Source organism: Abrus precatorius, unplaced genomic scaffold (genome assembly GCF_003935025.1).
Source record: "Abrus precatorius isolate BTA unplaced genomic scaffold, Abrus_2018 Scaffold9, whole genome shotgun sequence".
NCBI classification, from domain to species: Eukaryota; Viridiplantae; Streptophyta; class Magnoliopsida; order Fabales; family Fabaceae; genus Abrus; species Abrus precatorius.
The window spans coordinates 8,379,268-8,451,356 of NW_020874439.1; the positions used below are offsets into that span (position 1 = coordinate 8,379,268).

At 28.6% G+C, this 72,089-nt stretch overlaps 3 protein-coding genes and 1 pseudogene across 3 annotated transcripts; 2 read left to right on the forward strand and 2 right to left on the reverse strand.

Moving 5' to 3' along the window:
• Positions 1–345: 345 nt before the first annotated feature.
• LOC113850738 lies at positions 346–29,667 on the reverse strand (annotated as a pseudogene).
• Positions 29,668–32,448: 2,781 nt separating this feature from the next.
• Positions 32,449–34,284, forward strand: LOC113849961 (MLP-like protein 31). Its single transcript, XM_027480244.1, has 2 exons — positions 32,449–32,718; positions 33,845–34,284. The coding sequence occupies exons 1-2, from the start codon at positions 32,535–32,537 to the stop codon at positions 34,114–34,116; spliced, it is 456 nt and encodes a 151-aa protein (XP_027336045.1). The 5' UTR covers positions 32,449–32,534; the 3' UTR covers positions 34,117–34,284.
• Positions 34,285–51,547: 17,263 nt separating this feature from the next.
• On the reverse strand, positions 51,548–52,251 carry LOC113849963 (MLP-like protein 28). The gene is made up of 2 exons (XM_027480245.1): positions 52,019–52,251; positions 51,548–51,819 (listed from the first exon to the last, which is right to left on the reverse strand). Exons 1-2 carry the CDS (start codon positions 52,200–52,202, stop codon positions 51,548–51,550), a joined length of 456 nt encoding a protein of 151 aa, XP_027336046.1. The 5' UTR covers positions 52,203–52,251.
• Positions 52,252–67,829: 15,578 nt separating this feature from the next.
• LOC113850739 (MLP-like protein 43) lies at positions 67,830–68,645 on the forward strand. Its single transcript, XM_027481290.1, has 2 exons — positions 67,830–68,013; positions 68,374–68,645. The coding sequence occupies exons 1-2, from the start codon at positions 67,830–67,832 to the stop codon at positions 68,643–68,645; spliced, it is 456 nt and encodes a 151-aa protein (XP_027337091.1).
• Positions 68,646–72,089: the final 3,444 nt, after the last annotated feature.

Sequence of the window (72,089 nt, forward strand, 5' to 3'; positions counted from 1 at the left end):
CTCTCAAAAGAGAAATCTCAATTCATATTCAAAAACTAATTAAAAGTGTGTTTACAAGAATTTATATATGTCTAATGCTTGTAAACCAATACTAACATAAACTCTAATGAGCTTCTTGTACTAAAAAGCCTAAATTCAAATAAACGAAATAAAATAATAAGATTTTATCTTAAATAAAAACTCAATAAGTAATGATTAATATTAAAAAAAAATAAATTAAACATAATAATTAAATCCTAATAAAACTCATTAGAGTCTAAATTCTCTCAGTATATGAGATTGATTATTTGAACTTTTCTAACTTCAAATTAAGCTCTCTTTCAATTAGTACAACAACACTGTCATTCAGAGAGAGAGAGAAGCCAGGTGATCAGCTGGGTTGTTTGATTGCTTCAGTTCAATATCTCTCAACAAATTCATGGCCTCGGTAACTTTATCCTTAAGATTATCTGGTGACTCAATCAGATGTAACACCTCGGCTTGGTCCATCTGCAAAATCATATCTGTAATCTTTGTTGCTGCATTATGCTCCAGTTTTTCAACTAGTGGGTATAAAGTTTTACCAAGCATCTAGCAAACCATTCACACGAGAGTCAGTGTAACAATTTCCTATTGCACAGTAAACAATAAAGGCTCAGAAACAGGTCTTACCATCCTCTGTTGTTCAGGAGAAGCACTTGCAAGGGATGTAGTAAGGGTTTGAATGGGCATTTGCTGACAAACAGGTCCAGGAGAAAATGCATAGACATGTCCGATTTGCATTGGCTGCATGGATGGCATTGGCTGTTGAAGTTGTTGCGTAGGCCATGCTCCTCCGTGTCCACCTCGGCGCTGCCCCTGTTGACCTTGTTGAGGTCCTCGAACCCCAAGAATGAATTGCTGCTGGTAACCAAATCCAGCCTATATTTATTGGATGATTACTCAATTTGTAATGATAAATTCAATACATTAACATCAAATATTCATCTAATATGCAACAAAGACAAGTAACAGACGATGGAGGAATAGAATGCCAACCAATCACACCTATTTCTGAGGTATTATATTAATATATAGTTATATAGGTGGGCTACTAGACATGGTAGTTGACGCGCTAATATAGAAATTTAAATTCACATTTTATTTACCAAAAACAAGGAGGCTGGTACAGTGAAAATTGAAGAATAAAGATAACAATTTCTTTTTAATTACTTGAGGTGGTCGCCGGTAGAAAAAAGGTGGTCCCATCCCAAGAGCACCCGGAGGTTGGTGGTACAGTGGCATTCGAGGTCCAATTGTTCCAAGAAGTTTTGTTTGCGAAAATTGTTCCTGTATGAAATAAGTAAATAATATGCGAAGAAATATCTCATCAGTACACAGTATTAAGACCTTCTAATGTGTGTTAATCATTCATGTCAACATACAGGAAATATCTCATAACTCTATTGAATCTTCTCTTTGGAGAGCTTCGGTAACTTACAATAATAATTCATGATTTGTTTCCTTGTTTAAGGAGGATTAAGAATTAATTGTTAATATAAATGAAGGAGACCGATGTAAGGGAATATTGCTAATAGTCTCTTCTATATTTCCTTTCCTCCTCTGCCTAAATTTCTGTAATTTCAACAATATGCAGCCTCCAATATCTACAATTGTTAGACAAGATGCCTATATTTGTTTTTTCAGATTTTAAGTGAAAACTGATGTATTAACTAGTTTTCCTTCCACCAGATCATTCTAATAGAACAAGATAAAGGCGTGATTATTCTCAACTAAACAATTCCATAGCTTCCAATTCCATGAATGCAGCAACAGTATTTATAACATAAAACGAGGTATATCTGTTAGTGGGATCTGTGAATTTGATCTACGAGTTCTAAATTTTTCTTGTGTGATAATAACTAAAAGTAAAGAGACGTGGAAGTACCAAAATAAATAACTACAATTAAAGATGGACTTGATGCAGAAATTTTTCTTCTAAAGTTGACCACAATGTAATTATAAAGCATATAGTTAATTGCCAATTGTTGCATGGTGTTACCTGTAGCTTTGCTCTTCTCTCTTCTTTCCTCTGTGCCTGGGCTACATAGAGAGGCTTTCCAGCAACCATTTTACCATTCATCTCAGAAAGCTACAAGAATCAACAGACTTTGAATATGAGCATTAAAGTTCCTTGTCGATTAGCTAAGGATAGTCAACAACATTATTATACTTACAGCCCAGGTTGCAGAGTCAGGACATGAAAATGCAACAAATCCAGATCCTCTACTAATTCCCTGTGGATCTCGCATAATCTGCAGGCAATAAAAGAAACATTTCACGAAGATGAAGATTTGACCATTGCAGTTATGAACCAATAGAAGACACACACCTTGCACGAGGTTATTAAACCAAACACAGAGAACAGCTCATAGAGTTTTTCATCATCAACACTATCGTCCAAGTTCTTGAGATACAAGTTTGAACCGGGATGCACCCCAAAGGCATCCTTGGAAGTCTGCCCGTATCGTTCTTTCAGTTCAAGCTGCCTTTCACTTTTTTTCTGGGCTTTTCCTACATACAACTCCTTACCATCCAAAATCGCTCCATTAAGTGCCTCTAAAGCTTTTGCAGCATCATCAACATTTGCGAAATTGACAAAACCAAAACGTTTCGATATACCATCTATATCTCTCATCACTACAGTACTAGTAATGGGTCCATATTCTCCAAAAACTATGTTCAAGTCACCCTCCGTTACCGACTCCGATAGGTTTTTCACATATAGATTATTAAACTTTCCATCCCTCAGAGCACTCTCTCTCTCCTGCTTTCGCCGAAATTGACCCACATAGAGCTGTTTATCGTGGATTATCGCGCCATTTAACTCGTCAATCGCTTCTCGTGCAGATCCTTCTTTCTCAAATTGCACAAAACCGTAGCCTTTAGACTGACCAGAAGGATCCACTGCGACCTTGCAAGAAAGAATATTTCCAAAAGCCACAAAGGTTTCATGCAAAGCCTTGTTATCTATTTCCTTATCCAAATTCTGCACCATCAAGAAACTTCAAGACTCAATAACTGATTAAAAAAACTAGTAACGCAGAGAGAAAGGTTAAAAATAAGGTAGAGGCACCTTGACAAAAATATTAGCAGTACTACTCTTCCGAGCGCTGGGGTCCCGATTAGAAAACATTACCCTAATGGGTTTGTTATTTAGGGTTTAGGGTTTAGGGTTTAGGGTTAAACAAGTGAAATTCAGCACTTCAATTGCTTTTTTGGCTGCATGATAGTTATAAGATTAATAAGATACCAATAGTTTTGTAAGCAAGATTCAAGAAGCAATAACAGACGCCACTAATCCTATCGTATCAAATGTCAAATATCAAATCATTTCAAGTTCAAGAATCAATAAAGAGAGAAAGGAAAGAAGAAACAAACCGTCCTCGTGATTACTGTAATTAACGTAGCCGTAACCGAGGGATTGACGAGAGAGCGTGTCCATGCAAATTCGAACGGAAACGACTTCACCAACCTGGTTGAAGTGATTTGTGAGCATCGTATCGGTGACGTGATCGTCAAGATCACCAACGTACAACGACGTGTTCAACGGCGGAATATGACGCGGAGCCACCTCTTCATTTTCCGGGATTTGCGCCATTGCTATCAATCTTAAAAACTACAGCAACTGAATCAAATGGTTTCACTCTCACAAATCTAAACCCTCACGAGTATAAGGGTTTTCGCTTTGCACAAAGACGCTTCACAAAGTCAAATTTATATTCGTTTTATGGATGAACTCGCCCAAGGTCCAAGGCGCGAAATCTGGAGTAACAGAAATGAGAACATAACGGTCACCAAAAAAAAAATAAAAATGAAATAAAATACATTTTATTTTTAAATATTCTTTATATAACATGAAAAGCCTTTGTACCCAGTACCTTTTCTATTAGAAAATCAAAGAAATTAGAAAAAGAATACTAAATTAATAAAACATAATGCGTGTATTATATCTATCTATAACTAAAAGTACATTTAATAAATCTATAACTGCAACTAATATAAAGCTAAACTTATATTTAAAGTAAAAAGAAAATGTTATATGAAAATTTTATCCTGTTAAAATGTTTTAGTTTTTGTTTTCAATTTATTATAGTATTCTTTATTTATTTAATGTGGTAAATCGTAATTTATTTAATAAAAATTAATTTTACATTCTATAACTTGATATTTTGTTGTAATATAATTCAATAATATCTCCTCTGTTTGCGTTAAAATATAAATTATTTCAGAAACAGTACATCTTGATATTGTCATGTATTTTTAGTTTTATTTTAAATTTTTTTAAAAAAAATACAAATAAACATAGTCTAAGATTATTATTTTATTTCGTGCACATTTTTAAGGTGCTTGCGTACCAGGTGAAAATTGTCGTGTTAGTTTTTACAAAGTTAGAGTCTCATTTTACTCTTAAATTTAAAATGTATTATTAACTTAAATTTATTTAATGTGAGCCAATTTTTGGTATTTGATTGTACCTTTTAAAAAATCTAACCTAGTGTAACTTATAAGTTTATTTAATGACTTCATTTATTATATAGTCTCTTTCAAATAAATTAAAAATATTTGTTAGCAGACCTTTAAATGTATAAACTAAAAATAATGTTAAATAATAATAATATGTTTAATTTTAATTTTAATTTTAATTTTCATCATTAATAAGGTTAAATACTAATAATAAAAAAAATTGCGTTCTAATTGTTTATTAAATTATGTCATTTGTTTATGTCATTCGATCTGTGTTTTGTGTGTTTTTGTCATTCTGAATTATACTATTTTAGTGCATTTAATTTTTAATTTTTAGAGAATTAGATTAATAAGATTACTACAAAATTGTATGACTTGCAGAGATTTTGCCAAGATTTTGCGTAGATTTTGTAGAGGTTTGAGGAGCAGCGGAATAAAGATTTGCTAGATTTGAATTTTGTAGATTGATTAGATTAGTTTACATTATATTTTAAAAAAATTAATACATTTAAATTTGAATTTTAAATTATAGTTAAGATTTGATTAGATTAGATTTAGTTTATTTTGTTTTTAAAGATAGGATTAGTTTTTTTAGATAGATTAGTTTAAATTTAATTTTTTTTTAAAAAAAAGTTCATGTAACTAATTTGCTAATTTTAATTTTTTTTATTTTTAAATTTATTTTGAAAAAAATTAAATAAATATTTTTAAAAAAATTAAATTAAAATAATTTTACTTTTTATTATTTTATTTTATTTTTATCACACTTCCCATTGTAATTTATTTAGTTGATTTTTATTGTATTGTATTTTTTCCTTGCACATTTTTATTATTTGATTTGTATAAGATTTGTTTGTTCCCTCACACACTACTAATCATACATAACATGAGTGAGGCCTTATAACCGAGTCTGAGTAAACTTTAGATTTAGAGGAGTTGTATAGTAATAGTAATTTAGATGTACATATATCACAAGAACTTCAGTTAGAGTTTGTCTTATCTATTTAAGTCCCTACATTTGGTAGACTACCTACTCATTGAAGATGACTTTATGCAATGGATTTTAGCTCTAATGACCTTTTATCCTTAGGCTTAAAAATTATCCAAGGTAAGAATGCATGTCATAGATCATTAGGTTAGAACTCTAGGGACCTTGATAGAACACTATAGTAGCATATTCTTTTATTACTTCGCTATACTTTTTTTATTATTATTTTGTGAGTTGTGAAAATTATAGATCTTATTCATCTTCATCGTTTTATTTTATTCATTTTACGCGTGGTGCTACTCAAAATCTCAAAATTCTATCATTTAGAACACTTTTCTAATTTTTTTTTATTTTTTTATTTTTTTATTTTGATATCTTAAAAAAATCAAAAAAAATAATAATAAATCTTAAAAATAGAAAATAGTATATTTGGGTTTACTTTGACTTTTTTGCCCCTTGGTGAATGACTAGAACTAATCTTGGACAATTGCATGCATTTGATCCTGAAATAGAAAGAACTTAGAATAGATTAAACAGACTAGAAGGTAATACGCATAGTGATAGAGATAGTGTAAGTGTGGATTTTGATACCATGACTAATAATCAACATGAAAGAACTCTTAAAGAATTAATTGCACCAGATGTAACACACCAACCTTTCAGCATTTAGTATCCTGACGTAGATGTTTCCTTTGAGTTAAAATCTGGTCTAATCGATTTGTTGCCTAAGTTTAATGGTAGTGCAGGTGAAGACCCTGACAAGTATCTAAAAGAGTCCCATATAGTATGTTCAACAATGAGGCCAAGAGGAGATCCAAAAGATCACATCAAGCTGAAAGTCTTTCCATTCTCCTTGGATGGTATAGTGAAATACTGGCTATACTACTTGCAGGCAATTTCAGTCACTTGCTGGATAGACCTAAAGAGGATGTTTTTGGAGAAGTTCTTCCCTACATTCAGAGCAGCGACAATCAGAAAAGAGATCAATGACATCAGACAGTTCAGTCAAGAAAGCCTCTATGAGTACGAGAAGAGATTCAAAAAGTTGTGTTGCAACCTGTCCACACCATCAAATTAGCGACCAGCTACTTATCCAGTATTTTTATGAAGGCGTTGCTCCAATGGAGAAGAGTATGCCCGATGCAGCAAGCGATGGAGCTCTCATGGACAAGACACCATCTGCAGTCATAGCTCTAATTGACAACATGGCAAAGAACTCCCAACAGTTTAATGCAAAAGCCATGGCACTAGTTAGAGAAGTGCACAATGTACATTAACCAAACTATATGGCAACAAAGTCTAGCAGATTTTAAAGTAGAATTAAGGAGCTCACTACATTTGTGAGGCAGCTAGTTGTTGCATAACAAACTAACCTACAAGGAGGGATGACCAGAGACTGTCATATTTGTTCTTCCATAGAGCACACCTCAGATAGTTGTCCTTTACTACAGGATGCTAGCCGACAAGCTTCTGTCCATGGAGTTATTAGTGAAAGACAAGAGTAGTACAGAGCTTCGAATTTTTAGCAACCTCAGAGACAGCAGCAGTAGTCATATCAGTTCCATTACCAGTCTCATAATCTTACCTTCAACGACCATCCAAATATGAGATACGGTGCCCCTGACTGACAATAATAACCAATCAAACAAGCAAGTAACAACTACAAACCAACTCCAATGAGATAGCAACATCAGAATTCTGAACCTTCCTTGGAGGATTTGGTCAAACAAATGGCCAAGAGCAATCTGCAGTTTCAACAAAATATCAATGCTTGCATCCAAGATCTGCAGACATAGATTGGCCAACTTGCGACCACCGTAAACCAGTTCAAGTCTCAAAGTTTTGGACAACTTCTTTCTCAACTAGAGGTTAACCCAGAAATGTGAGTGCCATAATATTGAGGAATGGGAAGGAGCTACTGGACAACTAGAAAAATAAAAAGGTTCAAAATGATGCAAAGGCAGAGAAGCAGCAAAACACAAAGCAACAAAATGCCCCTAACAGTTCATAAATTATGCAGAAACCACCTTTCCCTTTTCTAATCAGAATGGCCAAGTCAAAGCCACCAACAGACTTTGATAAAGAGCTTTTTCAGACATTCAGAAGAGTAGAAGTGAACATTCTGATACTAAATGCTATAAAACAGATTTCAAAATATACTAAGTTTCTTAAAGAGTTGTGCATCAGCAAGAGGAGACTAAAGGGAACGAGAAAGTCAGCATGGAGAGAAATATGTCAGCTCTTACAAGCCCAATATAACACAAAAGTGTAAGAATCCTAGCACTTTTACTATCTCTTGTACCATTGGGAATTCCACTTTAAGCAATACATTACTTGATCTCGGTGCTTCCATAAATGTCATGCCTACATCAATTTACAGGTCTTTGAACCTCGGCCCCTTAAAGCAAACCAGTGTAATCATTCAATTAGGAAATAAGAGCACTACATTCCTTTCTGGAGTAGTAGAAGATGTGTTAATGAGTGTAACACCTTATTTATTTTAATTTATTTTCCAATAAAATATTTTTCACAATTGAAAAAGATAATGAAAATTTCATTTCAAATAGTTTCAAGTACAGTGTTTAATAGAGTATTTTAAAATATGAGATGAGTTACAAATTTTAATCAAAATAAATGCTACAGGACTTATTTAGTACATCTCAAAATTTGAAATATATTCTAAGTCCTATAGCAGTGTCATCCATCCTATTCATTGAGCTTGGTGCTGATTGTCTTGGTCACCTGAAAAATAAAATGTAAGGGTGAGTCCTCTATACTATCACTATATAACATGGAGACTTACCTTCCATATTCAAACACTTCCCCATATAAATAAGCCATACATTAAGCAAGCATTAACTAATTCTTTCTAACAGCACACTATTACAACAAGTCAAGCACATGAATAGTTGCACTCACTGCATAATTAGCCCACACAAAAACATCACACATCAAACATACAAAGGTGCACTCAGTGCACCTTTACCCAAATCCACACGCATACGTATGCTCACTGTATGTTAGTCACGCTTACTGTGGCACTGTGATCACAGTTTCCTGATGCCCTCAACCTTAGGAACTTACTCAATTTCATATCATGGATGGTCGTTGGTTAACCCCTACCTCACGGATACAACGTGTGTGGTCATGGGCCCCTTAGCAAAGGTATTAGGCCGAGTCAAGAGAAGAGTGTGTGGCTCGTAGTGCACCCGTGCTCACTGTTGGTGTCACCACCACCCATTTTTCCCCAAGGTATTCCTACCGCCCCCATCTTCCACACCCCTAGTGTATCACTATAACCATTCATAGTTTTCAACCATTACAAGCACACCACAATCAAAATAAACATGCCATTCACCCACATTCTCAATCGTCTCATAACATTCATTCTCAAACATAGCACGTATACACACATTTAATCATTTCATTACACACATTACTCAATATCTACCACATCATGCTTAACATGAAATTTCCATCAAAACACACCTCTTCTTACGTGCTACCTCAACTACATTCTAATATCTAGCAATATAAACGAAATTTAAACACAAAGAGATAAGGTAGAGTCCCCCCTTACCTTGAAATGAAGACCTATAACACAATCAACGGTAAAAGGGTTCCCCACATGGATTTTCAACCTTAATACATGGAGAAATCCATGAGAAATCGAGGAGAATAAAGAAAACGTAAAAATGCAAACCCTAACTCATGAAACTTACCTCCAAATGTCAAAACACGACCACAACTTTCAATCTGAGGCACAAATTGCCTTGGAGGTATTTCACTCGGTGAAATAGGCTTAGAGGTCGAGAGAATTGAAAGAGGGATGGAAGGGAAAGTGGGAAATGTGTTTTCCCCAATCCTATAATCCTCAAGTACCCTAAGTGTCTTGACACTCTTGCTTTAGCAATACCTCTCTCACTACAGCGAAAATAACAGACAAAACTGCATTGGTTTTTTGCATAATCTCGCTATACCGAGATCTTGTCGCTATAGCGACCTCCTTCTTGCTACAACGAGACATCTCTCGTTACATTGAGATAAAACCCAGAATTTACTCCCCCTCTTTTGCCTCTTGCTGTGGTGAGAATCCTCTCGCTATAGCAAGAATGTCCCTACAACACACTGTTAACCCCCAACTTATATTTTCCAAGCACCTTCAGCCTAGCCACAAGTCAACATCCATATTTTAAATCATAAAGTACATATACACTTATATATATTTATATACATTTATACATATACATATCTAAATCACCAACATTAATCAAAATGAACAGCCAAATACAACATACATACTTATATTAATAATCATAATGGAGTTGCAAAACTCGGGGTGTTACAGTGAGAGTAGATAAGTTGATATTCCCTGCTAATTTCTACATTTTGGACATGGCAGAAGAGTCCAGCATGCCTACATCAATTTACAGTAGGGATGACAATAGGTAAAGTACCCGATGAGCACCTGCAAAATTTACCTACAATGGATAGGGTATTTACTCGCTATATGGGCACGGGTATAAGTGTGGATAAAAACTCACAAATTTTAATAAGGATAGGTGCAGGTATGGGTATCTAAGTACCCACCCCGTTCCATACCCGCATATATATTAATCTTATATAACTTCGCATAATTAATATAATAATATAAAAATTCAATACATAGTTGTAGAATAAAATTTAAGCATATATATATATATATATAAGATTAATATAAAAATATATTTAATAACAAAGTAAACTAAAAAATTATTTTCCTTTATATTTTTAATAGAAAAATTTATTTACTATTTTATATCATTTAATTAGGCTAATACAATTTAATTATTACATAGTTGATATAAGATTGACTTTTTTTTAAAATATTATTTATATAGGACATACATAAAATATTTTTCACACAAATATTTTTGTTAATAAAATCATATTGATATTTAAATCATAAAGTGAATGATAAATAATAAATATATTGTAAATATGTTATAAATTTTACAATCATTTACTATTACTGTAACTTATTATTTATTGATATATTTAAATTTTATTTTTTATATTTTAATTTAAAATAATATTTTTCTATACAACATATATATTACAAGTACAACTATAATCTATTGAATCTAAATAATATTATTCTTACTATTTATTTACGTTCAAATAAGTTTTTGAAAAGATATAAAATATAAAAAATTATTGTTAATTTTTATTTGTTAATTTTTTTTAGATAAAAATATAATTTTTTTATATACACATATATTTCTTTATTATAAAATTTTATTGTGAACATTTATCTTTTATTCAAATTCTTTCTTTTAAATTTTATATATATTATAAATATTTAATTCATTAAAATAATTTTTTAAAAATTTATATTTTGACAAAATACTTCCGTATAGTATATGAGTTAAAAATATTAGTAATAATTAATATATATATATATATATTAATTATATTATATTATTTTAATTAAATATATTGTTTTTCTTACAATTTCAAATTCAAAAGTTAAAAAAAATATTTTATGTATCCACTTTTCGTTGTTAGTACTTGAACTTCTTTACCCTAACTCTATTCTCATTCTCAATGTCTGACTCATTAAAACCTAACAACTATAAAAGGCTATTCATTAGAGTTAGTTGTCAATGTCGCCACAAGAGATCACCAAGTGATCTCACACGAAGGGCCACCCACTGTGTAGATCTATTCCGTTATCGTTCTGACATTGCTGATTGATCGAATCTCACACAAGATAGAGTTATCGCTGACAAATAACTTATGTGTTTAGTTTCGTTTATTATTTCTAAGAATTTTAGTTTAGAAAATTATTATATTAAGATACATTTAGCACTTGTGATCTTTGAATATTTATTTTTTATCTATGTTTGTACCTTGTTCGGCAACTACATATTGAATTTTTGTATTATTATGCTACTTATATGAAATTATATAAACACATTTTTCTTTATAAATATATTTTTCTCAAATAAGCACGGATAATAAGTACAAGATGGGTATGCATGTACCTAGAGGATACGGGTACAATGATTAATGTTCATACCCACGCGGGCATGGGGCTGGGTACGGGTATTTTTTTAAAATACAAGTATGGGGATGGGTACTATAGTACCGTACCCATTGTCATTCCTAATTTACAGGTCTCTGAACCTTATCCCCCTAAAGCAAAATGATGTAATCATTAAGTTGGCAAATAGGAGTACTGCATTCCCTAGTAGAGTAGTAAAAGATGTGTTGGTGATAGTAGATAAAGGTCACACAAGATAGGCAGAAGAATTATTACGACCAACAAAGAAAGCCTCTAGAGTTTCAAGTTGGTGACCACATGTTTTGAGGGTTTCGCCCATTACTAAAGTCGGTAGCGCTTTGAAATCTAGGAAGTTATCTCCCAAATTCATTAGACCATTTGAAATCCTAAATAGAATTGGTCTTGTGGCCTATCATATTGCCTTACCTCCAAATCGTTCAAATTTGCACCCAGTCTTCCATGTATCTTAGCTCTAAAAATACATTCTTGATTCCTCTCATATAATTGAACTCAATCCAATCCAAGTTCAAGAGAATCTGTCATATGATGTATTTCTAGTGAAGGTTTCTGATTACCGAATCAAACAATTGAAGGATACGTAAAAACATCTTATTGGTAAAGGTAGTATGGAATACAAATGATAAAGGAGATGCCACCTAGGAGCCTGAGGATAAAATGAGGGAAACATATCCTCATGTTTTCCTAAGCTAGCGAATTTCAGGGATGAAATTCTTTAAAAAGTGAGAGAGTTGTAACATCCTCATTTTTATATTTATTATTATAACATTAAATGTTGGTTGTATATTTGTGAAGTTGTTTGAATTTTAGAGAGTTTAAATAATGTAAGTTGCAGGATATCTCACTATAGCGAGATATCTCTCGCTGTGGTGAGAAAGAGCATCTAGAAATCAAGCTCTCTGACACTTTCTCGCTGTAGCGAGGATTCTCTCGTTGTAGCAAGGAGCTCTCACTATAGCTAGAATGACAGATAACAAAATAAAATTTTGTCTGTTTTTTTTGCCACAGCTAGATAAGGTCTCATTGTAGCAAGAATCTCTCTCTGTAGCGAGAGATGGCTCGCTGTAGCGAGAATGTCACGAGTCAAGAGGTATTTAAGGGTTTTCAAGTTAGAAAACTTGGATTACAATCCAAGTTTTAAGCTCTCCCCTTTTCTCTCGACCTCTAACCTTTTTTCTCAAAAAATTCTCCCAAAATGTTAACTCTCTTTCTAGTCTGAGCTTGGGAACCACTTCAATCAACTCCAAGTAAGTTCTTGACGCTTTGTTCTCTCTTTTTGTTTGTTTTCTATGTTTTTCCTTTCTCAAAATGTTCTCTTTTGTGATATCTAGGAAGATCTTGGTTCTTTCACCAAAACTCTTCACAAACCCTCTTTCAAATCTTCGTTTCAAGGTAAAGAGGGATCTATTTTGTGATTTTAAGCATAATAAATATATTGTAATTATGAGGATACTTTGTGTATGTGTTCTTGTATGATTCTTATGATTGATTGACAATGGATTGTTGTGACAAATATGTTTGGTTGATTTTGGGTGTTAATGATATGTTCGAGTAGTATATTTATTTGAAACTTAGTCTGGAAGTGCTTTACTAAGCATAATCTTTTACTTGAGACGAGTTTAGTACAAAAAGGAGTATGGGGTAAGTGTAAAAAGCTGAATAGACCTAGTATGAATAGTTACAAAGATACACTGGGGGTATAGAGTCTAGAGAAGATGAAAAATCTAGGGAAAACATAGGGTGGTGAGCGACATTCACGCATGTGCACACATTCTTTCTGAGAGCGAATGCGCCACATGACCTCACTCGTTTCCTGACTAGACTCCTGACTATACCTTTGTTAAGGGGCCCGTTATTGTATACATTGTATCCATATGCATGGGCTAACTGGCGACTATTTACCTAGTTGTGTAAGACCTCAAGAACTGCTAGAGGTATCATATAATCATGATCACAGTGCACTGGAAGTGTGTATCCAAAAGAGAGGAATATAATGATTTGCGATAATATATGTATATGTGCTTTGATATTTATGTTATTATGATTCCTTGTGTTCCATGACTATGATTGTGCTATGGTGTAGGTCTTTAAAATAGTGTTATATTTAAATGATAAAATAGAAGCTCATCCTTACTAATATTTTCAAGAAACAAGGATAACAGAGCATTAGGAAAGAATTAGACTACTAGATAGTTCTGTACATAATAAGCTTAATTATGTTTTTAACGAGTATCAGAGAACATGTTATTTTAAGATTTCTGTCCTTGTTGAAGACGTACCTAGGACTTTTTTCATGTTAGAGATGGATTTCTCTTAAAGTATTCCTTTGAATTTCCTATAGAATGCATCATACCCTATGTATCCATATTTATAGAGGCATTGTTAGAACTCTAACAGCCTTCACATATCTATTTACAAACCACAACCATGATTATCTCAAAGATCATCTAAATGGACTTTTGAGCGAGTTACTGGAACAGAGGTCACGATTGATTCAGGTGACCATTATCTTGGATCAAACGATGATCTTGATTCTGAAGATCTAGCAGAGATTGAGAGTTGGCATGGGAATGAATAGTATTGAATTCTCAATGTTGGAATGTATTTTACGGGTTGGTCTGAGACTTGAATTGCTTTTTGTGATGTAAACATTTTGGTCATGTAAATATTATTTTGAGTCCCACCTTTTTGACAAACAATTTGTAAATTATTGTATGAAATATGTATAAATGCAAGTCTTGTACCAATGTTTATAAAAATTTATTTTGGATAATTATGACTTATATTTACTGCTATTTACTTAATATGTCTTGGATTGACAGACTTTGTAAACAATCTCATTTAGAAATAGATATTTTATCTAATTATACTTACAATATTTGCCATATATAAAAATTTTATACATTATGCTGAGTTTATATAAATGGAACAAACAACTTTTAAAATTAAAAAATTTAGGACTTTACAGACTATGCTATACCAAATATGCAAGGCTACAACTCTTTAATTGTTAGACCAACAATCCAAGCTAACCACTTTGAAATCAAACTTGCTCTACTGCATTTGGTACAACAAGATTGGTTCTTAGGAAGCATTTATGACGATCCTTGTAACACCTTACATTTTCCATTTTAAATATATTCATTTTCATAAAATCTTAGGAAGAATAACCAACTTTTCCGTATCACTTTTAATCAAATTAACAAAGATAAAATATTTAATAATAGTTAATTCATATACAAAACAAACTTAAGAAGATAATTGCATGAAATATAATACAAATTGATATTTACATATCATTATCCATAACATGTCAAAATTTACAGCAGTTCATACTTATTTCCATATACTAAGGACCTGAAACTAATCATCTATATCATGCCAGCCCTCAATTTTCATTAATTCCTTAGTAGTTAATTCATCATTCTCTCCAAGATAGGCAACACCAGAGTCTGCTACTAATTCTATACTAGGAAATCTCGAATATATAACTGTTAGGTCTTCCTAGCAAGTCATGATCATGATAATTAAATACATTATTAATGACTCAAGAAGGCCTTTCAGTTCCCTGGTATAGATAAAAACTAAGAGATTGATGAATTCGACCACTAGTTGGGAAATCAAACGAAACTGCATAATTATAAGTTACTTCTAATGTGCACTCTTAATTTTCCTCAAAATGTACCCTAAAATACAAATGTACTATGCGTCTACATTCGCTAAAAACATAGTTTAATCTACTACTAGCAAAGATATCTTCTAACACCTTAAATTTAATTTTTAAATAAATAAGGAATTTTGCAAATTTTTGAAATAATAGAACTTCCATTTTTAATCCAAGTTTCATCAAATATTTTAAAATAAGGAAATGAGTTACAATCTCTATCAAGTCACTACTACAGGACCCATTCAAATACATTAGTTTCAAATTAAAATCCTAGTCCTATAGTAGTTTTATCCGCCCCTTTCACTGAGTCCGGTGCTGATCGTCTTGATTACCTGAAAAACGAATGTAAGGGTGAGTACTCTACACTACCAAAACATACAATTAAGCATAGAGTCTCACCTTCAGCACATTTCCAATACATTAAACAAATACAAGTACAGGCAGCATTATCACATCCATAAGTACAATTCATGAACCCATGCATACGCACGCCAGCCAAACTCACATTGACACTGTGATCACAGATTTACACCATGAATGGTCGCTGGTTACCCCCGCCTCACAGATACCACGTGAGCAGTCACGGGTCGCTCAACAAAGGTAATGGTCAGAGGTCTAGTCAGGAAGAGAGTGTGTGGCCTGTGGTGCACCTGTTCCACAGTCGGTGTCACCACCACTCCCTCTTCCCCAAGGTATTTCTACCGTCCTCATCTCTCACGCCCCCAGTGTATCGTTGAACCATTCACAGCACATTACAACGGCGTTACACGCCCCAGTCACACACATTTCAGTATACGGCATATAGCCCATATTTAACAGTTACGACACTAGGCCCACATTTCATTTTCACAGCACATAGCCCATAATTCATTCAAGACACACAGCCCCTAACCTATTTCCATTCATATTACACGGCCCTCGGCCCATATTTTCACAATATACATTCACATATAAACACATGTATAAATGGCACAAGTGCCCACACCACATATCTTAGCAATTTCCTACCTACTCAGCCACATCACAATATCACACAAAATAGTAGCAAATCACACATAAAGGAGTAGAGTCCCCCCTTACCTTGGATTGAAGACCCACACGCTAAATCCACTAAGAAGTGCTCCCCTTCACGGATTTCGTCCTAAACACATGGAGAAACTAAAACCCTAACTATTAAAACTCACCTCCAAGCGTCCCCTACACGAATTCAACCTTAAATCAAGCTCTCAAACAACTTTGGAGGCAATTAATCAGTGGAATAGGACTTTGGGGAATGAGAGAATTGAAGGAAGAGGGAGAAATAACTCTTCCCGAACCCTAACCCCCTTTAAATCCTTTCTGGTCGCGACACTCTCACTACAGCGAGATAGTGACAGTTTCAGTCCTTCCTCCCAGGACCCTTTTGCTGCAGCGAGAACAGCCCAGTATCTCGCCCTGTACTTAGGCACTTGGCGTATTTCAGCCCAACCAGTCATGCATACACCCATCTACATATATATATACATATTCACAACATATATTTAAAAAAATACACACATGAATATACATTTAGATTTATATAATCAATAATTAATATTACAAAATTTGAGGCGTTACATATCTACTACATCAATCTGCATGGGATAAGTTGTCATCTTTACTACCTGCAAGATGGTGTAAGGGTGAGCGTTTATCCCATTTTACAATATAATACAAAGATATCATAACATTTTCATAATAACATCATGATTATACAAATTAATGAGAATTTATATCACATTACCACACATTATATATATATATATATATATATATATATCTCATTTATCACTAACATTCACACAACCTCATTGACACTTTCAGTTCAAAATTCGCACTTTAAGTGCACTGTGATCACAGTCATTCGATGCCTCCAGTAGTTCTCGAGATCTTACTCAATCATGTAAATAATTGTTAGTTAGCTCTCACAATACAGACAAAACATATGTGGTCACAAGCCCCTTAGCAAACAACAATATAAATAGTCGTCGGTTAGCTCTCGCAATACAGATACAACACATGCGGTTACGAGCCTCTTAGCAAAGGCATAGTCAGGAGTCTAGTCGAGAAACGAGTGTGAGGCCATACGGCGCATTCACACTCAACAATAACATGTGCACATTCGCGAATGTTGCTCACCACCCTACATTTTTTTGAGATTTCTGATGAACGAAATATTTTCTCATTTGCAAAAAGATTTGTCGTGAACCTTCATCAAAATATGCAGAAAAATTTATGTAGTCTAGGATGCAAGCCTAGGTCATCTCCCATGAATCATTGGAATGTCAAACATGTAGTGTGCAATGTATTTAGAAAGCAAGTAAAAAATGGGGGGTTTTGTGATTTCAAGTTCAATCAACTTAAGCAGAAAATTAAATTGCAAAGTTCAATCGATAAAATGTAGTAACCCTTAGTTCATTCATATAAACTCTATCCCTATTCCTCTCAAGATTTAATACTCTTCCTCTCCTCCCAGAATTAGGTTGATTTAACAAGCGAAAATCAACCTTATGTTTTCATATGAATTAAGCAATCCAATGAACTCCAATCTCTCATTCCTTGATTACGCAATCTTAGAATTAAACAAGAATTAAGCAATTCAAATTTAGAATTTCCTTAAAATGAATTAGGGTTCATTACGCAATGCTCCCCTCATTCAACCATTAATTCAATTCAAGAGTTTGGGAGGAAGAAATTCATGGAAGAAAAAGATTTGCATTAACATTCAAAAACCTAAGAATTCAAGAATCCATATGAACTCACTAGAGATTACAAGAAAATTAACCCTCCATGAGGATGCGTCTCACAATTATAAAATGAAAGTAAAGAGAAATCAATAACATCAATACAAAAATCAAAGAGAAGTAAGGAGAAAATGGAAATCAAACCCTAGGTTGGACCCTTGGCTGTCACCCAAGGCCACCCTAGGCTCTCCAAGTGTCCTAAATTTAGTAAAGAAGAGAAAAGGTACAAAAAGTGTAAGAACTCTCTACCCTAATTTGGTAAAAATCTATTTATACTAAAGCTGGCGCCGCCCAAAGTAATTACTTTCATTCTTTCATAGTAAACACGCACAACATCAGTTAAATTTTTTTCTCTCTGGAGTCATTACTATGAATATTCATAGTAACCACGCGCAACACTGGGATAATTTGGACTCTTTGGAGTTGTCACTATGAACTTTGATAGTAACTACGCGCAGCACCTTCAATTCTGCATGCTCTGGAGTGACCACTATGAATATTCATAGTAACCACGTGTAGGTTTAGTGGATTCTGGGCTGCTGTAGTTGTCACTTTAAGCTTTGAAAGTGATCACTTTGGTCCCTTTGCTGGAAGTGGCTTGCTGTAGTTGTCACTATCAATTTTGAAAGTAGTTACTTTCACCTCAAATTCCTCAAAATCCAATAATTCTTCAAAATAATCTTGGGAATTCCTGCCACATTATTCAAATGATCAAAACATGTAAAATAAACTATCTAAATCAATGTAAATTAACCAAAAACTAAGAAACCTATATTATTTAGTCTAATTGGAATATTCATCTTATTTACACTATCTAAGTCTATTCTTTTTTATAAAAAGTAATAAATGATGTGTAAAAATTTAGTAAAATGTGGATTCATCAATTTCCTTATCATCTCTAAACTCTATACCCCTCTGAACTATATACTCCCAGTGTATCTCTGTAACTATTTACACCAATCCATTTAGTACTCATATTCATTCAACAATTCCATCCCAAGATTGTGCTTAATAGTACTTCCAGACCAATCTCATATCGTTAACTCATGGTCTCAATTCAATACATCATCGATAGCATATTCATCATATTCAAAATTTCTCAACAATAAAATCATATTACATTCAATACCTTCATCAAATATCATCACAACTAGCTTACTCATAATATCATGCTTTTTCATCATATATTTCATATTTATACAATAAAATCAGTCAACTAAACCATCAAACATATGTATATTAGCAGTCTTTCTTCATTAATACTCATTACTTATACATACATCATCAAAATTGATACATAAGCATGCTCTCATGGACTCAATATATGACTCACATTACACAATGATAGAATAGAGCTCCCCTTACCTTATAATGAAGATCTAAACAAAGTTTGATGACGAAAAACGTCCTAAAAAAGCTCTTTTACCTAGGTAACATGAATTTATCTCTTAAGAACGAGCTTCAAAGAAAACGAATGGTGAAAACACGATTAAACTCAAAGAAACTTACTTAGATTCCCTTAGAATGAACGTATTTGAGAAATAATCAGTATTTGGAGAGGTTTTATCTCAGAAAATGAAGTCTAGACATGAGAGCAAGTGAAAAAATGAAATTTTCATGCATAAAAACCTTTACATACCCTCAGAATTGTGACATTCTCGCTACAGCGAGCCTTTCTTACTACAGTGAAAAATTACTCATAATACTCCTCGTTGTAGCGAGTTAATTCTCGCTACAGCGAAAGACTGTTGCTACAGCGAGACTCTCTCTCGCCATAGTAAAAATATCAGACAAAATTGCATCATGTTTTTTGCACTTTTCGCTATAGTGAGGGACCTCTCGTTAAAGTGAGAACGCTTCAAAATGTTCCATTTTCACTGCCTCGTTCTTGCTACAACGAGAGACATACAGTTCTAATACATCAAAATTCTCTTAACATACTCTCATACGCATATTTATCATAACCATGTAATTTTACTTAATATAAAAACAGGGATGTTACAATCCTAATCTACATATGTCAATTTTTTTGCAATTGTGTGATACTATCAAGATAAATGGAGTTAGTAAAGATGCAATAAGATTGAGACTATTTCCCTTCTCTTTAAGGGATAAAGCCAAAAGTTGGTTACAAGCTCAACCTCAGGGGAGTATTACAACTTGGACAGACCTTGTCAATAAATTTTTTATCAAGTAATTCCCTTCCTTAAAGTGTTATTATATATTATTATAAAAATAAGACTACAATGCATAAGTGAAAAGTGAAAAGGAAAGCATTGTAAAAGCTCTAGTACCTTAGCAAACGGATTTGAAGAATATGGAAATTAAGAAATATTTGATAAGAGAGAAGATGAGAAAATCTGAGATGCAGAGGCGTGGTATGATTGAGCCTTTGTTCTGTAATCTACTCTGCCCCAACCATTTTCTAGCAGCTGAGCTTGCAAAATGGAGAAGAAGATCTTTCCTCCCTTTCTCTTTTTTTTTTCTTTGTTCTGTAAATGTCTTCCCCTCTCGTTTCTAATTCTCTTTCTCTTTTCTTTCTTCCTCTCGTAGATCTGTGACGCCCCGAATTTTGTAATATTAATTATTATTATTTATATAAATCTGAATGCGTGTATATGAGTATAAGTGTAAATGGATGTTGAAAATTTGCATTGAATGCGTAATAATGGTGTTTTATGTGTAATGAGTATGAATATGTGTATATATATGTATGTTGTGGATGTGTGTATATATATATAAATATGCATGACTTGATAGGGTTGAAAATGGGCTAAGTGCCTAAATGCAGGGTGTAATATTGGGTTGTTCTCGCTGCAGCGAGAAGATTTTTACTGTAGCGAGAGGGCCCTGGGAGGAAGGACCGAAATTGTCGCCTTCTTGCTGTAGCAATAAAGCGACAGTTTGGAGCGCATTTCTGGGTGCAATCTCACTGTAGCGAGATTCTGCAGAAACCAGAGTGCAGTTTTCTCTGAGTTTTTCGCTATAACGAGAGAGCATGTCGCTGCAGCAAGAATATCTCGCTGTAGCAAGAGAGGGCATGTCGCTGCAGCGAGAATATCTCGCTGTAGCGAGAGTGTCGCGACCAAAAAAGGATTTAAAGGGGGTTAGGGTTCGGGGAAGATTATTTCTCTCTCTCCTTTCAAAGCCCCTTGGATTCTCTTATTCCCAAACCTTTTCCACTGATTAAATTGCCTCCAAAGCCGTTCGGAAGCTAGATTGAAGGTTGACTCCATGTGGGGAATGCTTGGAGGTGAGTTTTAAACAGATAGGGTTTTTGTTTTTCCTCTCTTTTCTCTGTTTTTGGTGATTTCTGGGATTTTCATGGAGTTTCTCCATGTGTTTAGGACAAAATCCATGAGGGGGAGCACTTCTTGGTAGATTTAACGTGTAGGTCTTCGATCCGAGGTAAGGGGGGACTCTACCCTATCTTAATGTGTTGCAATTCTTGTGTATTTTGTTGATTAATGCAATGTGGCTGAGATAGGAAGTAGAAATTTTGTGTTTGATGGAAATTGGTGTGCAATATGATGTGTGCTGGAATAGTTAGGCCCCGTGGGGGTAATTGTGTGTGATGAGATGCCATTAATTGGTGAATAAATGAAGGCTATGTGCCGTATATTGTGGATAAAATGTGGGTTATGTGCCGTGTAATGTGAATTGAATATAGGCTGTGTGTCGTGTGCAAACATGAATATTGCGTGTACGAATGAAATGTATGTGAATGGGGCGTGTAGCACCGTTATAATATGTTGTGAATGGTTCAACGATACACTGGGGTGTGGAAGATGAGGACAGTAGAAATACCTTGGGGAGGAGAGAGTGGTGGTGACACTGACTGTGGAACGGGTGCATCACGGGCCACATACTCTCTTCCTGACTAGACCTCTGACCACTACCTTTGCTGAGCGACCCGTGATTACCCACGTGGTATCCGTGAGGCGGGGCTAACTGACGACCATTTATTGTGTAAATCTGTGATCACAGTGCCACAGTGAGTGTGGCTGGCGTGCGTGTGCACAAGATTGTTATTAATTATAATTTTGAATGTGAAGTGTGTTGGTACCGTGAGTGCATGGATGTTAAATTGAAATGTACTGGATAATGATGTTGTTTGTGTTATATCTGTATAGATGTGTTGGAAATGAGTTAGATGTGAGACTTTATGTTTGATTGTATTTTGGTAGTGTAGAGTACTCCCCCTTACATTTATTTTTCACGTAATCAAGACGATTAGCACCGGACTCAGTGAAGGGATGAATGGAACTGCTATAGGACTTAAGATATTATTTTAAAAACCGTTGTATTTGAATAAGTCTTGTAGCAACTGTTTGATGTAATTTGCAACCCCCTTTCTTTATTTGAGATGTTTGATGAAACTTGGATTGAAAATGAAAATTTTATTATTTCAAAAATTTGTGAAATTCCTTATTTATTGAAATTAAGTTAAGGTGTTACAAGATCTGTTTCTCCCTCTTTTTTCTTTCTTTGGTTGCTCTCTCTATTTTGTTTTCTTGTAGACCTGTTCTTCTTCTTTTCTCTCTTTACGGTTGTCTTCCATTATGTCTCCACATATGTTATTTTCTCCTTCTAAATCACATCTCCTTTTTTCTTGTTTACACACTTCATTTCATTTATTCGCAATTTCAAATATAAGTATATGTTTGCAGGTGATAGGAGTAGTGTTTCCTATTCTATGGGTTTCTTTTTCTTGTATTAAACCTATTCTACGGGTTTCATTTGCTTGTATTACATTTAATTAAAATAAAAAGAAAGAGAAGAAAAAAAAATGTATATTAACATAGAACTAGAATATATAACTATGGCACCACAACTCTAGTTGAAGCTCTAGTTGAAGTGGCTCAAAATTCTCTTTTTGCTTAATTTACATGTGCCACATATCTAGTGCACGTGACTCTTTTGTGACAATAAAGTTGTCATTCGTATCGAAGCTAATCCTATATTTCATGGATGCACTAAATATATTGAGATTACATATATCTTGAACCAAAACTCTTGACAAACAATAATTTAATTGTTTTAGACAAGTTGAGTATTTAAAATCTTCATAGGTTAATTTGAAGAAGAGTATTAGGGGAGTCTCACATAATATGTAATTCTAATATAATTATGTATTTGCAAATTTTAATCGCAAGAGCATGTATATATTTATGGGATCCTGCGATAATTATATACAGGAGTTTATTGACCTTATAATATAAGATATATTATATGTTTCTGTTATTAAAATAGATACGTGTAGTGTAGAAAAGAACAAAATACCGTAGCTAAATTTTAGTTTGAATTGACTATTGATTAAAACAATAGATGACCCGTAGAATTGGATAAAGAGGAGGAAGTCAAAATTTAATTGTGAATGCATGGCCCATAAGATTTATATATTGCTTACCCTATTTAAAAGGAATGATATATTTTAATTAAGCAAATAAAATAAAATCTTATATGAAATATGAATTGCATTTGACAATTTATAAGTAAACTATATATAAAAAAATTAATTATTTGACATTTAAAAAAGTATTTATCAACAAATAAAAGTATCAAGTGTTAGAATGAATATTGAGTTTAATTAAAAATAGTTAATAAGAGAAGTAAGCAAAATATTAAGAAAATGTTTCATATAAAATTATTTAATTTGAAAATTTTAAATTTATTCAAATGACTTTATTATTTAATTTTTTAAATATTAATAACTTAAATGGGTAAAAAGTTTGCTCATAAGATGATAAATACATATAATTTTTTATTCAATATCTATTTTATAAAATATTCGAAGAATTTGTAAAAAGATTATTAAAAACGATATAACAAAACTCTTTTCAATTATGTTTTTAATATTCATTGAAATCCCATTGCGTTTTTTGAAATCAAAATAAGCTCCTACATGTCTCTTTTCAATTTTTTTGGGTATAATTTTCAATAGCAAGTTAGAATTGTATAAACTTGATGTTAAAACCAATTAACTTCTCAAGTTATTGGACTCCAACGGTTTAACGAAAAATAACATTTAAACATTTAGATAAAATCATTTATTTAAGAGGTTGTTGGGAGATTGAAGCACCAAGATGAGACATTTATTTTGGAAAGCATTCAGATAATTGTTTTTTCTTTAAGTAACATGCTCGGAGTTGCCAATAGCAACCTCCAACATCTTTAAAACGAGTGCACAAAAGAAGACAAAGTGCGTTATATACGAAGTCAAGATATTTTTTTTTTCTCTGTGCGTTAATAAACTTATGCATTAAATGAAAATCTAAGTGAAAACATTGAATCTTAATTAAAGATAAAAATAGGACAAGCCATTTAATAAAGACTTACCAGTTTAACTTTTTTAAAGTTTAATTTACCTTAACTTATTTAAAGAACAGACTTAATTTACTTTTTAAGAAGTTTAGTTAATTAAATAAGGTTAAGTTTGAGTTTAAGAAAAATCTCTTAAACTTGATAGAATGGTTTATTTAAGATTTATAATAATATATTAAACATTTTTTATAAAAATATAATATTATATTATATTAAATAAATTAAATTTTAAAATAAATAAAATTTTAATTTAAAACTTTAATATTTTTTATTGGAGTTTAAGAGTACCTCTATATTCTCTTGAGAGAGAGCATCACTTTAATTTTATTTTATTTTATATTACTGTTATTTGATTTGCACACAATGTTGCATGTGTTTAGTGTACATTTAGCAATTTACTTATTTAAATTAAATATGTAAATTGAAACTTAAAGTGATAAATAGAAATATATAATTTTATTAAATATTTAAAGTATTAAATTATTTTTTATAAATTATTTAGATATAAATTTTATAATTTTTATAGATACAAAATTAATAGGTCAAATCAAACTTTTTAAAAAATAATATTAAACTTAATAAAATTATAACAAATGAAAGTTAAACTAAAAATTTAAAATTATTAAATAGATTAAATTTATTTATAAAAAGTTTAGTTTAATTTAACTTATTTTCATATCTAATCTTAACGTTGAAATGCATAAAAACTAGGTGTGTAAGAGGCTCACCAGAATAATACATTAAGTAGAATAAAAAAGAAGTAAATTCTTCGATCCTTGTATCCAAACTTTGCTATTATTCAGTAAATACTAAAACAAACTTTGCTATTAAGTAAACAATATGTGTAAGTTGGGGAGTTCTTTCAAATTGAAGGAAGTTGATATACAGAGTTATGTGATTGGCTTAACTTGTCGGTCAATGCATCGATCACGTGGCCGATAGTAAGACCACGACACTCACTTATTACCTATTTTGATGAATAGGTAATAATCTTTCCTTCATACTCACTCCCAGGTAAAGTTACAATTAATCTTTGTTATACATAATTAATTTAATGTCTCTAATAATGAATTAATTTAGTAATATAGAAAATAATTTCTTATTTTGATGTTTTAAATTTGTAAAATATATTATTATTTGAAAAATGTGTTGAAATCAAATACATAATACTATAACGATATTTACCCATCCTTATTTTAAAATGAAGAGCACTAAAAACATATTTTCTAATACACTTTTTAACACACTTATAATTATTGATAAAAAATTATTAAAAATTATCAAAGTATGAAAAGATATATTAAATTAGAAATAAAAAATGTCTCATTAATTTTTAATAAATTTTAATTAGTAAATAAGTGTCTGTTACGTGTATTTCTCTTCTTAAAATTCATTAGTAAAATAATGTTATGAAAGTAAAAAAAATAAAATTGAAAACTAATCAAATGTGGTAAATAGAATCTCAATTCCAGCCCAAGTTAAAATCTAATTATCAATCAAACATGTGACACATTATGCATCAGCATATCTGGTAGACAAACGACTTTTTAACCAAAATAATATATTAAAAAAATAAAAATACTGAAATAGACCTATCTCAAAAATATTTACCAAAATACTGAAAAGTCACTATTTCTTGGTCTGCGTGACCTGAGAAGTCACTATCTATTGGTCTGCGTGACTGAGAAGTTATTATCTCTTGGTCTGTGTGACCTGAGAAGTCACTATCTATTGGTCTGCGTGACCTGATAAGTCACTCTCACTCGTAAAACGTGGTGAAGCATTGAATGACTGAGAATCCAATGTTACCATTATAAATAGACATATTCATGTTCATTTTATTCATTCAACCTTCTCAATTTGTTTCTTGTTCTTGTGAACCTTCTCCTTCTAAAAATGTCTTCAATCTATGTCATTGTTCACTCTGATGGTGCCATTAACCAATGTCCTTATGAAGGAGTCACGTTCACCTCATCATCAGCTAAATTGGTACATCTAAAGAGAGGAGTGACTCTACAAAGGCTCAAGAAAATCATCCACACAAAACTCAACCGAGACGAAAATGAAAGGGTGACAACCATACATTTTCGCTACCGAATTAGACTTGGCCCAGGAGTTAGTAACTACACATGTGTTGAGTTAAATGATGATGAAGACGTTGAGGCACTGTTCAACATCCACGATTCAAATCAACTTCAATCAGGTATAGAATTATATGTTACATTTGCTACAAACGTAACCCAGCCACCACAACTTTCGCCTTCATCTTCACCTTACCAAACTTACGAAACCATAAATCCATCTTTTCCAACATATGATATGAATTCTGACCTTCAGTCCTACACACAACTTTTAACTGGTCAATTCATGGACCTTAATGAAATACCCTCACAACCATTTGAGCAAACCCAACCCTCTCAGCCTCTTGAAGAAACTCCCATTGAAGAACATGTTGTTGTGGGTCTCCCAATCGAAGTATTTGATCCTTTTAGCGAGGACGAAGATGAAATCCTATCTCAACAGCAGGATGATGAAGAAGACTCCCTCCCAATTCCAAATATTCCACCATCACAACCATTACCATTATACAACCTACCTCCACATTTTTTAGACTTTTCCAGTCAAATACAAGAACATGACTCTGAGTTTGGCCATGTACTTGAACGTGAAATGGTAGTGTATCCACCTGGAACACTATTTGTTGGCCAGCGCTTCCTAACAAAAGAATAAGTGCAAGATGTCATAAATAGATTTCACATTGTCAATCATTGCACTTACAAGGTGAAGATGTCAAGCACAACTAGGCTTGTCGTGGAATGCGTTCACAACGACTGTTCTTAGAGATGTCGCGCAATATTGCGCACCAAAGAGCAACACTGGGAAATAATGAAGCTTGACGGGTGCCACACATGTGCTTCCCCACTCATTTCACAGAATCATAACAACTTGGGATCACGAATGATTTCTCATGGGATTCGTGAAATAATACAGACTGATCCATCCACACCCATCACAACAATCTTAGCCCACATAAAGTCCACAATGGGTTACACAATCAGCTATAGGAAGGGATGGTTAGGGAAACAACATGCCATTGAAAATATCTTCGGAAATTGGGAGGAGTCATACCATAAGTTACCTAGACAGTTGCTTACAATGCAACTGTATATTCCAGGCTTCATCTGGAAATTTAGTACACAACCAGCATACAAGGGTGGCTTGCTTGACGAGGGGAATGTGTTCTTCAAGAGGTTATTTTGGACCTTCAAGCCATGCATGGATGGTTTTGCCTTCTGCAAACCAATTGTTCAAGTGGATGGAACATTTTTGTATGGCAAATACAAAGGGACTTTATTAGTGGCAGTTGCGCAAGACGGCCGCAACAACATAATTCCCATTGTCTTTGCTGTGGTAGAAGGTGAAACTAGCGATGCATGGTTCTTTTTTTAAAAAAACTTAAGGAGGTACGTAACTCCGCAGGAGGGGTTGTGCCTCATTTCGGATCGTCACGAGGCCATAAGAAGTGCATACTCCAAAAATGAAAGTGGTTGGACAGAAAACAATTCTGTCCATGTCTATTGCATTAGACATATTGCACAAAACTTCATACGACGATTCAAAAACGCTGCACTGAAGAAAGATGTCGTCAATATGGGTAATTTTAATTTTTTACGTACTTTATATTCTCATTAATATTTTATACAATTGCTTAGCTAGTTATATTAATTTTTTTTGTAATCTTGTTTCCAGCATATGGGATGACTGAACCGAGATTCTTTTACTATTACAACATAGTAAAAGATAATAATCCTGAAGCTGCACAATGGTTGGACAACATCCCAAGGGAAAAGTGGACACTGGCATGGGACAATGGACGATGCTGGGGACACATGACAACAAACCTAGCGGAGTCAATCAATTCGGTCTTGAAGAAAACCAGAAACTTGCCAATTTGCTCCATGGTCCTGGCAACATACACCCGTTGCAATAAGTTCTTCATTGACAGAGGCAGAGAAGTAAATGCAATGATTAATGCTGGACATATGTACTCGGAGGTTGCAACTAAAGCAATTTAAGATGCACAGTCAAACGCAAACACTCATAGAGTCATCACCTTTGACAGAAGAAGCACTAGATTTTTAGTCGAAGAAATGCAACATCCGACAGAAATTCGACCCGTAGGAAGATTTACAGTACGGTTAGATGAAATGTGGTGTGATTGTGGCAAGTTTCAAAAAGTTCACATCCCATGCTCGCATGTACTTGCTTCATGCTTATACACACACTACAACTTTGACATATACATATCTCCCGTGTATACCTTACAACAAGTTTCTAAGGTATACGAAGGTCAGTTTGGAGAACTCAGACATGAAGACTATTGGCCAACTTACACGGGCCCAACTTTGTGTCCAAATACAGAACTGAAAAGAACTTCAAAAGATCGACCCAAGTCTAGTAGGATAAGGATAGAGATGGACATTAGAGAACAACAAAGTCGACAAAAAAATTGTTCTTATTGTCACACCCCTGGTCACACAAGGAAGACATGTCCAAACATTACTCAAGCTTCTACTTCCCCGTCATTGATTTATGTTGTTGTTATTACTTTAAAATTTTCTTCATGTAATTTTTAATTTTATGAATGTCATTGCAACTTATAAATTTTAGTATTAGTAATTTATATTAAATATATTATTATTATATATATATATATCTACATAATATTATTTAATAATGTTTATTAATATTAATAAAATATTTTTTAAATAAATAATTATGTATAAATTTTAATAAAGATTAATATCTAAAATTAAATAAATAATCTTATTATTATTTAATACTTTTATTTATTTTATAAAAATATAAAATTAAATAAATTATTATTGTAATTTTTATCAAATACAAATTTAAAATTAATTCAATTATTATTATAATTTTTATTTTTTTAATATTATTTTTGTAAAAATCTCACCAAATTCTATACATAATTTGCATTTTTATTTTTATATATAATAAAAAAATATTATCTAATATTTATGTTTATATAATAATTATATATTGTCAAATTTAATAATAAAAATAGTTTTAAATAATAAAATAAAATTTATTATTTGAATTATATTTTTATTTTTATATTGTGTGAAAATAAATATTTATATTATGTTAATTTGTGTGATAAATACATTTCCTCAATTTTGTAAATTACTTTTAATATGCTGCGAGTTCACTTCTGAGAGCGGTTCAAAACGAACTGTTCTCCAAATTTGACTACCGAGAGCGGTTAAAGTAAACCGCTCTCCAAAGTTGACTTGTGAGAGCGGTTGGTTTTGAACCGCTCCTCAAATCCTCCAGCTAAACTCATTCCAACCTTCATGCGTGTACGAATCCATGTTTATATAATTTATATATTGTCAAATTTAATAATAAAAAGATTGTTTTAAAAAGAATAAAATAAAATTTATTATTTGAATTATATTTTTATTTTTATATTATATGAAAATAAATATTTATATTATGTTAATTTGTGTGAAATAATAATTATATATTTATATTATGTGAAATAATAAAGAATATTTGGCATATATTTATTTGAATATGTAAATGATAAAATATTTTTGAATTATTATTTTATTAAATTAAAAAATATGTATATAAGATAAATTAAAATAATAAAGAATATGATGTAGAAATTTAAAAGTATATTTAAAAGAAGAAGAAAAAGCTAACTTAACTGGACGTTATATTAATAAATGTCATAATTTTACTTCCCACACTCCAGCCCCTTCAAACACTTTCACATATTAATATTAAAATTTCTCATGTTGCATTTTAAATGAAATACTTATTCAAAATAATATTATCATATTAATATTCATAATTCATATTAAAATGACTTTGGAGAGTGAGTTTTTTTCAACCGCTCTTAGAGGTCGACTTTGGAGAGCGGTTCGTATTTAACCGCTCTTAGAAGTCGACTTTGGAGAGCGGATTTTTTTCAACCGCTCTCAGAAGTCGACTTTGGAGAGCGGTTCGTATTTAACCGCTCTTAGAAGTCGACTTTGGAGTGCGGGTTTTTTTAACTGCTCTCAGAAGTCGACTTTGGAGAGCGGTTCGTATTTAACTGCTCTTAGAAGTCGACTTTGGAGAGCGGGTTTTTTTCAACCGCTCTCAGAAGTGAACTCGCAGCATATTAAAAGTAATTTACAAAATGAGGGGATGCATTTGTCACACAAATTAACATAATATAAATATTTATTTTCACATAATATAAAAATAAAAATAGAATTCAAATAATATATTTTATTTTATTATTTAAAACTATTTATATTATTAAATTTGACAATATATAATTATATAAACATAAATATTAGATAATATTTTTTTATTATATACAAAAACAAAAATGCAAATTATGTATGGAATTCGGTTGCCCCAAAACTGAATTCTATTTGGTAATTTACTGTACGGACACAAATTCGAAGACCAGAATTAGATTTTTAGGAAGACGAATTATGTACGTAAACAGTAAATTGGTCTACTTTGGTAAATATTTTTTGGACAGGTCTATTTCAGTATTTTTATTTTTTTATATATTATTTTAGTTAAAAATTCGTAGACAATATACATGTGTATATATATATAGTAACGTAATCTATTAAATAAATATTTTAATAATATACATACTGCATGTATCAATTGATTGAGCCACGTGTTAAGATGACCAAAATATTATTCTAATTTAGTCTTATCCCAAATGTTTGATTCAGTCTAACACGACCCAGAAGTTGTGGATACAATTTTCCTCAATAATTGTTTGAAAAATAATTTATTTAGAAAAAGAGTAAGAATGAAAAACTTTTATTTTAAATATGATTTTTTTTGAATAATTAAATAAACTAATAGGTTAAAATATAAAATCTAATTACTTATTTATTTTATAAATACATTAAAGAAAAATATTAATCAAGCCTTTTAAACTAATTTTAAATAATCAAATGTGATAATTTTTATTAAAAAGAATTATTCTCCTTTTTCCCCTCTAAAACTCTACTTTCACATATATCTTATGAGATACACATAGTACATTCTATATAGTTCTTGGGAGTTTTGTGGGATATTTATTAAGGAGTCATTTGGTCTGAGAAAAGTATTATTATTATTATTACTTTTAATTTTAAAATGTTACCTTTTTTTAAAAAAAAAATTTACAAAGATATTTTATAAATAAATAGTGAAAATAATTTTTATATAAATATTTAAAAATAAAAATATAATAAAAAAGAGCAACAATTTTTATAATCAAAAGAAAAATATAAAATATTTTCTGAAACGAAACAACTCTTAAATAAGTCACGAATTTAATTGAGGTTAATGAATCTCTCTGCAAAAAAATTGAAAATAATATAAGTTTTCTACGTACAAATGAAGAATTAGTAAACCTTCTGTTGCTTGCAAAAATAAAAGAGAATATATTTTATGGGATCAGTAAAACTACCTTAAGAAGCAAACTGAGAAAGCCATGATACTATGTGCCCCGATACAAGTCGATATAATAATACGAGTAATGATATTCCTATAATTTATGTTTACAATATCTTTTATAACTTTTTTCTTTTAATTTTTCTTCTCATATAACTTATCTTATCTATTTTTTTTTAATCTATCTTAATTTATAATTTTTTTTGTCAAAAAATTGTTAGTAAAATAACATAATAATTTTTACTGTACGTTGTAAATTAAGAGAGTATTAATTCTATACTCTTTCATGTGTAAATTAATTATTACTGTTAATTTTATATTAAATATGTAAGAACAATAATAAAAGTTAGTAATATATTTAAAAATATATAAATATTCTATAATTTAAATAATTATAATAATTAATTTTAAGAAGATATAAAATATCTTCTTAAATTTATGAGTTACAATGAGCGGCTTATAAAAATTTATCAAATAATAATCATATGCTAATTTTCTCTTTAAACTTTTGCAAAGGCCTATTTAAACTTTCAACCGTTTGATAAACTAGTCTAGCTAACCGGATAATGATAACTAGAAGCAATTCGTGATTTTCAAATTTTAATTGAAAGCAATTGTTATGCTGTGCAAGTTGTCTTCAATAGTGGCAAATCAAATTTTTATTTAAGGTCCTTTATGGCTGCATAGAGTTTCTCATCTCTTCTTCTTGTCCTTTTTTGTTTCCAATCACTATCTTCATTTTCTCTATTTGGTTCTTAAGAAATGGCTCTCACTGGTAAAGTGGGTACTGAACTTAAAATTCAGACACCTGCTGCTAAGTTCTTCAATATTTTTGTGGAGCAACTTCACCACATTCAGAACATTACTGACACTGTGCATGACACCAAGCTGCATGAAGGGGAGTGGCATGATGTTGGTTCTGTTAAGCACTGGACTTATACCATAGGTATTTATCTTTTATTTATGAGCAAACCATTTTGTCTCTCAAACAGTTTAAAACTTTTCCAGAAGTATAATATTAAAAATATTTTTAATATTATGTGATAAATCACCTAACAAACTATAAACTGTTAAATTACTGTAAAAAGTCATGTTATATTTTTTTTGAGATAAGAAATTCATAATAAATCGTTAAATAACCAAATTCATATATTCATTTCATATATGATTCCTTATTTATTTTAAACATGTTTAAGCATTAAATTTTAAAAAGAGAAAAAAGGAAAGAATTAATTCCTTTTAAAAGATTGGCTCAAACTATTACACCGGTACTGATTCATAAGAGATTTTGGTTGATTCTGATCAGTTTTTGACATGTTTAATGATTCTTCATTGGTGTTTTACCCTACCAATTTTCTAGATGTCTTTCAGACCGATGACTTGACCAATTTTCAATCAAACTGGCCAGACCAATTATATTAAGAATATTTTTAAAGTAAATTAAAAAAGAGAATTATCAATTATCATCATAAGCTCAAATAAACTCTTTCAAATGCCTCTAAGTCTAAATAAAAAAGATAAAAAAAAAAAAAAAAAAACAGTCTACCAATCATTTTTTTTTATGCTCAAAGTTTACATTTTAATCTTTGGTTTGTGCTCTCACTATGACTTTGGCATTTTCTAATGTAGAAGGGTTATTTTCTTCTTTTATTGATTAATTCAACAAGTCAATGTGAAGAAGTGACATTTTTTCTTTCTTTTATGCGGTGTTTAATTCACCATAGCAGGTCTTTTGAGTACGTGTTTATGTATACTATCAATTTAGTCCTTAGCATAGCGCGGGTTGTCAAATTGTTAACCACATAAGCATCATATGAGGCACTTAACATGACATATGAATGGGTCTCTAAATTGATGTTAATATAGGGACCAAAATGACTTATGGAATATGCATTTAAGACAATTTTATCAATTTCCTGATTTCAAGATTAGAATGACTCATCCTTAATACTTTTAGAAACCAAAATAATAATTTTTTAAATTAATTGTGCAAGTTAAAATCTATCAAATTTACTTTTAAATTAATTGTTCAGAAATATTTCTGTGGATGTTGATTGCTTATGAAATAACAGATGGCAAGGTAACAACATGTAAAGAAAACTTTGAGGTCATTGATGTACAGAACAAATCACTCACATTTAACCTTTATGATGGAGATGTTGCAAAACAGTACAAGATCTTGAAGGCTCACTTACATGTGATTGATCAGGATGATGGCAATGCTGTCGCTAAATGGATTTATGAGTTTGAAAAGGTCAACGAAGATATTAAACCTCCATATGGCTACCTGGATTTTGTGATTAAAGCCACCAAAGATGTTGATGATCATCTTATCAAGGCATAACTCCAAAAGCAATTAAGAAAGTGTTAAATAAATAACTAAAAGAAGAATGGATTTTACTATAGTTTAGTGTTCATCTAAATAATGAGTATTGTAAACTATGATTTGAAGATTATTGTTGTTTGCTTCTTCATTTATTTATAGTTCCTTGAATATGTGTAAGTATGCATATATATATATATATATATATAAAAGGTTATCCAATTTGATGTGCTGGAAATAATATAATTATATTTCAAAAGAATTTATTAATTATTTATTTTATTTTATTATTTTAATTTAATTATTATTATTAATCATATCTTCAGTTATATGTAACGTATGCACAGACTTAATTTTTATAGGTTATGAATTGAGGAAGCTTGCTAGTTTTTGAGAGCTTTGTACATTCAGACAAGAAGAGTCTGCTGTATCTTGGAAGATTTTTTACTATATCAAAATAATCTTTAAGAACAGTGTTATGCACGTCTCAAACTAAATTATTGATTAACTACTTCAGGTCATTTTGACAACATAATGTACTTGAAATTTACAATTTGTTAGGTCAAAATACTTTATCATCATGATTATTATCAGACATTTGAGTATTAGTACTACTTTATTTTGGTACGATGAAATCTATGTGGGGCCAAAAATCGTGCTGTTAAAATCTAATATATGAAATTCAACATGATTTTATATATGTAGTTATTTAGATTGACGAAATCATAGTTGTTGTTTGAAAGGAACATCATCACTTTAGGGGACATTTTTAAGTGTTCGACAATCTTGGATCATGTCCCCTTGTAGTGTTGAACTGGTTCACAGTTGATTGGCCTAGTCTTATCCAAGTCATATTCAATATTCTTATTGTGCATTTTGTTTTCTAGCTCTGAAGTAAGGTTGATCGATAATTATTTGTTAACAGTGAATTCTAGAACCATGGTTAAATTGTGTCCGAGAATACGAAGCCACAAATTCTTTATCTATTTTCTTAATTCATTCATATAACCTTTTTGGTTGTCCTCAAACATCTTCCAAAAACTACACACCAAAGGCACCTTCTTTATCATGGCGTGCATGAGCTTCCTTTTAATGACGAATAAACTCCTCCAAAATAGAATTAGTTAATATCTTATAAATTCTAGTGTTGAAAGAATAGATATAGCAAAGTTTTTCACCTTCTCTTTGTTTCATTGTCAAAACCTTTTTTTTTATCTTTTTCATGATATCAAATGTCATGAAAACTCACTTAAGTTCCAAATTTTGTATCATTAATATTACAACACATATTTTAATAGTTAAAGTTAATAAAGGTAACAAGAACCTATGTTGTTTATTGCTTAAAGAATATCAAGTGTACTTCAAGAAAGAATGAGAACATGATGTATTGTTTTTATTTAAAGTTACAATAATGAGATATTTATAACAGAATTCTAATTAACTACGCTTTTGACTGCATTCTAATGAGTGTCCAAAAGATTGTGCATGAATTGGCAGACTTTGTTAACACAAAAGGTGATGTCTTATCATGTTATAGTAATATATTGAAGTGCTCTTACTATCCATCTGTACAGATGAGGATCATGAAAGCAAGTTTTTTGATGTGCAGAGTTTGAGACTGGAAATTATAGGTGTAGGCACTGGTTTGCAAGATTCCATATTAGCTCTCTTCAAGAGATAAGAGATCAATAATATACTTTGTTTGAGAGAGATAAAGAGTGCCTTTTGGACTTCTTGCTGCTTGAATTCCTAGAAAATACTAGAGTTGACCAAGATCCTTTAAAGTAAATTTAGAATAAAGGGCTTAAATGATTGTTTGTATTTCTAATGAAGAACTTTCGGTTACTAAAATATCATCAACATAGACAAATATATATAGGGATGATGTTTGAGATAATATGATAAAGAGTGAGTTATCACATTTGGCAGCATAGAATCCTAGGTGAGCAAGAGTAGTATTAAGTTTTTCAAACCAAACCCTTGGTGCTTGTTTATGACCATAAATTACCTTTGTGAATATGCATACTAGCTTTTGATTCTCAACTATGAAACTCAGAGGTTGACTCATAAAATCCTCTTCTTGCAGTTCTCCATTCAAGAAAGTATTCTTTATATCTAGTTAGTGAATTGGTCATTTCTTAGACAAAGCAAGAGAAAGAATGACCCGAATGATAACAGGACTGAATGTTTTAGTGTAATCAAATCCTTCCTTTTGGTGAAAACCTTTGACTACAAGGCTGACTTTTTATTTTTATACTGAACCATCTGCATTATACTTAATTTGAAACACCCATTTGCAGCCAATGGATTGTCGATCAGGAGGTAGAGGGACTAGCATCCAAGTCTTATTCTTCATTGAAGCACCATATTCTTCCAGCATTACTTGATGCCAGTGAAATTGGTTTAATGCTTCAGCAACTATTGATGGTTCAACGGAAGCAAGAACAAAATTCTTTTCGTTTCTAATTTTATTTTTTTTTATAGGCAAAACAAATATTATTAAAAAGAGTTCAAGGGAAACTCAAAACCCATATACACAGAAAAAATTACTTACTCAGAGAAATAAAAAGAAAAAATATACTTATACAAAATTAAAACAGATGCAATTTCGTGGGTTCAAATACCAATCAGCTAACATAATAGCTTCTCCCTTACTAACAAGTGATAGCCATTTCCAGGATCTCAGAATAATAGAATCTAGGACCTCCCTCTCATCCAAAACACCATTTGAAAATACAATTCTATTTCTATGCAACCACAAAGACCACACTGTACTTACTCAAATAATTAATAAACATATTCCTTCTCTTTTACTACAGCCAACACCAACCCAAGAAAGCAAGTGAGTCGATAAATCTGAAGGCAAAACCAATGAGAATCCAAGCCAACGCGCAGTAAAGTATCAGATTTGAGATGAAACTGAACACATTAAAAATAAATGAGTTGGAAGTTCCTCCAAACCATGACAGAAGCAACAAGTTATATCATCAATTTAAACACCACGATCAATCAGTAAACATTTACAAGGAAGTGCATTCAACAACAATTGCCAAGAAAAAATCAGACACTTAAGAGGGACCTTCCTTCTCCATAGCCTTTGCAAGGCATCTGCCGTACACTAATCTACACTATTAGGACCACCAAAAAGTTCAAATAGCCATGAATACGCAGATTGCACTGAATAACAACCTGAAGAATCTGCCCTCCATACCAATTTATCTTCTTGTAGTAACTTAATAGAAACTCCATCCACAAGCTCCCACAAAAGATTAAAGCTCGAGATCTCATGTTGAAAGAGTCCTCTTCGCCAACTAACATTCCAAACCCACCTAATGCCATCATGAAAACCATTCTCCAATACACATGATTCAGCATTCCTCGCCATCGCAAATAATCGCGAAAATGCTTCACACAATCGCATCTCGCCTACCCACTTATCTCTCCAAAAAAGAGTGTGTAAACCTACACCCACACTTCTATCAAACTTCTCATCCAGCCATGAATTCCCTTAATGAATAACCTCCAGCAAATCACGTCACCACAAAGAACATCTGTTGTGAACTGATGAACGCTGAATAGAAGAAGCTAATCTTCCATATCTAGATTCCAACACCCGCACCCACAATGAACTAGAACAGTTAACACCTCGCCACAACCATTTACCAAGAAGCGCCCAATTAAACCATTGCACATTCCTAATGCCCAAGCCACCATTCTTCCGCGGTCTACATACCGTTTTCCATTTCACCCAGGAGATTTTAGATCCATCCTTAACACCCTTCCATAAAAAATTCAGTTGGATAGTGACAATCTCCTTTATTACCAACTTCGACACCTTAAAAAAGGATAACGAGTGCAATGGCATAGAATTAAGAACGGCATTAATCAAAGTCACCCTACCTCCAATCGATAAATACCTATGCTTCCATGACGCTAACTACTTTTTAAGCGCCTCTTACACACCCTTCCATGCACTAGACTTTCTCGGGTTAACACCTAACTGTAACTCGAGATACTTTAATAGGAAACTACCAATCTTACAATGTAGGAACTTCGCAGCCAAGTTTTCAAAGTCATCACCAGTGTTAATCCCTAATACAAAAGATTTATGGAAGTTAATTTTCATACCTTACATTAATTCAAAGTTACGCAATACTACTTTCAAAGTCCACAAATTCTGCACCAAAGCCTCTCCCATAATCAATATGTCATCTGCAAACTACAGCAAAGAAATATTTGGTCCCCCAACCCCAATCTTCACACCAAAGAACAACTCACAAGTCACTGTCTTCCGCATAAGAACTCCTAACCCTTTCGCTGCCACAAGAAAAGGAAAAGGGGCAAGAGGATCCCCTTGTTTTAGGCCCCGCTCAATATGAACCTCCAATGTTAACAAGTGCAATGGCATAGAATTAAGAACGACATTAATCAAAGTCACCCTACCTCCAATCGATAAATACCCATGCTTCCATGACGCTAACTGCTATTTAAGAGCCTCTAACACACCCTTCCATGCACTAGGCTTTCTCGGGTTAACACCTAACTGTAACTCGAGATACTTTAATGGGAAAATACCAATCTTATAATGTAGGAACTCCGCAGCCAAGTTTTCAAAGTCATCACCAGTGTTAATCCCCAATACAAAAGATTTATGGAAGTTAATTTTCATACTTTACATTAATTCAAAGCTACGCAATATTGCTTTCAAAGTCCACAAATTCTGCACCAAAGCATCTCCCATAATCAATGTGTCATCTGCAAACTGCAGCAAAGAAATATTTGGTCCCCCCACCCCAATCTTCACACCAAAGAACAACCCACAAGTCACTGCCTTTCGCATAAGAACTCCTAACCCTTTCGCTGCCACAAGAAAAAGAAAAGGGGCAAGAGGATCCCCCTATTTTAGGCCCCGCTCAACATGAACCTCCAATGTAGGACAACCATTAATCAAAGCTGATAGGTTTCCCCCACACATACAAGCTTCCATCCAACTGACCCATTTGTCTGAAAATCCAAAGCTACGTAACATAAACAAAAGATATCCTCACTCTACCGAATCATACGCCTTCTCATAATCAAGCTTTAACACAAAACACCTCTTATTATACCTCCGCACATAATCAACTGCTTCATTAGCCACAAGCACACTATCTAACATGTTCCTTCCCGGAATAAAGGCTGATTGTTCTTCTGAAATTATTGAATCCAAAACCCCTTTCAAACTATTTGTCAAAAGCTTGGAAACAATCTTATAAAGACAACCTAATAATGAGATAGGCCAAAAATCATATATCTGTTGTGGGCAAAACACTTTTGGCACAAGTGCTACAAAATAAGATAACAAAGACCTAGGTAGCTTCCCATTTCTACAAAATTCAGTAAGCATACCCATCACTTCTTCCTTAATCACTCCCCAAAATCTCTTAAGAAACACAAAATTGAAACCATCAGGTCCCGGAATTTTATCACTCTCACACTCTAAAATCATCTTTCCCACTTCCTCCTCTGAAAAAGCATTAACAAGCTCCTCATTCTGTATAACAGAGACTCTTAGTAAATTATTAATATCAATAGTAGGTCGAAGCCAACTTCTACTACTAAAATGAGCCGCAAAATAGGACACCACCCCTGCTTTAATCTCATTAACCTCTTCGACACATCTCTCCCCAATTTGGAGTGCATGTATATTATTTCTTCGCTGCCTCCCATTAACACATAAATGAAAGAACTTTGTATTTAAATCACCCTTCTTCCCCTATCTCACCCGAGCTTTTTGGGCTATGAGACTCTCTCTATTCTTCCTAGCCTTCCAAATATCACCCACCAACATTTGTTGACGCTTCTTTTCCACATCGAAAAGTTCCATCACAAAATTTTTATCATCAATCAAGCTCAACTCAATTGTCAAATCAGAGATCACCTTATCAACATTTCCAAATACCTCAATATTCCATCTTTTCAATGCAATCTTAACATTCCTTAACCTCTGGCTAGCTCTCTGGGCAGCCCATGGGAGGGTAATATCTCTTTTCCACGCTTCCTCCACCACCTCCACAACTTCTTTATAAGTCAGCCAACAATTATTAAATCGAAATGGCTTCGAACCCCCAGTTAACCACTTTGTGCTTAAGAATAATGGGACAATGATTAGACACATCTCTGCTCAGAACCTGAATGAAACCATCTCCCCAGGAATCAAGCCAGGAACTAGAAACAAGGACTCTATCCATCCTACTCATCATATACGCATCCCTTTTTATCCATGTAAATTTTTTACCCACAAGTGGAAGATCCACAAGTTCCATTTCCTGAATGAAAAGCCTTCCATTTCAGAGATACCATGGTCTGCCTGACAACCCTTCCTCTCTTTCACTTGTCTCACAGCATTGAAGTCACCCAATATACACCACATAAATTTGCCAAAATCCCTTCTTGTCATGAGCAAATCATCCCATAACTTACTCTTCTCACTTAGTCTACACGATGCATAGACATTCACCACAACACATAGGTTTCCATTAGCCAATACCTGCAAGCAAACACCCAGGAATCCAGTACCAGAAAAAGAGAAAAATATTTTACCTTTGAAAGTATCCCAAAGTGAAAGCATACCCCCACTTCTGTCAATGGAAGGCAAAGGACACCAATCAAAATTCACAGAACCCTATAGACGCGCACATAAATTACTATTACATATTTCAAGTTTTGTTTCCTGAATCGCCAAGAACTCCAGACCTTCAGAGCGAACAATCTCACACACCTTCTTTTGCTTTACCGCGCTCCCTAGCCCTCGACAATTAAATGAGCCAATCTTCATTTAATATCAAAGTGAACTCCATATTCTTTCGCAATCGTTCTATCACGTACCTCCATCTCAATCAATTTCTCTCGAACCTGCTCATCATTCCCATGTACAACCAAACCAACTTTCTTGCCAATGTCTAGTAACTTCGATGCTTTTTCTAATTACCTCATCATCACAATCTGTAGCAACTATTCGCTCTTTTAATTATATTCTTAATTATATCTCCTAAAAAATTAAGTTAAATTTAAATTTAAGTAATGATATTTAATTAAAATAAAAAACAATGATATTAAAAAATTTATGAATAAGTCACTTTTACAAGTTTTAGTTGTCTTCAACAAAATTTTCTTTAGAAATTATTATTTTATCAACTATTGACACTATAGTACAATGTATTATATTAAATAAGTACATAAGGAGATAAAGATTTTAAATTAACAATAAAATTATGAAAATTTTAAATTTAAATTAATATTAAATTATTAAAATATTTTAAAAATTAAAAAAAATTTAAAAAAATCCTGCACAACGTCTCTCCTATGCATTGTTCATTTTTCAATAAATTAATGCCTTGTTTTTGTGAGACCACGAAAATGTATCTCCCCCTTTTCCGTGCTTTTTTAACTTCGTGTTTTCTTCCTTTCATCCTTCCTAATTCCTTATCTTCCAAACAAAAGATTAGAAAAGCTCGACATGTCTAATGATTGAAAATAAAATCATTCTCCTCCAGAATATATGTGTTTTTTAACAACTTTACTTATTTAAAACTCTTCAGATATATTACATTGATATTATTTATCGTACGTGTTTAAAAAATATATTAATGAATTTTTGTTGTTTCCAGCACATTTTTTACAAATTACAAAAAATATATTATATGTTTATAATATAATCGTATCACAAAATTATTTTTTAACAGTGTATTATGATTAGAGTAAAATAATTTGTAATAATGTTAAGAATTTTGGTTTTTGTATTATATTAATATAGTTTTTTAAATTATTTTTTAACACATTGAAGCAAAACAAAGATATAATTTTAGGCGATGATATAACATTTTACTTTTATAAAATCGTATTGTTATTTTTTTTACTATATGATATAATAATTTATATTAATAAATTTTGAAATTTATTTACATATAAAACTATTGATAAATTTTCAGTATTTTTGTTGAGTGGGATACCCAAGATTGTATTTTTTTTCTGAATCTTCTCAGATTTGAACTTGCTATTTAAAGACCATAAAAGCTATTACGATTATTGTAATTACTATTGTAGGATATTTTTATTACAAATCCATATGTAATAAAGTAAACGTATTTCTTTTCAATATTTATAATTTTTTATTTTATTTTTTTGTAAATTAGTATTTCAAAAAATCGTTTCTCTCCTCATATGGTTTTTCTATTATTTATTAATTTTTTTCATTATTTGCTTATATAGCATCTGTTAACTCATATGACAAAATTAATAACATAACATTTACACTTTTTTTTTCATTTGATTTAATTCGAATCTGACCTGCGTTGTACACCGGGATGTGGTGAGTGAGTTTAACATTGAAAATTTTTTACATACACAAAGACTTGCATCTAAAATCTTGCTTAAACGATATCGAGTCGCTTGTTACTCAAACCAACTTATGTTAAATTACACATTTATTTTTGGTCAACTATTAAATCTCAATTTAATTTTTTTTTAACTTTATAACATAAATTTTATTAAAAGTGGAATATTTTATATATATTATATTATGAGTCAACGCTGTATAAACAAGTAACAAAACAAATTAACAAATTATTATTCTAGAAAGATCAGATAAAAACAAAGCATGAGTTTTTAGAGTCAATTTTTTTAAAAAAAAAATTGAGTTAAATTAAAAAGAAAGCTCACAAATTTTTGGAAGACCAATATCTTATTTAAGTCTAATTTTTAAAAACTTTTTCGTTTGTTTGAATTAATTTTACTTATAGATTGTTGTCCCGTTGTGACTTTGGGCAATAGCGTGAATACAGTAGAATTTGAGTTTTTTTTATTTGATAGTGGGAACTCTTGACCTCTAAATTTTTTTTTAGAATAGTCTTCACTCATTACGATATACGAGCTCATTCCATTTTGAAATAGCTGGTAAGTAGAAAGGTTTTATAATTATTGTACTCTTGTATAAGTACTACGTTACCTGTATTGTCCACAATAACTACACACCAATTATAAATAATATGACAATCATCGTCAGGACCAATAGAATAGATCATTCCAACTAATTGGAGATCATTCAATAGCTTATATAAAGTATCTACACCAAATGTAACTTGATCATTCTCTCGATCTAGTCGAAATAAAGACATTATAAAATTCACAACTACATTTTATTTTACACTCTAAAAACAATTTTACTTTACTAATGAAGCAAAAATAGATTTTTGTTAACTCACTTTTAAAACTTAAATTAAAAGACAAATCAATTTTTTCAAAAGTTTTGTTAACATCATCCCTAAGAGTTAAAAATAAGCGGTTAATAATAGTAAAACTTTATTAAAAGAAATTTTATTATATTTTTATAACTTCAATACAATAACTGCATATTTTTTTAATAAAAACTATTTGTAGATGCTTAAACTCAATCCTAATAACTGAGTTTATGAAAATAAAATTTATTAAAATTTAAAGTAAATGTACCCTTGAAATATACCCACCGCTAGAACAATGATCCCGTCAATCTACATAACTATGTAAAATCATGTAGAATTTTATATATTCTACTCCTTGTTTTAACAGCACAAGTTTTGGCCACCCATGAATGTCCCCGTACCAAAACTTATTAATAATACTCAAAACGATATTCATGCACAGCGATAAAGTATTTTGATCCAAAACTTTATAACTTCAAGTTATTGTTTTTTGGGCTATTGCAATTTTTAGTAAGAGAGATATGTAATAAAACATTAAATAATATAATAACCAAACAGTGCATCAAACCTTATTATTTAGTATTTGCATGACCTTTACATAAATCTCCAAATCATAGTTTGCATATTATTTAGACATTAAGTACGTGTTTACAAACACGTTGAAAATACTGTAAAGACTAGTAAATATGCCACGCACGGGTTTATTTATTTTTATTAAATTAATTTATTTAAAATATAAAATATATAATTTAAATATAAAAATATATCAATATAGTAAAAAAATTTATTATATTAAATATAATTACAGTAAGAAAAATTATGAAATATTTTTTTATACAATATTTTTTGTATTTATATATTTGTTTATTTTCTTTAATAATAAATATTTTTATTTCTTTTATTGACATTATTTTAGACAATGCAACATATAATTGACTATGATTAAATACAGATTTTGACAAATATAATTCAACATAATTTAATAATTGTCCTTAATAAGGAGTTTTGTTCCATTGCACATTTCTAATGTCGGATTAATGTTTCGAAGTAGCATAATTGGCATTACTCCTTTGAGTTGCAAGCAATGAAAAGTAAATCCATTAAAATTTAAAATATTTAATAATTTTACAGAATACATAAGCTTTTATTTAATGATTTGATTTGATTTATTACCAACAATTTTAAAAAAAATTATTAATAAATAAGTAAACATAATTTTAATTTATAATTTGTATGATAAAATATTAATTATAAGAGTAGTTATGATAAACTCTATACATGTATAATTGAATTATATTAATAAATAAATAAGCAAATATTGTCACAGTTTATAATATTAATACTAATAAATGCATGAATAAATTTTTATAATTATTCTCTAATTAAAATAAAGAAGTAAATTAATTTTAAAATATGAAATAATTTTAAATAATTATTTGTTAATGTAATAATAATAGAATTAATAAAATTAAGATAATATTTATTAAGATAATAATAAATTTAATAATATGTTGCATCTTACAAAAGACTAATAAATAACTAAATAAAATTTTAATTTAAATATATATTATACTGTCATTAAAATATTAATTAGGTCTGTAATTATTTTAAAAATATAAATATAAATTTAATATATACACATTAAAATATTATACCATCATTAGAAAAATATATGTGTTCTAATAATTTTGACGCAGATCTGGTGTATTTGAGATTTGATAATTCTTTTCAGATATAATTTTTGTGTGATGTCCTTATTTCTATCTCTATTGTCTAATATTTGATATATCACATAGTCTTAGAAAAACAAAAAGTTAATATTTAGCGAACCTGATTTAAATATTTTTTAAAATTAAAAAAATTATAATTTTAAGAATATAACATAATAAACATATATTAATAAAAAATATTTTTATTGAATTAATATTTTTATGTATAATACTTGTATTTTGATTTACATCTTGGAAACTAACTTTAAGTCTACAAAGTGAATAAATTTTTTCATTAGAAAGTATGATTCTCTGCGTTTGTAATTGAATATTCTCAGTAAAATTTTTAAAAATATTAGAACTTGTATTTCAATTTAAAAAATTTAAATAATCATACAGTGAGAATATACAATTCTAATAAATAAATATAATTTGATATATTAATATAAAGAATATTTTTATAATATTTTAAACATTAATCTCACTCTATTTTAGATTGTAAGTCTTTCGATAATTGTGAAGTTTTAAACTTCATACTCATCAAATTTTAGAAGTACGTAAAGGGAAATGCTTGTTAACTTTTGAAACAAATGATATATATATATATATATATATATATATATATATATAAATTAAATCTAAAATTTAAACTTAATTTAGAGTTAAAACGTTATATTTTCTTTACATATTTGTTCATTGCAATATAAAATTATTAAATATACAAAACCAACAGTTACTTAAAGTTTTAAATATCAAATCATACTATTTTCATTGTTACGATATTTAATAATATTTAATTTATTTCAATTATTATAATTCATTAGTTTTAATTTGAGATTTTTGAATTTATCATCATTATTATAATATTTTATAAAAAAAATTGCAACAAAATTATTAAGTAAAAATATTGTTAATTTTTTAATTTAAAAAATTAAATTTGTCATCGTAATCATTACAATATAAAATATAAATAAAATATTATCTATATTAATAGGTTAAACATAATTATGATAAATTAATTTCTATTAAATTATTTTTTTAAAAAAATTAAAATAATAGAAGTAAAAGAAAAAAGAGTAGTTAAAATTTTTTTAATTAAGATTTGGATAGAAACTAAAAGAGAATAATGATTTTATTTAATATAAAAATTAATTTTTATATCAATTAGAATTACAGATGTTGATATAATATAAAATTTAAACAAATTTTATGTTAAGAACAAACTCAATACTTAATATATATAATAATAAAATAAGATATATATATATATATATATATATATATATATATATCTTATTTTATTATATAAAATTATTTTATAAAAGACAAAAATATTTGGTGACATTTTTACTTTACAAATTCTACATAATATTAAAAATATTTATACAATATTGTAATAAAAATGGTTCAATCTTTTAAATCCTTCATTGTTGCCTTTTGTTCACCATTTCTTGTTTCATTTTTCTCAAGTTGTGACTTAATAGAAAATATAATCTTCTAAATTATTGTATGACCTAAGAAGTTTGAACAATATATTACAAATTTATAATTTATACATTAATTTCCTCGTTCTTTTATCTTACCTTAAGTAGTTATTTTTTCTTCAATAGAGCTTGTGTGCATGACCACTCTAATCATATCTATTTATAAAATAAATAAATTTAGGAAACTAATTGATAAATTAAATACAAATTATATAATAATTTTATTAAAATTTTACATCAAAATACCTGTTATGATGTTATTTTCACAACAAATTTTCAAATATTCAAAGTTTATAAACTCAAATATACAGTAAAGAATTATGTTATCATCGTTTAATTCCTTAATAATAATTAGTGGCATAGAATTGCAAAATGAAAGAAATGTTTTTAACAGTAGCAAATCTATTTTTGTTCTTTGTCACTGAAAAATTTGTTATGAAGTATATTTTTTTTTACTTTAATATACCTTTAAACAAGTAAGAAATACCTCATACTATGGAAGCATGTATGTAATTGCTTTGTAGAAAAAATTAATCAATTAAAAAATTTAAAAATAAATTAAGTTAGTTAATTATTATACAACAATATATAAAAATAACACAATTATAATTTATTAAAAATAATAAATTTTTAATCAGAAAAATACAAATTCTAATAATTTTTATTAATTAGTACTGTATCAGTACTAATTAGCTCTTTTTTGTTATATATATTTAGTGTATTTCACAATGTTGATCTATTTATCTTTATTAAAACTTGTTATTCTCTACAAAAGTGTGAAAAACATAAAAGTAAATAATTACTTGTAATATATTAAAGAAAATAATGATCAATTTGATACAAATTAATCAGTTAAAAATAAAATTGAATACATGATTTAAATTATATTAAACTAATAATTTTGTAAGTGTAATTTTTTAATTCAAAATATATTTTAATGTTTGAAGTACATAATAAAATATAAATTATATTAAACTAATTTTTAAAATAATTTAAATTAATATCATTTAAATTTTAACATAACTTAAAGTAAATAAACAATGTTATTTTAATTAAAAGGTAACTCAACAAATTTATAAATATTTTTTCCTATTAATTATTTTTATTATGCAAAATATTATATCTTATTTTCACAATTTTAATTTTATTTTATATATAGTATTTTAATTTATAAAATTATCTTTTCATTAGAAATTTAATTTAACATATATAATATAAAATAATAATTTTGTAAGTGAAAATTTTTTAGTGCAAAAGTAAATTTTAGAATTTAAAATACATGTCAAACTATAGATTATTCTAAGCTAATTAATAAAATAATTTAAATATATACATTTGTCTATTCATCAGAAATTTAACTTAACAACATGCAATATAAACTACTATCTTTATAAACGTAGTTTTCTTTTAATTCAAAGTACATTTTAGTATTTGAAGTACAAATTAAAATATAGATTATATATATAGTATTTAATAAAATAATTTAAATTAATATCAATTAAAATGTTACTTAAGAAATTAATTGTGTTTTTTATTATTTAACTATTTTCGTTCATTAGGTATAATTTTACTTCACAATGAATTTTTTAAAATTTTTACATTTAAAAATTTAATAATTTTTTATCAAGTATCATGTCATTCACAACAATATTAATATAGCCATTTTTAATATAATATAACCATCATTTTTAATAAATTTTCCTTAATTACAATTTATCAATTATTATCATCATAATTATTAAATATAAAATATAAATAAAATATTATCTATATTAATAAGTTATACATAATTATGATATATCAATTTCTATTAAATTAGTTGTAAAAAAATAAAAATAATAGAAGAAGAGAAAAAAATAGTAGTTAAAATTTTTTTCAATTAAGATTTAGGTAGAAACTAAAAGAGAAAAATAATTTTATTTAATATAAATATTAATCTTTATATAAATTAAAATTATAGAAGTTGATATAATAAAAAGTTTAGGAGTCACATATAAAATCTAGGCAAATTTTATGTTAAAAATAAAGTCAATACATAATAATAATAATAAAATAAAAAAAAAGTAGGAGAAATGTATATAATAAGATAACAAAATTATTTTATAAAAAATTTAAATGTTTGATTATATTTTACTTTTTAAATTCTACATAATATTAAAAGTATTTATACAATATTGCAATAAAAATAGTTCAATTTTTTAAATCTTCTATTGTTGCCTTTTATTTTTCATTTTTTACTTCATCTTCTTCAAGTTGTAACCTAAAAAAAATATCAAATATAAATTACTGTATTATCTAAGAAATTTGAACAATACATTACAAATTTATAATTTATACATTAATTTCCTCTTTCTTTTTGGTTTGTTGTTTCCACAGTTAGAGATATAGGTTTGATACAATAATTTGTTGTTGAATTCAAATCATTAAGAAAAGTCCATTTATCTTCATTGCAACTTGTTGTTCTCTTACAAAAGCATGAAAAACAGTGATAAATTTGATACAAATTAATCAGTTAACAATAAATTCAATACATGATATCATTTAAAAAAATACATCTTTATGCTTACTTAAAAAATTAAATTGAATTATATAACACAATTTAGTGAAATAAAATAAAAAATATCAAACTCGAAAATGTACGTACTTACGTGGATAGGTAATTCTTGACCGCTGACATAATTGTAAAATACAAAGAAAAAGGATGACAATAGAAAGAACCGTGAGCAAGTTTTTAAAATTTGTGTAAACATGACTTATATAAGCAGAGATGAAGTCCTACTCAGTGATATATGAAAAGTCAGAAAATAAAAAATTAATATAATAAAAGTTATTTTTTCATTTGTATGATAGTTTACTTATCTTTTCATTGGAAATTTAATTTAATAATATATAATATAAAACAATAATTAACATTCAAATGTTAAATATAAATTAAAAACAAAAATACATTTTTATTTATAATAAAAAGATAAATCGAGAACTTCATGAAATATTTTTAAAAGTATTTTTCTACAATTTAATCAATATTTTTTTTTCTAATTTCAACATTTAACATAAAAAAATTTTGAAATTTCTTTAAATTATTTATAATAAATTATAATATTTTTTATTAAATATTATTTACAGTTATCAATTCTAATAATTTTTTCTTAAATACAATTCAAAAATAATAAGCAAATTATGCAAATTATAAAAATAATTTTAAATTATTTTATTTGATCTTAACAATATATAATATAAACTAATAATTAGATAAGTATAATTTATTTAATTTTAAAGTAGGTTTTAGTTTTTAAAATATATATTAAACTATATATTATATTAAAATAATTAATAAAATAATTTAAATTTGTAAACTTGTCTTTTCATTAGATATTTATTTTAACAATATATATTATAAGCTAATAATTTGATAAATGTAGTATTTTTAAACTAAATTACAATTTAGTAATGTTAGTAAATATTAAAATATAGATTATATTAAAATATTTAATAAAATAATTTAAACATGTAGAATTATATTTTCTTTAGAAATTTAATTTAACAATATATAATATAAACAAATAATTTTTTAAATGTGTATTTTTTATTTAAATTATATTTTAATATTTGAAGTACATATTGAAATGTAGATTATTTTAATGAGTTAATAAAATAATTTAAATATGTAAATTTGGTTTTTATTATAAATTTAATTTAACAATATATACTATAAACTAATAATTTTGTAAGTTTAATTTTTTTAATTCAAAATATATTTTAGTGTTTGAAATACATAATAAAATATAGATTATATTAAAATAAAATAATAATTTTAATTTGTAAATTATAGAAAATATTATAATTAATTTTAATAACGGTAATTTAAGTTAATTTATAGTATAAATATTTATGTTTCCATTTGTAACATAATATAACCATTAATACTAATAAATATTATTTAAATACAATTCAAACATAATAAGTGTGAATAAAATATAATTTTAATTCATAAGTTATACGTTTTGAATTTTAATGTATAAAGTAATAAGTAAGTGGAGTAAATGGAAATGACTCTATACATTCTGAGTTTTCATGTCTAGAGTAATAAGTAGATGAAGTTATATTAAACTATATATTATATTAAAATAATTAATAAAATAATTTAAATTTGTAAACTTGTCTTTTGATTAGATATTTATTTTAACAATATATATTATAAGCTAATAATTGGATAAATGTAGTATTTTTAAACTAAATTACAATTTAGTATTGTTAGTAAATATTAAAATATGGATTATATTAAAATATTTAATAAAATAAATTAAACATGTAGAATTATATTTTCTTTAGAAATTTAATTTAACAATATATAATATAAACAAATAATTTTATAAATGTGTATTTTTTATTCAAATTACATTTTAATATTTGAAGTTCAAATTACATTTTAATATTTGAAGTACATATTAAAATGTAGATTATTTTAATGAATTAATAAAATAATTTAAATATGTAAATTTATCTTTTATTATAAATTTAATTTAACAATATATACTATAAACTAATAATTTTGTAAGTTTAATTTTTTAATTCAAAATATATTTTAGTGTTTGAAGTACATAATAAAATATAGATTATATTAAAATAAAATAATAATTTTAATTCGTAAATTATAGAAAATATTATAATTAATTTTAATAACGGTAATTTAAGTTAATTTCTAGTATAAATATTTATAATAAGTGTGAATAAAATATAATTTTAATTCATAAGTTATACGTTTTAAATTTTAATGTACAGAGTAATAAGTAAATGGAGTCAATGGAAATGACTCTATACATTCTGAATTTTAATGTATAGAGTAACAAGTAGATAAAGTTACGTTTTAAAATTGAATACATTCAGTAATAAGTAGGTATACTCAATTTTACATAGATATATAGATATAGATAGGTTTAGCACAAAAGTTATAATTAATAGTTTTGGAATATATATGAATTTATGGCTAAACTTCAATTATTTATTTATTTGTTTACTATTTTATCATATAGTTTTGAAACTATGCCTTGATAAGATGATCATCAACATCTTTGGTGACTTTAGTCACAAATTCCAGGTAGGCATATGGAGGTTTAATATCTTCATTGACCTTCTCGAATTCGTAGGTCCATTTAGCGACAGCACTGCCATCACCCTGATCAATCACTTGTAAGTGAGCCTTTAAGATCTTGTACTGTTTTGCAACATCTCCATCATAAATGTTGAAAGTGAGTGATTTGTTTTGTGCATCAATCACCTCAATGCTTTCCTTACATGATGCTACCTTACCATCTGTTAGTTCATAAGCAATTAGCATCAATAAAAAAATGTGTGACGATTAATTGTAAAGAAAATTTGACCGATCTTTGATTTGCATAATTGATTAAAAGTAAAATCATTATTTTGTTCATTCAGAGACAAAAGTGACCAATTCTAACACTTTAAGGAGACAAAATGATTTACTAATAATTATTAACAGATAAATACCAACCTACAGTGTAAGTCCAGTGCTTAACAGAACCAACATCATGCCACTCTCCTTCATGCAGCTTGGTTTCATGCACAGTTTCAGTAATGTTTTGAATGTGGTGAAGTTGCTCCACAAAAATATTGAAGAACTTAGCAGCAGGGCTATGAATTTTAAGTTCAGTACTCACTTTACCAGTGAGAGCCATTTCTTGAGAACCAAACAGAGAAAATGGAGAGAGTGATTGTAAACAAAAAAGGACACGAAGAAGAGATGATAAACTCTGTGCACCCATAAAGAACCTTAAATAGAAATTCGATTTGCCACTATTGAAGACAACTGGCACAGCATAACAATTGTTTCTTTTTCGGTTCATACAAAAAAATTCGCTTTGAATTAAAGTTTGAAAATCTCGAAGCTTGTAACTGTCATTCTCCGTTTGATTCGACTAGTTTTTCAAACTGTCAAAATTTTAAATTAAAGAATGATAAATAAAATAGATATTGTAATGTAGAGATATAGGAAAAATAAATAAATCATAAAAAATTTGTAAATATAAATTATAAGAATATAGTTACCCTTATTACTTCATGAAAATTAAAATTCAATAACATATATATCTAGTAAATTTCCCATCTACTACATGGGTATTATTAAATAAATTAAAATATAATTTTAAATAAAATATTTAATTTTTAATAAACATTATTATATTTACGAAATTTTATAATATTAAAATTATTTTAATTATTTAACACTAATTATTCATTATATTAAATAATAATAAATTAAAATATTGAATTATTGAAATTACAAAAAATATGAAAAATTAAAATATAAAGTTTAAAAAATTCAAATTACAAGTAGATATACGTACATGTAAAATAAAATACGTAATTATAAGAATTTCAACTGTTATTTTTTAATTATTATTTATAATTAACTTTACACCTTTTTCTCCAGAACAACACTCTAGAGAATATTTAATTTTTATCTTTTCAAATTTTCCAAATAATTTTTAATATTTTATTAAACAAAATGATCAAAATATAAATTTTATGATTACATAAATTATTATATCATATAGTAAAAGATAATAATACAATTTTATAAAAGTAAAATGTTATATCATCGCTAAGATTATATATATTTTTTACTTCAATGGGTTAAAAAATATTGTTATTATAATAAAATAACTTAAAATAATTTAAAATTAACTATATTAATATAATATAAAAACTAAAATTCTTATCATTATTACAAATTATTTTACTCTAATCATAATATACTGTTAAAAAATAATTTTGTCATACAATTATATCATAAATATAATTTTTTTTTGTAATTTAGAAAAAAAAAAGTGTTGAAAACAACAAAAATTTATAAATATATTTTTTAAACACGTAACGATAAATAATATCATCTAATATATCTAAAGAGTTTTAAATAATTAAAGTTGTAAGGAAAAGAAAATATTCTGAAGGAGGATAATTTTGTTTTTAATCAGCTTTTCTAATCTTTTGTTTGGAAGATAAGGAATGAAGTTAAAATAGATATAAAAATATGTACAAATACAAAAATACAAAATCAACTATAAAAACATGTATAGATACAAAAATATAAAATCAATAATTTTAAGTGTTTTTTTTTTTTTACTTTAGAATATTAAAAACTTTTTTTATTTTTTAGTTTAATTATCGTATGTTAGTTGTTAGGTATTGAATATTTGAGTAAATATAATTCGAAATATAGAACATCAATTTAGTGTTGAATTATTTATCACCTAACAATAATAGAATTTCAAAATTCAAATAAAAATACTTATAAAAATTAATAATAAAAAATAGATTAATAAATTAGAAATGCCATGTGATTGATATTTAATAGAAACATATGATATTCATCGTTAAGACCTTAATCAAAATATTTTAAATTATGAGCTTAATTTAAAATGTCCAAAAACTATAGGGATTAACATATTAATTTAATTTTAAATTTTAAAGTGCATAAATTGACTTTAATTAAAAAAAAATATTTTTATTACCTTTTAGAAACATTTATCTTCAAAAAAACTCAAACTGAGTGAAAGATTTCTTTAGGGTAGATTTTATGTTTTCTAACTAAAAACATGCGGTGCCCGAAACAATAATTTGAGAAGAAGGATTATTATTTTGAAAATTATGGTTATCAGATTCTTGCCCCCTTTGCCCACAAACTATTCATCGCGTTTCTTCTTCTTTCTACATCTATCATAAGTAGCTGTTAACTCATTTGTTAGCTTTCATTAATTTATTAGTTAGTTGACAGAACTATATATGTTGTTAGATCCTTATTAATTAGTGTCACGAAGTAGTTAGCTTGTCAATTAAATTATCAAATCTATTATCATATATATATATATATATATATATATATATAGTTAAAGGATGAGATTTGTAAAATTAAGAAAGTAAATTGAAAATTGAAAATTTAATTCAAAATTGAATAAAAATAAAATATTAAATGCAAGAAAAATTACGTGACGTAACTAAGAAGGAAATAATAGTTAATAAATAATGCTTTCACTTAAGATAATTTTATATATCAATCTCTATGTAGAATTTGTTAATATGAATTCTTAAACAAAAGCATTTTCAAATTAAAAAAATAGATATTAGTTCATTCCTCATCATGTTAATTAATTAAATGAAATAACTTATATTTAATAAAATATTAGAACTGTACTTACAAATGTACAACATGCATATATCTAAAGCGCATATGGCTAATTTTAGAGTGTAGATAAGAAAATCACGTTACCGTCCAACTAATATATTAAAATATTATATAACACATACGTAGAGTTGAATCAAATACTCAAAATTTATCTATTCTCTGAAATTAAAATTTATAATTTTTTTTGGTATTAAAATTTATAAATTTTAAAATGAGTAAATGTTATAGTTAATAATAAAATATTATATTACATTAAAAATAATTAAAGAGATTTGTATTTAATTTTAAAAATAAATTATGTGAAATAAAATAATAAATCTTTAATGTAGAAAAAATATTTGCATCACGAAAAAGAGAACTAATTTCTAAAAGCACCCTTTTTTGAAAAAATAAAACTCTTAAAATGTCTATCATTTAAAAAATAGTAATAACAAATTACTTATAAAGGTTAAAGTTTGATCGGACTAGAATAACGTGACAATAAAAAAATTAAAGAAAATAGAGAGAGAAAAAAGAGAAAAAAAAAATGTTAACATAAAAGTATATATAAAAAAGTTTTGATACAGATTTTGATTTAAGGGCTAATACATTGAAGAGGAAGGAATCAACGTGGATCTATATACTTAATCTATGTCTTCATGGTTATCTTTAATCTATATATTCAACCTCTTATTAATTCACTTTTATCCCTCGCGATTACTTTTTCTTTCTCAATTGTACATTTTTAACTTCATTCCTTCGATTCATCGTCATTGTTCTTTTTCTACATACTATCTGCTAAGGTATTTTAGGTTGTTATTATTGAGGTAAGACATGGGTCGTTTCATCGTTTCAAACCAATGAGTTTAAGTTTTATTGTTTCAAACCTCTCATAGTTTTTCAGGGTGAGTTCCAAATCTATTGTTGAGTTTTAAAAACTTTGTTTGTCAAGGGTTCACATCAACTTTCTTTTAATTCAAGAATAAGCTATGTACTAGTTCATTGTGGGTGTGAGTGTTAAAAACTAAGTATGGTAAATTAACTTCTTCTATTCAGCATTTATCAATACGCAACAAATGTTCATTATGGTGATATGATTTGTTGGAGGTTATTCATCAAGAGAATTCATGACTAGATGAGAAGTTGGATAGGAGTGTGGGTGCAGGTTTGCACACCCTTTCTTAGAGAGATAAATGAGTAGGTAAGGTGTGATTATGTGAGGTATTTTCGTAATTGTTTGTAGTGGCAAAGAATGGTGATAAGTTCATATTTTGATATATTTTATAACTTATATTTATACACTTAAACTCTATTTTATAAATATTTACACTAATTATGTTATATATTAATTATTATAGTTTAGTTGGAAGTTGTTATTAGTGCATTATAGAGATATTATGGATAAAAATTATATATTTTTAATTCTTGGCATTGCTATGTAAAGTTGAGTTTGAATTTTGAATTTAAAATTTAAACTTAGATATGAAAATTTGGAGCGATTTTGATTATGTATAAAACTAATTTAAAAAGATAGAGTTCAACCGACTGAAAAATCAAGTCATAGCCTATATAAAGAGGCTTTACACTTCACACTTGAGATACTTCCACTTCTCTACACACCTTTATCCCCTTCTTAGTTCTAACTAAACTCATCTTTGAGAGTCATTGGAGACTATTGGCAAGGATAACAAGTTTTTTCTTGGAGTCCAAGTAAGTGATTGAGCGCCCTTCGGAGAACAAGAACTCTCTTCGTCTTTTACCTTTTTGGATTTCTTTTGTTTGAATTTTTCTTTGTGGTTATGAGTTTATTTATCACGTTCTTCGTAGTTTATTTTGTTGTACGTAACTAAACCTATAGCTAGGGCTATGGCAGATTCTACTACTTTACTTTAATGTTTAATATTGGTTTTTCTTTAATGTTTAGTTTTTATTCTATTGGATTATGTTGTGTATGTTAAGATTTGATCACCCTTAGCATGCCATAGTTAGTTGCATTATAGGCGATCATACCACGTGTAATTAATGGAACTATAGGATAAAACGAGATAAAAGCTAGGTTAATCACACTTAATTCCTTTCTTTCAGCCGTTATTGAATTAACAAACTCATAGGATCTTCATGTTTTCTCGACCAATTACCTTGCATAATCATTGGAGATGTTTACTCAGGGAAAAGAATATTGACATTGCATAATCATTGAGTGTTAATAGAATTAATTATAAGTGATTGGCAAATATTTAGATACCAATATCAGGATTAAATTAATTAGAAAAAATATTTTGATATATTTTTGCCGTATATGAATCGCTTACATATTCCTCTAAATTATATGTATATGCAGGAGTAATTTGGAAAAACAGTAGAAACATACAAGAACAAACTATTTTTATTGAAAACATTCCTCTAATGAATTCCTTGGAAACTTTTATAGTAAATGGAATATACAGGATTGTAATCAATCAAATATTGCAAAGCCCTGATATCTATTACCGATCAAAATTGGATCACAACAGAAAATATCCACAAATTTTAATGGGAATGGGTGTGGGTATGAGTACTTAAATACTCATCCTGCCTCATATCTGCATATATATATATATATATATATATATATATATATTATTAATTATACTACTTATGTGAGAGAGAAGCCTTAATCAAAAGTCTGATGGGAGAGAATTACTTATATTACTTATATTCATAATTAATATATTTTTTGTATGGCATTAACTTGCATATGTTTTTTCTACGATCTTTAATATATTTTAATAAGTTTGCAATCATATAATTCTCATAATTATTTTGATATGATTTATTCCAAAAATTAAAAATTGTTTCTTAAATTTGGAGAGCGGTTCATAAAAAATCGCTTTGCAAAGTCCACTTGTGAGAGCGGTTCATCAAATAACCGCTCTCAGAAGTACGTTTAAGAGAGCAGTTAAATGTGAAACACTCTCAAAAGTACACTTAAGAGAGCAGTTAAACGTGAACCGCTCTTATAAGTTTGAGATTAAAGAGTAGTTAACCGTTAACCGCTCTCTTTGGTCCAGCTTTTGAGAGCGGTTCACTCATAACCGCTCTCTAAAGTACTGAATAAATGAGAGCAGTTATGCGATTAACCGCTCTCTTTAGTAAATTTTTTAGAGCAGTTCACAAAAAATCGCTTTGTAAAGTCCACTTGTGAGAGCGGTTTACCAAATAACCGCTCTCAAAAGTACGTTTAAGAGACTGATTAAACGTGAAACGTGTAACACCTTAAATTTAATTTCCATAAATAAGAAATTTCGTAAATTTTTTGAGATAATAAAATTTTTATTTTTAATTCAAGTTTCATTAACCATTTCAAATAAAGGAATGTGTTACAAATTATATCAAACAGTTGCTATAAGACTTATTCAAATACAACAGTTTTTCAAAATAATGTCCTAAGTCCTATAGCAGTTCCATCCACCTCTTCACTGAGCCCGGTGCTGATCGTCTTGATTACTTGAAAAATGAATGTAAGGGTGAGTACTCTACACTACCCAAAAACACACAATCAACGTAGAGTCTTACATCCAGCACATTTCCAATATATTAAACAAACACAATCACAGACAGCATTTCATATCCATAGGTACAGTACGCAAACCTCGTGCATACACACACACCAACCACACTCACTGTGGCACTGTGGCACTGTGATCATAGATTTACACCATGTGTGAATACCATTTTTTTTCCTCCCAGAGATTACCTCCAAAATTTTTTAAAAAATAAAATAAAATAAAATCGTTTTATAGAAAAATAGAAATTTTTGAAAAAAAACAAGTTTGGCTCACGGAAACGGAAACCTGCAGTATACAAGTTCATACCCTTACATCAAAAACCGATTTAAGCATGAAAAAAGAAAAAACTCAGATTTTGGCATTTTGTAAAAACCCTAAATGAACCCAATATAAAATCTCAAGCAAGAGATCCGGAGAAAGGGGGAAAAATCTTTTAGAGGAGATAACGAATATCTTTGAAGAAAGATCTAAAATAAAAGAAGGAGAAGGAAAGAAAAATGGTTTCTACCATTTTGTTGTCTTCTATTGCTGGTTCAGGTACTGTCTTCTCCTCTTAGCATAAGCCTTACATTTATTTATTGCTGCTATGACTTGATTTTTTTTGCTATGCGTGGATGTGAAAAGTGAGGTAAGAAGAGATGCCTTACATTTATTTGTTGCTGTTATGACTTGATTTTTTTTTTTGCTATGCGTGGATGGAGAAAGTAAGATAAGAAGAGATGCCTTACATTTATTTGTTGTTGTTATGGGTTAATTTTTTTTTGCTATGTGTGGATGCGAAAAGTGTTATAAGAGGAGATGCTCGGTGTATTCATTCAATAGCTTTAGTTTGTTTATCTATTTAAAATTTTTTAAAAATTATAACATAACGTATAAAAAAAAATGGAACTTGAACGTGAGGCTCGATGCTCTGCAGCATCTCACCTCAATGCAACATCCAACGCCATGCACTTATCAATCATATCAAGTCAAAGTTTAGATTTACGTTACTCTTTTTTTTTTTTTTCTTTCTTCTAAATGATTTAATAACAAATATTAATCAGAAATAAAAATGAAAAATATTAAATAAGTTAACCGATTAAACTTAGCACTATTATTTTACTTATTTTATTATAATTATTGTTAGGCATTTTTTATTATTATTATTATTTTTTTAGTTCAAATTACTATTATTATTTTCCTTTAAAAAATAAGATTCTTATTTTTCATATTTATTTATTTTATCTCAAATACAATATTTTACTATCTATTTATTTTTATTATTATTCTCATTTTATTTATTTTTTAATTTTATTTTTATCTCATTTATTAATTTTTTTAAGTAATCATAATTAGCATAATAATAAGGAATGATTATAATTGACTTAATCTTAATATATATATTATTTATTTTGCTATTTCATCATTTGCATCTTTATTTATTTATTTTCTTATTTGTTATATTTTTTTTGTGTATTTAGTTTTATTATTATTCATTGTATTATATAATTTCGAATATATGATGATGAACAAATAATGTTTTCAATTTAACAAGTAAATAATATAACATAATATTTGCATTAATTTATAGCATCAACGTGTAGCTTCTTTACCGTTGTATGTTATAAATTGATAAAGTTTACGTGTACCTATGTTACCGAGACTTTAAGCAATATTAATTTATCATATGTTATCTTTAATTAATTATAAAATTATCTTAATAATCAATGAAAATATATTCCCTATAATCACTATTTTACTAATCAATCAATTTAAATGAAAATTATTTTATTAACACAATAATTTATAATGCTAATGTGTAGTGACTCTACCTTTACACGTTATAAATTGTTAGAACCTATGTGTATCAACGTTACCTTGAGTTCTATATAAATTTATCAAACAAAGTTTTAATCTTTTTATTAAATAAATTTTTAATCAATTCAAAAATATTTCTTCCTTTTATTAAATAGAATTAATTTCATATTTTAAATTTTCTTAAGTCATATTTCAAATTTTGAAAAATTAAATTACTATCATTTCTTCATTTTATTATATAAATTTTTACAACATCAATGTGTAATTTATATTACCTTTGATTGTCCGACTATTATAAGAGATTTATGTTTACCTTCACTATCTTAAATTTTCTTTCAATATTAATCATAATTCAAATATAAATTCAAAATTTTTATTTACAAAAATAAAAACATCTTTTATTGATTTACAATATAGTTGTGTGATCTTCCTTCACCTTCCATATTATTTCTTATTGGATATGTATATAATCGTGTTATCTTGTATCTTAAAAATTATCTTTGAAATTAATTTTAATCTCGAAACAAATTTTCTTTACTAAATTTAATTTTAATTAACCAGCCTCATAATTCCTTTTAGATAGAACTACGTGACTTTGAGTTTCCCATTGCACTCGGGGATATGTAGGAGAGGGAACCGTACGTGTCAAGTCAAAATAATTTTCAAAATAACCCAAATAATATCTCAATAAATAATATTTATTCTTCTAAAATAAAAGTAATTAATGTTTAGGGATTAAATAAATATTTTTTAGAATTTAAATAAATTTGCACAATTAATTTTAGATAACCGTTTTAAACGGACGTTGTGGGGTGCTAATGCCTTCCCCACACGTAAACGACTCTCGAACTCATTTTTGGTTTCAAAGATCATGATATTTTAAAAAAAAGAATTCTAAAGTTTTCTTAAAATAAACTTTGGTGGCAACTCCTCTGATATTTTTGAAAACGTTTTTCGCTGTACCGTTGCGACCGCCCGGTTGCGACACCATGAATAGTCTTGGTTACCCCCGCCTCACGGATACCACGTGATTAGTCACGGGTCGCTCAGCAAAGATAGCGGTCAAAGGTCTAGTCAGGAAGAGAGCGTGTGGCCTGTGGTGCACCCGTTTTGCAGTCAGTGTCACCACCACTTCCTCTTCCCAAAGATATTTCTACCATCCTCATCTCCCACATCCCCAGTATATTGCTGAACTATTCACAGCATATTACAACGGCGCTAACACGTCCATTCACACATATTCCATTCACGCATCACGGCACAGAGCCCACAATTATCGTGCATATTACACGACCGTTGGGCCCACATTTTCACAATATTCATTCAAATATATGGTACAAGTGCCCATACTCATTCTATCACACAACATTTACATACAATCCACATCCATCAATTTCGGATCAACACACATCATGTTTACATATCACAGCACATGGTCCACATTACATTTCTCAGTAATTTCCTACCCACTAACTCAGCCACAACACAATATTCAACAAAATAACAACAATTCATGCACAAAAGAGTAGGATAGAGTCCCCCTTTACCTTGGATTGAAGACCCACATCCGAACTCAACTAAGAAAATGCTCCCCACACGACTTTCGGCCTAAACACATGGATGAATTCCATGAGAACCCCGAAAATCACCAAGAAAAGAGAAAGGGAAGGAAAACGAAAACCCTAACCGTTTAAAACTCACCTCCAAGCGTTCTCCACACAAATCCAAGCTCCAATCTCGCTCCCGAATGGCTTTGGAGGCAATTAATCGGTAGAATAGAGCTTTGGGCATGAGAGGATCGAAGGGAGAGGGAGAAATAACTCTCCCCGAACCCTAACCCCCTTTAAATCATTTTCTGGTCACGACACTCTCGCTATAGTGAGATATTCTCGCTGCAGCGAGGTCTCCTCGCTGCAGTGACACGCCCTCTTGCTACAGTGAAAAAAATCAGAGAAAACTGTACTCTGGTTTCTGCAGAATCTCGCTACAGTGAGATTGCATCCAGAATTGCACCACAAACTGTCGCTCTGTCTCTACAGCGAGAAGGCGACAGTTTTGGTCCTTCCTCCCAGGGCCCTCTCGCTGCAGCGAGAACAGCCCAATATCATGCCCTACATTTAGGCACTTAGCCCATTTTCAGCCTATCCATTCATACATACACATATATACACACATACATATTCACAACATATATATGAAAATACACACATGAATATACATTTAGATTTATATAATTATCAATAATTAAATTACAAAAATTCAATGCGTTACAAAACGCTCTCAGAAGTACACTTAAGAGAGCGGTTAAACGTGAACCGCTCTTATAAGTTTGAGATTAGAGAGCGGTTAACCGTTAACCGCTCTCTTTGGTCCATCTTCTGAGAGCGGTTCACTCATAACCGCTCTCCAAAGTACTGAATAAATGAGAGCAGTTACGCAGTTAAACGCTCTCTTTAGTAAATTTCTGAGAGTAGTTAACCACGTAATCACTCTCCAAAATATAAATTTGAGAGCGGTTAAATAATCATTTTTTAAAAATCAAGACATCGCATAGCGTGAGATTTTATAGCACTTATAACTACTCTCTATATTCAACCGGAACTGCTTTAATATCTCATTTCTAGCGTAGTGCTTCCTAGCACAATATCACATAAAATTTAAGTTGGATTATTGTTGTTATACTTCATAAAATTATAAATATATTTATATATTTTTGTATCAAACCTTTCTAAATATAAGTTTTCTTTTAAATATTTTGACTATAAAATCTTTATAATTTTTTTAATTAAATATGAATACAATAGTTGTTGATTTAATATAAGCTTTAATAGTATGAATAATAAATTTAATACACAAAAAAAGTTTAGTTGATCTAGCTTTTCTTTTATTAGAAAAATAATTTTATCCATTTCCTACTGGCACATTTAAATTTCATATAATTTAGTTTTTGTATGCACCGAGGGTATCCTTTAGTCAACAATCGAACTATTCTCTCTCTAAGTAGGGAGTAATTACTGAAATTATTAGTCTCTAACCAACAAATATTTTCCGTACATACAGTTAGTAATTAAATTTGTATCATCATCTTAAGAAATCCAATTATTTATCAACTATGTTAGACTTTATTGATAAATTCCACATAATAGATCTTAAGGACTCACTATACTATATATATATATATATATATATATATATATATATATATATATATATATATATATATATTAAATTGTGATGAATGTGGTCAAAGTTTGATCGAATATTGGTTAAGGACAAATATAATAGAACGTTGACAAGAAACAAATGATGAATCCTTAGAGTATAAATACAAAACCATTGACTATTTATTATTTCTCATGCGTAATTTGGTTCCTTCAATTGTGTTATTTTTCTTCCTAATAATTTTTTTGTACAAATTATTTTTTTATTGAAATCATTTTCTCTTATATTTAATAATCTAAATGGGTCAAAAGCCAATATTAACTGAGGGATTCATACAAATTCGACTATATTCACATTATATATTTTATAAAAAAAAAACTTTAAATTAAAGATAAATTACTTTTTCATTTTACATATTTTTTACTTTAAAAAGTTAAATCTTCTAAAAAATTCGTAATTTAAATAGCCTCTTAATTCCATAAAAAATCATTTGAAATTTTCGATGAGACACAATATTGAGAAAGTAACTAACACGATTTTTTCAATTCCATTCTTAACATTAGAGTAACTACACGTGTTTGTTGAAAAAAAGGTAAGATTGGACAAAACTTGAACCATACCTGTTCTTGATGAAAATAAATTCATTAAAAAACTAAATCATTTTAAAAATTCGAAAAACGAAGTTGGTATTGTTTCTCATCTATAATTTATATACAATATAATTGGTGATAAAGAAATAAATTATTTTTTATTTATTTTAGTTGGAAATTGGGGGTAGTTTGCAGTTTAGGTGGTGACTTATGTTTCAAAATAGTTTTGGCAAGATATTATGGGATTCTGGATGATTTTGGTGTCTCAAAGACCAACAATTGTTGGAGTGGTTATAACAAGAGAAGGCTGTTCTATCGCAACTGATTACCATTATTTGTTCAAAACATATATCGTGGAAAATCAAAATACATTGTACAAGATATTTCCATAATATCTTAAAGAAAAAGAGAAAACAATAATAATCAAAGTAATAATTTTTAAGTAAATATAATAAATAAAAGTTTTTTTTAAGCATCAACATTTTATTAAAGATAAAATTATAGTATAACCCATTGTATCTCTAAAAATGATTAATAATACATGTCAAGTAAACAATAATCTAATTCACATATACAATTGAGTTTTTCAAAGGTCTTGCTGCAAGGCACTTTCAATAACAATATTTAATAGAATTAAACATTTCATTAACATTTAAATAATTAAGTTTGATTTTTAATAAATAATAATAAATATGAAAAGAAAATAAAAAATAACAAATAAGCATGACCTAGTCATTTAATTAACCAAACTTGAATAATTAATCACTTAATTTATTTGCACACCTATACACACATGTGCTAACTATTTTATCATTATTTTATTTTAAGGAAAAATCACAGTTATAATTCTATCACAGTCATTATTAGTACCCACTCAATAATGTAATCAATCATATCTTCACATGGTCTTCAATTTTTCAGTCTGGTCCTTTACCTTTTAAAATTTATTTGGTTTCTCAAATTCTTATTTTATTTTCATACTATATAAATTTCAAAGAAAAACAAGTTTTTTAACTAGTCACATTTATCAAATTAAAAAAAGAGAAAGAAGAAAAAGATGATAAGATAAGAATAACGACAATTAATTAAGAGAAAAAGATAAAAATAGTAATTAACTAAATATAATCAACAGAAAAAATACATTTAATTGATGTTAATTTAAAAATTAAAAGATCAAAATAAAAAAATAAAGAATGAATGATCATTTCGTATCTAATTCGATCCACTCATATCAAACATATTAAAAAATCATATTTTCTATTGCAATATTTTTTTCTTGTCTTACATTTGGTTTACCCACTCCCATATCATTGTGTCGGGCAATATTTTCACTCGATAACCATTAAAACCATGCACAATTATATATGATTGCAATAAGATAGTTTCCATGTTATTTAGTTGAAATCTTATTTTGTTAGCTAAATGTTTATTTAATAAAAATAATATCAGTTGAAAAAAATACTTGACGTAGATAGTTATTAGTACTTTTTTAACATTACTTATACCAGTATTTTTTTTTTTATCTGTAGCTATTGATTTTGAGTAAATTAGTTATTTTTATAATAAAATATTTATAAATAAGAGTAAATTTTAGAATTTATTATCTTAAATATGATAAATGATTTTAAATAAGTTACAATACGAAAATTATAATTTTTGAAAATATATAAATATTAAATTTTAAAATTTGATCTACTTTATTATGACGCTCTTATTTATCATTTTACCTTTATTAATAATTCTAACAGCTAACTTTACCAAATATTTTCAATTCAATCAATTAATTTTTTAACTTTCATATTTTACCTGATATATTTGCTAATTTTACCTAGCACATCCTAACTTATAATTAAAGCATTAATATGTTGGGTATATCTTGGGAAAAAATCTTCCATTTAATCTATGATTCATTAAAATATAATATTATATTAAAATAAGTATTTGAAATAATGATGATATATGATAAAGGAAAATACTAAGAAAAGCTCTAAAGATATTGGTTAAGAAATTAGAAATAATTTTTTTAAATATATATGTGTAAAAATAAATATAGCTCTTTATTATTTTTAATTTAATATAATTTAAATAAAAAAATTTACTTCTAATTTTTTAATTAATATTTTTTTTAAAATCTAAATTTATTGACACTGTGTATCAAAATTAAACATTTACATTATTTAATAATATTTTATAGAAAGTAAAATTAATTAATTTAACTATTTAATCATCTTATATTATCTTCTTGAAGTACATTAAGTTGTATACAATTTAGACATTTATAAATATGTTATCTAAAATTTGATATTTACTTATAATTTAAAAATATATTATTTATCAAAATAAAATAATATGATAAAGTATTTAATAAATTTATTTATTTTATTAAATTATATACTTAATAAAAATATTTAAATAAATAATTAGATTGATTAATTTCACAATTTATAAACATATTTTATAAAAATAATTAAATAGTACTAGTGTGCTGAGTTTCACACTTTGATATTATCTATTACCAAAATCTTATAATAAAACAGTTATGTCAAACATTTTTCTTAGAATAAGGAATAAACAATTAATGCGCATTCTCCTGCACACAAGAAATGTAACTAAACACATAAAAAATTAGGAGCCGCAATTTTCCCGGATATATTTGTACATGAAAAAGTAGTCCTTTTCTTTATTTTTTATTTTCATCAGATATACTCCACGTGTGTATCATGAACAAAGTTTTAATAATGCGATCTATCTGTTAACTTTTCTAAGAATTCAATAATTGTGTTAGTCATTTAATTGGAACAATTCACAAAATGACTATGATGACGAAAATATGATTTTGATTTCATATCTAATCCTAAAGATACGGATTTTGAGAAACATAATAAACAAAGTGTCTCTGAACAAACTTTCAGACAAATTAGTTGTTTTCAATTCCCAAATGACTTAGACACGCAATACATATACGTATACAGACATGTCTATACGATTAGAATTATTATGAAATAATATCATGTTTTAAATTTAGTAAAAAGATACTTTAATTAAATATTATCAATTTAATATTTAAACTGAACGTTTTATAGGATAGGTTATATGTATAAATACTAAATCATAAAGTATCAGCTAACTATATTATAGAGGGTGATATATTAATTAAAATATAATCAAATAGCGATTGACATCTAAGGTTGAAAACGCATATTATTTAAATGTTCATCCAATAAATTTTTTTGCATGATAGCTTATTTTACAAATATGATCATATAATTTGTTAAAACAAATTATAAAAGTCAAAACCATTTTATAATGTATTCATAAGCTATTCTTCTAAATGTCCCTAATTCTCATGATATGGATTCAGACAAAAATGATAAATAAAAAAAAAAAGTATATACGTGTGGTTTTGAGGGATATGCCTTATACACTTCTTTGGCTTAATTGTATATGCTCTTGGATGTTTCGTTGAATACTAAATAGTTCTTGAACTTTTGTAATTCGATAGGATGAAAATGAATCCCTCAACCAAAAATTCAGAAATTAATTTTTGTGTATACATCTAAAGGAAGAAATTAACTTGTTAGTACTTCAGCAAATTTGGAGACCTTTTTTGGCAGATAAATAATCAATTTTTATGGTTTAAAATATAGCATAGGCATATTTTTTAGGAACTCTAAAATGCAGATAGATGTAATATATATATATATATACACACACACACAAAGCCAAAACACTATATTTCAACGATACAATTTGACAAAAAAAAATTTCACATTGCAGTTCAATTTTCTTTTGCAATCAAGATAACTTTTTTCGAAGTTGATGTCAAATTTTGATAGTTTTAGAATACTAGTACTTCAATCGACAGGAAAATGATAATGAAAAGTTTCTTGACTTAAAATTCTAATTCAAGGTAAATTTTATGCTGTGCAAAATTCCTTCAATAGTAGGTAACCCATTTTCTATATAAGGCCAATAGGATGCACAAACTTCCGTATCCCTTCTCAGGTTTAAAAACATTCACTATAGTTCTTTAGTTCTTCTGAGATGGCTCTAACAGGTAAAGTGAGTACTGAACTTGTCATCCAAACAACAGCTGCTAAGTTCTTCAATCTTTTTATGAAGCAACTTCACCTTGTTCAAAACGTTGCTGAATCAGTACATGAGGCCAATGTGCATCAAGGTGACTGGCATAGCATTGGTTCTGTTAAGAACTGGACTTATACCGTAGGTAATTATGCTTTTAATCAGTTTCGATAATTAAGAGTGCTACTTATACACATTAAGTGAGTGTATATTAATTTTCTTAAAAACAATTATTTGTTGCCTACATATGACTTTATTAAGATTTTAGTTAGTTAGATATCTTTTTAAAAAATAACAATTTCTTATCATAACCCAAGAATCTATAAATATTTTATATTCTTATTTATATTATATAAAATTATGTATTTGTAGTTTAAATTTGTAAATATTGTTGTTGTATTCTGTACCTGTGTATCCATATGAGTATTATACCCATATTCATGAAACATATTACAATTAATTGTCATAGGTTTTGTGTTCACATTTGTTGCTTGTTAAACAATAGATGGTAAGGTAACAACATGTAAGGAGAACTTTGAAGCGATTGATGCGCGGAACAAATCACTCACATTCAACCTCTTTGCTGGAGATGTCGGTAAATTGTACAAGATCTTAAAGGGCCACTTGCAAGTGGTTGATAAGGACGATGGCACTGCTGTTGCTAAATGGACTTACGAATATGAGAAGATCAATGAGAATGTTCCAACTCCATATGCGTATCTGGATTTTGTTGCTAAGGTCACCAAGGATGTTGATGCTCATCTTATCAAGACCTAGCTAGCTTCAAAAGCAAAGAAAAAAAACAGCAAATAAATAAAAGAATGGATCTGGCTTGAGGTTAATTAAGTGTTTGTCTAAATAATCCGTGTTAACTATGGTTTGAAGAGTTTGTATGCGTCTTCAATTTATCCTTCCTATGTATTGAGTGTTCAAAATGTGTTTATCAATGTCTTGTAGAGTGTGTTATATTATTTGTAAAATGTTATTCTCATAAATAAGTGAATATTACTGGTGGATATCATTTGTGTTCAACTAGAATATTTCACGAGAGAGATTGAATTAGAAATCGGAAAACATTAATAAAATGAAGTTAAAGTTTACAGATTTTAAGATCAGAGATAAAGCGACAGAATAAATCAAAGATTGGAACAAGAGATTAACACAAGCAAGGAAAATGAGAGATAGAACGAAAGAGGACATGAGTTTGCATCAACTTTGAAAGCAAAGGAAACGAGGCTATAAAGCGCAGGAATGAGAGTAGGGCTCATTTTGGAGGAAAAGGGAATGTGTATCAAAAGCAAGGAAATGGATGACAAAAAAGTATAGGTTTAAATATAACAAATGGAAAAGAAAACAAAACAATGATTGTGGCTGTTTAAAACCATCAGAAATTAAAAATAAACTGCTAGAAGAACTTGATTGTGGCATAACTCTACTGGTTGTTAGAAAATGTATTATCAAGTTAGGGTTTCTTTGAACTGCCAAAAGAAACCGCCAATAAATTCTGATGTTTTTGTTTTTGGTCGTGACATTCTAAGTAAAAGTGTTTCAACTTCAATGGCACAAACATATTCTGAAATTTCTTGAATGTTTTGTTCGATTGAACGCTATTAAGTGTTACAGTTGATATTGACTGGGTAAGATCCTGATAGAACTTCATTAGCAACATCTTTTCATGCAATATTGCAGTTTTCAACCTTTCATGATGGCGATTAAATAACTCCAACTCCCTATACAGTCCTTCTCTAATGCCATTTCCAAAACCTTTCTCTATCCTTTTGTTTTCCAAATTCTGCAACTTTTGCCTTCTTATTAGAAGCAATATTATACAATCTATTAAAATGAATGAATAGAACCCTTCCACCCATCCAAGGATCATGCATGTATCCTTCCCAGTTCGAAGACATTTTGAGTGTGTTAATCAACCAAATTTCTGTAAATTCCCTCCCCTTCTCCATATATAGCATCAATACCCATCAATTAGACCAATCAAGAGCTTCGTGTCTTCCCAAAACACTTTTTATGACCTTTCCCCGGCCCTATTTTGAGAATATGTTTGTGCCATAGCATGTGTTTTTTTACTTACATTGTATATCTCCGTTTACAAGCTAAACTAAAAGATTATGTTATTAATCCACGCTTCCCCAATTTTTCTGTCTGCATATTTTATTTGATAATGTTATCCAATGTAGTTACAACTTAATTTTTGTCATTCTTACCTTTACCTTCACGGTCATAATTTCTTGTGTTATTGCCATCATCATTGCTATATCATTATCATTAAGGTATATATAAGTCAAATTAGGTATTTAAAACTCAAGGTTGACTCATGATTAAGGAAAAAAAAAATTCAATTTTAATTCATTTATTTAATCGAGTCAAATTTTAAGTTTAAATTTAATTAAAAGTTTGTACTTAATTTATTAATTTGTTTATAATCTTTTAAATAATTTTATTAATTTAATATTTAATGAATATTTTTTATGGCTAAAAGTTAAAGTAAAATGATAATAAAATATAATTTTATCTACATAAAGATGACTTAAGATTAAAAAAAACTATAATAAAAATAATATTTTTCTTTTAAAAAAAACTATGGTTACTTATTGTGTTGAAATTTAAAACTAAACAAATAATATACACAAATTATATATATATATATATATATATATATATATATATATATATATATATATATAATGTCAAACTTGCAAAAAGTTTAAACTTAACTCACTTAAATAATTGAGCATAACTTTTTAAGCTTTGAATTTATTTGCTTAATTAAATAAATAAGTTTAGCCCAGTATTTAACAAGTCATTCTTTTATCTTAACCCTTCTTTAATCTACCAAACAAGTTTAGTTTGAGGAGCACTAATTCATGTAGTTTAAATTTAAGATTTAGTATTAAAATGTAAAAGTTAAAAATTACAAAAAAAAAAAACCAAAACTTATAAAATTAAAATTTAATTTAAAAAATTTCAAAACTTAAAATTAATAAACAAGTCTAAAATAGTTTATAAAACATAAAAAAAATTGGAGGGAATACTAAATTTTGCTTTGCATATGATTGGAGTATCATATTGTAGGTGGAAAATCACATAAGCTTGTGACCCAACCTTGTGTCATATAAAAAAAACCTTTTAAGTCCACTATTTTATCTAGTGTTTGGCTAAGACTCCTTGCTACTATCAAGAAAAGAAACAATGGTATTCACCTAGTCTTAGACCTCTGTCTACTCTAATTAAGTTCCTCCGTTTAGACTTTCACTTGTAAGAATAGATCGTGTAGCAACATCTTATATGCCCTTCACGTAATTTGCAATCTTGAAGTTACATTTCCATTTATAAGGCACCTCATCTAAAAATCTTCTCTTACCTTTCCCTTTCCATACTTTCCCACCCTTTTTAGAGTTACTTTGTAAATATTAGAGGTTTTATTCTTAGAAACATGCATGCAACATTTTTTAGGACACTTATCTAATTAACTTGAGATAGCTTTGGATCAAGATACTCGTTTTTTATAGCTATCTTTCTTCTAAAGTCATGAAATATCTATAGCAATTTCATTTTAGATACTTTATCTTTAGATACTTAAGGACTTATCTAAATCTACATTTTACACATTCGACTTCAAATATTTTACATTTATCGGAACATTAGGCATTAGTCCTCAAATAACACTTTTTTTTAGTTTATTTAACTATGAGTCAATGACAAAAGTATTTAATCTAAACAAATTTTCTAGAATTACAAGAATTATCCCCTCTTAATTTGTAGTATTAATTTTAAGATTATTTTATGAAGGGTTGAGATGAACGATATATTTTTGGAACATTGATAATCTTTTTTAATTAAGCATAATAAATATATTGAAGTGTTATGTAAGCGTTAATGTTAACATATTTTGAAATAATTTTAATTGTAATTTATCAAAACAAGATAGAATGGCTTATTAGAGCAATTAATTAGATAAAAGAAACGTAATATTAAGAATAAAATAACATTGCTAGAAATAAGATTTATAGATCACTGACAGTACATCAATATAAATAACTTTGATTAGTTTTTTTTTTTTATTAATTGCTCAACTTGAATTCGTAAAATGTTTTTTAATACTATGATCATTCTAACTTATTTTTAATTGAAATTTAAGTTTTCAAGTACGTTAGCATTAAGCTCGATAAATTATTTTTGCTTATTAATTTATCCTAATGACATATA

Bases quoted from the DNA above. Each gene is read 5' to 3' on its own strand.
- LOC113849961 (XM_027480244.1), top strand. From the start codon at position 32,535: ATGGCTCTCACTGGTAAAGTGGGTACTGAACTTAAAATTCAGACACCT. The intron at 32,719-33,844 runs GTATTTATCTTT...ATGAAATAACAG, and splicing joins GCACTGGACTTATACCATAG to ATGGCAAGGTAACAACATGT.
- LOC113849963 (XM_027480245.1), bottom strand. From the start codon at position 52,202: ATGGCTCTCACTGGTAAAGTGAGTACTGAACTTAAAATTCATAGCCCT. The intron at 51,820-52,018 runs GTTGGTATTTAT...ATGAACTAACAG, and splicing joins GCACTGGACTTACACTGTAG to ATGGTAAGGTAGCATCATGT.
- LOC113850739 (XM_027481290.1), top strand. From the start codon at position 67,830: ATGGCTCTAACAGGTAAAGTGAGTACTGAACTTGTCATCCAAACAACA. The intron at 68,014-68,373 runs GTAATTATGCTT...GTTAAACAATAG, and splicing joins GAACTGGACTTATACCGTAG to ATGGTAAGGTAACAACATGT.